This window comes from Erpetoichthys calabaricus, chromosome 7 (genome assembly GCF_900747795.2).
Source record: "Erpetoichthys calabaricus chromosome 7, fErpCal1.3, whole genome shotgun sequence".
NCBI lineage: Eukaryota > Metazoa > Chordata > Cladistia > Polypteriformes > Polypteridae > Erpetoichthys > Erpetoichthys calabaricus.
In genome coordinates, this window is record NC_041400.2 from 73,713,672 (window position 1) to 73,785,760 (window position 72,089).

The window sequence follows — 72,089 nt, forward strand, 5'->3', positions numbered from 1 at the left end:
CAAGAGCCATTCCCAGAAGTTTAAAAATGACAAATTTCAAGTGTAACAATGTTGGGTAGCTCTGTTTAATGATTTCACATGTTAACCAGTGAGATGTTTGAACAATGGACCTGCCCTTTCTTACATAAAGAAGCTCCCATCTCACCATCTCCCCAAAGTCATTGGCACTGTGCCAGAATTTGCCTGCTAATATTTTATACATCAAGATAGAACTTCACCAGTTCTATTCCAGCTAACAAATTACTTGGGCCTCACCTGGACTAATTTCTTCAAGATAGATCCAAATCAGTCAGCCAAGATATGACCAATTGGTCCCAGACTGTTTGGAGTGATGGCCTGGATCCGATCATTCACTACACCACTCATCATTGTTGCCGGCACCACACCAGAATCTAAAAATGTTATATTTGACCCCAGAATTGCACCAGTTTTGTAGCACTTAACCTGAATCCCTTTGGAAAGACTGCACAGCTCTGACTCACCACACCAAATTCTTCAGCCTCTTGTATGCTTCATGTCAGAATTGCCCTGATTCTTGCTGGTGATCCATTCCTTTACTGCATTAACATTCATTTCAATTTAGTCCCACATTTTTAAACCTATTTAGAAGTTATTTGTAAAATAACTGCATAAAAAGCAAACACAGTGGCTTAACTTGAGTTTTTTTTCAGTCTGCATTAATTTCTGAATGCAGGAGAGCACTAAAAACTTTCACTGTGTCTTCATATCTGGTGGATCTTGAATCGTGGTCAGTCCTCTTTGTTTTTACTTCAGATTCCCTAAATGTGGGCCTATCCTTTCTATTTATTTTTTTTTTTTGCAAGATTCAGAAATCTTCTTCCTGTAACTGTCCCTGGTGCCTCTTGCTATTAACAAAAAATATTTTTTAAACTCAAACATCTACGTCAAATATTTGTTAAACATGATACAATTTGTGTGTACTAACTTCTTCCTCCAATATATTCTATTTCACTCCAGTTACTTATATCAGTGCTTCGCCGCTAACTACAGCAAATTATACAAAATAATAAATACATAAAAAATAAATAACAAACAGAAAATGGTAAGAGTTACTTCAATCTGAAATTTCAAAAATTAGAGATAAATTTGGATTATCCTCCTTAGTGTTACATTTGTTTCTCAAAGTCATCTAATAAGTGTTGCATTTTTTGGCTTGAAAGATGACATTTTAATTAAATCTCATCTTTCTACTCTGCAGTGGGTTGGCGCCCTGCCCGGGGTTTGCTTCCTGCCTTGCGCCCTGTGTTGGCTGGGATTGGCTCCAGCAGACACCCATGACCCTGTAGTTAGGATATAGCGGGTTGGTTAATGGATGGATGGATGGATCATCTTTCTACTGTAAAATGTGCAAAACACTAAAAGTACAAGATGTTGTTGTAGACATAATGAAATGTGACATGTGACAGATTTGATTGCTATATTATGATTCTTACAACTAAATCATCAAATTTTCAGTCTCCTTCTGCTAGGCCACTGAACTTGATGCTGCACTGAAAACTCATTTTTTCTGGTTGTAATGTAACTAAGGATTTAAAAACATTATGCACCTAATCATGGCAAAATCCACAAAGCATAAAAAAATCAACAAACATCATTTTCACAACATTAGTTCTATAAACTAACTTCTTGCAATTTTTTGCGCCACAATTATTCAAGAGGAAGTAGACCAGGCATCTTGGGAAATGTGTACATCATTAAATAACTGCACTAGAGTCTTCTTCTTCTTCTTCAAATGTTTTATGGTGGTTGGCAGGCCAACATAAGGAGCATTGGTACCACTTGCTGAGCTGGAGTGTGGAGCAAGATCCTGAAAAAAAGAATAAGTAAAAAATCTCATATAACATTATTTGATATTTGGACACTGTATTAATCCTCGAGGGAAAACTGTTTTTCACATGACCATAATGCCTAATCTCTTTAAAAAAAACAAAAAAAACAAACAGGCATACATGTATTCTGTGCCGACAATTCCTTTTTAGGATACTGTCCAGAAACAATTGTGTAACTCTCCACTCCTTCACCTAAGCCATAAAATATATTTGTTCGATCTTGCATAACCTACAGGAAAATAGAACATGCTGGTACTGTCTCAGGCTCATTGCAGTTTCTGCAATAACCTGTTTCATGTTTATTAGTTTTACATAATGTGTTATTTAGTCTAAAACAGGGGTCGCCATGTCCGGTCCTGGAGGACCACCATGGCTGCAGGTTTTCATTCAAACCCTTTTTATAATGAGTGCCCTGTTTGTGCTGCTAATTAACTTCTTGTGAATTCATTTTAATTTACTTCTTTTTTAAGATTTGTTTCCCTGAATTTCTTCATCATTCCTCTGAATTGCTTCATTTCTTTCTTTAAATGGCACCCAAAGAAAAATGGAATGTGAAGTGAGGGAGCCAACAGAAGACCAACTAACTCAGGGCCTCAAACTCCAACCAATTTTACTCCAACCAGCTGCTTAATGAGGTGCTGATTCTTGTCGTTAATTAAACCTGTGCTTTAATTCTGTGTCTCTCACAGTGCATTAGCAGACATTTATGAAACTGTTGATTTTCTGTTTTCTAAGAGCACACTGTTAAAATGTTTTGTGGAGCTGAGCAGATCGACATTCCTGAGACCTTAATCTTTCTTTATTTTCAGATATTGTGTGATGGACACCAGTTGTTTTGGAGCATTTTGTATGTCATTATTGTTTGGCAGCTAATTAAGGAAAAAGAAACAATTAAGAGGCCTGAGTCTTTAAGAGCAAGTCAATTAAAATTAGTTCAAAAGAAGTTAATTAGCAGCAAAAACAGGTCACTCATTAAGAAAAGGGTTAGAATGAAAACCTGCAGCCACAGTGGTTCTCCAGGACTGGAGTTGGTGACCCCTAGTCTAAAATGCTCAATTCTAAACCTTGTTAGTATTGTTTCTTCTCTTCAATTATTCCCAGCCAGCCACTGAATTCCAATCTCCTTTTTGGATATTATACAGGTGTCTTCCTTTTCTCATTTCATTTCAATAATTCTGCCTGATTTTCCTAATAGATTTCTTAATCATAGATTTTGCCTCAACTGTTTGTAAAGACACTGCTATATCAAGGGAGACTGTTTTGCAAGAATATCAGCAATTTCATTTACTTCCAGAACCAATAAGAAATGCATACATACTCCAAGACTCTGTAGTCTCCATAATTGCTGACCAAGGTCCAATAAACTATTTGTGCGTACTTCTGACCTACCAAATTTTAAATTGATAATGAATCAGAGGAACATCAACACTAAATCTGTGTGTACTTTTCAACCCATCCTAAACCTAAAACAATAGTAATTAGTTCTGATGTAAAAATTGGTATATTATCAGTACACCTGGAATCCAGATTTTTGGAACCATCAGTAAATATTTGAAGAAACCCATAATATTTAATTTGCATGAACTTATTAACTACAGCAACCACAGATTGCACTACAGTCTGACTTGCAGTCAAACCTTGTCACTACAGTTCTCACAGTCCCATTGGCACATAGAATAGTTCACTGTCTATCATTCTAATTATGTTATGCAAACAAGGAAAAAAATGCCAGGAGAATATGAATTATACCTTTGGTATGTATTATTATAAGAGCAACGCAGTATCGACTGAAAATTGCTCACAATATAAATGTTGTGCAGAGTATTTTTACATCACTGAATGTTCATATTTTTATTACCTAAAAAGCTTTTCATAATTGATCAGTTTAACTATTATTTAATCAAGAAATTGAATTAACTGTAATTGTAATATTATTTTTATTTGCTTTTTTAATGTAATTAAATTTAACTATGTAGGAATTTTTATGGGGATTTTCTGCTTCTCCTAGAGCAACAAAAATGCTACAGCTGAAGTAATCAGGATATGACACAGAGAAATCTGGCCAGATGCGGGGTGAGTGTAGGTGGCTAGTCAGGCAATGTCTGTTCTAACGTGAACTTTGAGATGCGATGTTCTGACTGAATTCCTGACAAGTCAGCCGGTGTACTAATAATACAGAATTTGTTTAAATGTAACATGCCATAGTTGTGCTATAACTGCCTTTTCTAAAACAAACTCAGCCCAAATGTAATATGCTGTAATGCTCTGTAATTGGCACACTGCTTATTCTTTCAGTTGGCCCATGGTTGGGCCACATATTAGCCAGCCTTTTTCTAACCTGTATTTTGGCGAGATGCAGACTAGCAAAAGTGCAGAAAGCCAGATCACAGATGATAGTGCTAGAGCACAATCTTTACCCAAACAAAAGGTAAGTAAAGAAATAAAGAAAGCAAATTTGTTTTTGTTTTTTTAATTCATCCTATTTTTTATTTTTTTATCCCAAAGTTTTGCCCAAATGGTAAAAAAACAGCTGAAAGCATTCTGTGCTTTCTATCAGTTTATATAACAATATATGTCTTGGCTTCAGGTTTATAGTAATGATACCCACATCATGGTTTGTTGCTTAAGCACCAACACCAATACAAAAGAAGGGAAACAGACTTAAAAAATAACAGATGACAAAAACAATGTTTATTGTTCCTTTGCAACAACCTTTCCTTTTGAATAAAATAATTTTTAATCATTCATCCAAAACCATTTATTTACATTGTCAATGGCTATAATCAATTATATCTTGTCAATTGTGGGGTATAGATGACTAACCATCTGAGTTGCACTACCATAAACAATAAACAAGAAGGCACAATTGTAGGAAGTAAATCACACAAACAACTGGATGCTGGAATATTGTTAACATATTGCCTGATGCAGTGGATCTTGTTTTTTTCATGACTAATGCTAAAATGTATGGTAAAAACTCTATGAGAAACTAGCTGGGTGTCAACAAACGCAGGCTGGTTGTAAGAGTTTAATGGTGTGGAGTTTGCATATGCAGTATACTTTGAATCTTGTTATAAATGTAGGGAAATGTTGGACTGCAAAGCATATATAAGCATTAGTATCAATCAGCAGCAGATCAATGAACCTAATTGACAAATAGTTTTTTTATTCTTTTTTCTCAGTAGGATCATTTTCCCTACTACAAGGCTATAGGAAAGTCTTGGTACAGATTAAGGAATGTAAGAATAGATTCAGCTTAATGTAGTAGGTTTCCAAACACCAGGGGCATCAGGCATAAATGGTGCATACTCACAGAAATGTTGCGTACTCCAGTTTCCATGCTCACATGCCAATATATAAAAACGAAATGTGGCATTTAGTTTAAGCTTAATCCCTTGCGTACACATGTTCTCCGCTCGGTGTTGCAAACTGGCGGCACCCAGCGTCAAACCAATGCTACTGTTCATGTGTAGTTTCCCTTTCTTTCTTAGATTCACATCCCTGGCACAGCTTTATCAAATACACTGAAATTAACAGCATATTGTTTATTAGTTTAAGGCATTTGAATGTAATCAACCCATAACCATATAATGGTGTACAGAATGGCCAAACTATTCCAAATACTATAGCTGCTTTAGCGTTGTTACTCTCAGTGCACCACTAAATACTCAACCTACTGTATCTGAGTGTGAAATCACAGCTGTATAGCAGCTGATCGGATTATCAGGATACAGCATCAAGCACACGCTGTCTCAGCCATGCGCACAGTCTGTTTGAACATCTTCCACACAGTACGGCAAACGCTTCAGAGCCTTTCCTGTAGGGACCTCACGCTTCAGAAACAGTTTCATCCCAAGAGCTATATACGCATTCAATCAGTCCATCAAGTGCTCCTTATAGAACTATTTGTACTTATAAGTACAATCACCTCACTGTAAACTTGCAATACAGTTATAATATTGCACAACCTGAGCCACTTTATTTAGTGCTTTTTTACATATGATGCCGACTGGCTCCTAAGTCGATTTAAATTTCCAAGCGCTATCTTTTTGGAGCTCTTGATATTTTTAAGATGAAATGCAGTTAAACATGTTTATTGCATTATACAGATAAATTTTAAACTTCATTTAAATAATGTATATTGTTAATAATTAAATATGTGAGGACACGGTGGACAGTGGTAGCGATGAGCTGGCACCTGGTTCAGGGATTGTTCCTGCCTCGCTCTGTATGTTTACTGGGATTGGCGTGACCCTGGATGGATAGATGGATGGAATAATTAAACATGTACTACAAAGATATTTCAATGTTCCATAAACGTTTTGAAGAATCAGCGTTCTAAGCTTACAGATGGCTTGACATCTATTATAGAGCTGATTCTGTAGTGATGAGTTACTTGGAGAAAGAAAAGGAAGGCCAGGAATTGGGGCTTAGTATGTTTGAGAGAGACAGTACTGCTGCAATAAATTTTTTCATCGAAGGTCACGCACAGCGCAGCAAGCATCTTGCAGGAAGCAGGAACAATCTCTGGACAGGGCTCCAGCTCATTGCTAATACTGGCCCCCATGTCCCCATGTTTAATACATGCTTTAATTCCTATCATTATGAAAATGATATCAAGTATACATCTTAATATTTAAATTGTTTAGAGATCTGTAATATCATGAATGTAATGTATTCTGTGTCCTGTTGGCGGAAGAGAAATCCCATTTATGAAACACGTAGTGATTCACACACATAGAGTACATAGAACAACACATAGAATATGAAGCATTTAATGTGCTACTTTAGTTACAATGGGATCTGAGAAACTAGAAAATTAAAGATGAAGTTTATGACATGCTGCTTTAATGACAAAATAAACTACTTGAGCAAAGTGGAAATTTCAAGATTAAAGTGGACATTTTTTTCACAATGTGTTCCAGCTTTTCTTCTTTTCTCTGTACCTAATATGCTTCCATATGACACTCAGATGGTGGGCTACGACTCGCCTTTTCACGGCGACTTTGATATCTGACGACGTATTTATTTTGGGCATAGTGCAACTTTCTGAACTTGAACTTTCGAGTTTCTCTGCCACTCTGTCACTCGATCAACTTCCTTTTGTTGTTTATGTCACTGCTTAAACCTACAAATAGTACATTTTTCTTTGCCTCTACTTGGTATTTGCTTTTTCTTATTTTTCCCCTTTGCTTTTGCTATTGTCTTTTCAGAGAACGCAAAACATAAGGGGTTATTTCTATTGATTTGCATATTCAAATAATTCTGGGAGGAGTCTGGGTGGGCCGGCAGGGGTGTGCACATGCATTACTTTTCTCGCTGACCAGGATTTATGTAGCGGAAGAACGTGGAAGTTGGCATACGCACAGATTTATGCATCTGGATTTTTTTGTACATACACACTTCTGCTTTTGTCTGTACGCCAAGTTTTAGTGTGAATTCTATGCACGCCATTATGCATGAGGCCTCAGGTCTCAATACCATAGCACAAATGAGGAATGAGAAGAAACAACCTATTTTAAGTTGAAATTCACTACCAGATACATTAGAATCCATGTGAGCCAGCATTGTAATGATACAGTTTCAAGACATTATTGATTCCATTTTTCATTAAATTATATCTTTTTAAAAACATAGGAGTGACCTTATAGACAGGGGCACTGCTAGTGATTGTGTGACCTATAGAAGGATATCATATTGAACCCCCAGCCAGACCAAATCAAACTTGTACCCTGTATAAACCTTCAACCCTAAATCAAAATCCAACCCAATCAAAGCTTTTGATAACTTTACTTAACTTGGATGGTACTTCATAGTTAAGTACCAAACCTAATAAGGCTATCAAATTACCCAAAAAATAAAGTTTGAATGTTCAAATAAAAAATGAGTACATATTTGAATATATTTGAAATTGAGTTAAAAATTCTAGGTCTTGTTTGTACATGCTTTTTACATGTTATAAGAGCAACATCAAGAACAAAAGCCAGGAGGAAAAAAAATGATGTATAGTTAAATTATAAAATCAATCAAAATTCCACTCAAGTGCACTCTGTAATAAAGAGAAGCATCTGCACTGCTGACTTGTCTACAGTCTAGAACTGATGGCTGGGTGAGCAAGAATTTGTTCAGTTACAGAGTCATATAATCACCCATGAAAAGGAGCTGAAATCCTTAAGAACTATGCATACATTATTTTTAATAATTTTACTTTGTTTGACTCATGTTGCTTTGGCAAAGAATAAAGTGCTTATGATACTGTATGTTGTGTTCTTGTTGAGGTCTTCAGATGGGTGCCTGAAAAGACTTTTCTGTGTATTTAATGTGTGGCCCATTTAAGTGCTTCAAGGGGAGCCAGCTAACAGCTGGGATTAAACTAAAAAGGGATTTGAAAGTGTTACGATAATAAAAGTAAAATCAAAAAAATGTTCAATTAACATTAATGAGAAAGTCTACAACCTGGATTCATGGGTTTGGGCATGAACTGGATCAAATGCAGAACGATAATTTTGGGGTACCAGAGAACATTTCAGAAAAAAATGCCCTGAGTACATGTGGAGATCAAAAAGAGCAGCAGCAGAATATGGGAAAATAAAATGTCAGACTCTTAACTGTAAAGGGGTGTGACTGTAAGTTTTACTAACAAAGAGAAAAAACTGATTGTTAAAAATTATGAAATGGATGATTGTGGAAATGATGTGCAAAAATGGGTGTAAAGCTGCGTCTGTGTGGACAATAGGACAGAACTGATTTAGTGGGGTGCACAAACTGTGTTAGCTCACATATTATCTTATTAAAAAGCTGTCTGGAATATAAGGGGCCAAGCAGGTCATAAACCAATAGATTCCCCCCAAAGTATATGATTTATGGCCTGTTTGGCCCCTCATACTATCAACTTGTTTGCATCACCTGTGGAGAACAGACTAATGTCAATAAACCTTTCTTTGAGAAAAAACTGGGTGACCAACTCTCATCCTGTCTTCTCTCTTTCAAGATTTCCATGACATTTTTTCATTTTTCTGGAAATATGAATTTGGCTTTAACATTTCAATTTAGCTAAACGAAAACGCATCTGCTGTTGCCTGGGCAAGTTTAAGATTGACGATCTGTGATTCAAGTTTGTGATAATCAATCTGAATCATTCTGACTAAAAGAGCAGGGAGAAATATGATGTAGTTTGAATGTGATTGCTACATCTGGGACAAAAAAATTCTAATTCATAGGTAAATTATTGTATTAAATAAAAAACAGATAAAATAATATTTTTGACAGCTCCTGTCAGTCACAGGCAACAGTGACAAGTGATATTCATATGCATGCTCAGGGGCTGTTGTCAGCATCAGAGAAGATGATGGTATGGGCTTATATACAGTTTAACAACAGGACTTGAGGAGCCTGGTAAACAGGAAGGGCCAAATAAGTGCAATATTCAGACTGAGGACTCAAGGGGAGACAATGTAGGACATAGTGGACATTGCCCATTTTGCTAGGGTTTTAGTGGCATGTACAATACAATACAATATAGTTTATTTTTGTATAGCCCAAAATCACACAAGAAGTGCCGCAATGGGCTTTAACAGGCCCTGCCTCTTGACAGCACCCCAGCCTTGACTCTCTAAGAAAACAAGGAAAAACTCCCAAAAAAAACCTTGTAGGGAAAAAAATGGAAGAAACCTTGGGAAAGGCAGTTCAACTAGAGACCCCTTTCCATGTAGGTTGGGCGTGCAGTGGGTGTCAAAAGGAAGGCTGGTCAATACAATACAATACAATACAATACACAGAACAGAACAAATCCTCAATACAATATAAAAATAAAAATTTTACAAGTGCGGAGTAGAATTTAAAAGTAGATGATATCACATAATATGATTAGGATTTGTTTAGAATCCTGGAGAACTCAGCCATCAAGCTGCCTCCCCCATTTGGCCATTCCACATCTAAAACAGCGCTGGGCCAGCCAATCCAATAAAAGGACCCCTCTACCCCATGATTCCTGTAATCTTCCATCAGGGGTGACTTTACCTTAGGCAGGCAAAACAACTTGGCAGGTGGACCGTGGCACCAAGTGCCACGTTTGAGTACCAAGAAGAGAGACAGAATAGGTGAGGGTTAGTAACAAATTATAACTATCATATTACTTATGTTTAAGTGCTAATGACTAATAAGAGAGATGCAGTATGTACAGTTAATCAGCAACTCTAGTCAGGATATGCTAAACTGAAGTGGTGAGTCTTCAGCCGGGATTTAAAAGCTGAGACTGAAGGGGCATCTCTTATAGTAGCAGGAAGACCATTCCACAGTTTAGGGGCCCTGTAACTAAAAGCTCGACCTCCCACTGTTATTTTATTAATCTTTGGAAACATAAGCAGACCAGCATCTTGAGATCTTAATGTGCGCTCTGGTTTGTAAGTCATGATAAGTTCAGACAAGTAAGCCGGACTGTGGCCATTTAATGCTTTATATGTTAAAAGGAGGATTTTGAAATCTTCCCTAAACTTAACCTGAAGCCAGTGTAAGGATTTAAGTTATGTGTTTGTATTTTCTTGTTCTTGTAATAATTCTTGCAGCAGCATTTTGGATTAACTGGAGGCTGTATAAAGAACAGTTTGAACATCCAGTGAACACTGCATTGCACTAGTCAATCCTACTAGAAATAAATGCATGAATTAATTTCTTAGAATCCTGTTAATTTGGAAAGCACCTTAATTTCCCAACATTTCTAAGATGGAAGAAGCATGATTTGAACAACTTTGTAATATGTGCTTTAAATGACATGCTAGAGTCAAAGATAACTTCTAGATTGCGAGCTGATTCAGTAAAATTAATGGGAATTCCAACTGAGTTAAATGATGACAAAATATTGTTGTGATCATTGTCATTCCCTCCAACAATTAACATCTCTGTTTTATCAATGTTTAAAGACAAGTTGTTCTAATCCATCCACTCCTTTAATTTACTAACACAACTAATTAAAGACAACATCCAGCCTACAAACTTTCATCTTCCTGAAAGCTATTCTCCATAGAGCCTTGGAGCTGAACACCCTGAATTAGCTCTAAGACCCACTCTGCCAAGCCAAGTTCTGTGCAAGTGACTGAGCCCAGTCTGAGAGACTGAACCACCCAGCCACAAACCATTTCCCACAACACCAGACACCATCCTTAAAGACTTGGTATTGTAAAACCGTTTATCTGTGCTAGGAAAATTAGAATTCTAAATAGCCAGTAAACAGCCAGCTTCTTCTGCGTTATATGTTTTTCTGTCTCATCTGCCTTAAATCCTGTCTTCTGTGTCAATATATATGCCAGTTATCATATTTGTATAATCCTTGTGTTTATCAACAAACACAATAGATTGTATTATGTTTTTTCTTAAAATTAGTGTACTTCAGTTATCTTGGTATAACTTTAATACTGCAGCTGGAGGCCTTCTACTACAAAGAAAGGTAAGAAAAATAAAGTGAGTACATTATAGGACCCATCCATCCATCCATTATCCAACCCGCTATATCCTAACTACAGGGTCACGGGGGTCTGCTGGAGCCAATCCCAGCCAACACAGGGTGCAAGGCAGAAGACAAACCCCAGGCAGGGTGCCAGCCCACCACAGTACGCACACACACACACACACACACACACACACACATACACACACACACATTAAGCACACACTAGGGACAATTTAGAATTGTCAATGCACCTAACCTGCAAGTCTTTGGACTGTGGAAGGAAACTTGAGTACCTGGAGGAAACCCATGCAGACACAGGGAGAACATGCAGACTCCACGTGGGGAGGACTCGGGAAGCGAACCCGGGTCTCCTAACTGCGAGGCAACAGTGCTAACATTATAGGATTATTTAGTTAATTACCAGTATTGCTGAAGGCAAAATGTATAATTCATTTTCAAGTATTTGATTAGCTAAAAAAATGCCTGGTAAGATGGTCGGATACATCCTTGTCTAACAAGTAATTAAGTCCCTTTCTCAGACAAAACTAGATACGATAAAGAAAGCCTAACTAGCAGATTTAAGGAATTGTTATACCAGCATGCTCTCCTGCACAGAATCATTTGGTACTGAAAATACGCAATGCACCCCTGTCCACAGCAGAAAGCCTCTATAAGAAAGTAAATCAATACTTCTACCATTGATTAGGAATTCTACCTACTTTCTCTTATGTTGGCCTCCATAGAAAGTAAAACCAACTGCAGCTCCCCTTATCTTTTGTGCAAGAGGAATTCTAAGTCATAAAAAGTAGGCTGGTAGTGGCCTGCAGAGACACAAATGAAAGAAAATAAAAGATAAAATGGAAAGCACAACAGGATTTGGGGAAGCCATAAGTACACATTTAGCCAATAGGCAGGACTTGGCCTGGACTCCAAGGCAATGATGGAACTAAGTTCATTCTTTCATCAAGAGGTTCGTAATACTGGAAGTGGTCCAAGAAGCAGAAGAGAAATCTAGGTGTGTTTGAGTAATCTGCCTATGTCCCCAAGGAGATTGGACAAATGGGAGACTATGAGGCAGAGACAAACTTAGATAGATAAATGCACTACCAAACATTGAAGCTCAAGTTCCTGTTGGGATTAACTGATGATAACAAATGCAAGTTTTGCAAAAAGTCAGAAACAGTGGAGCATATTATGTCATTATGCAACCCGCTAGCCCAGGAGCATGATCGCATTCTTGGGGTACTGGCTGAATGTCTGAAAATAGCAGTAGTAACAGCAAACCACGTCACGAACAAAACTTGGTCAGATTTGTGAGGGTGGGTGCAAAACCCATAAAGGAAAAACAAGCACCATCCCTAGAAGAATCAATATTTGATGGTCCAAATAAATACCATTGTTATTCTGAGAGTAATTTGAGTATTTAAAATAATATTTTTCTCAGGATATGACAAATAAGCTGTCATTTTTTAATTTCTCCAACTATGAAGAAATAGAAATGTAATGTCGCACTAAACAGCTTCAGACACATGTATGGTTTTCTGCTAGTTTACTTCCTTACTTAAATGAAAGCTCCACTTATGATGGTCCCTCTGAACAAACAATTGAACAGGAATGCATCCGTACCTCAGAAATAAATAGTGCCAAGAATTTTTGACGAAACTTATTAGTTCAAATTTCCTTTTGTTCTGATAAAAATACCATGAAATATGAAAGAGATATTTTCTGTAACTGAATCCTTTGCTGCTTTAAAGTGAACATATTCTGTAAGTTCGAAAGCTTTTATTTTCATGTGTGGACTAGTGCCCCATAGATCCTATTTTGAAGGTCAAGAATAGGCATGGTATTTTTAAAAAATATTAAAAATGTTTTGTTTAAGAATAGAATTTCTCATGGAAAATTAATTTATGCCCTGATTGTGACAAAATTAGCTTCAGGTTGAAAAATACTAAACTTATTCCTTAAGCCTATTTGGGTCTAGATATTCTAACTTTGTGACAAATTATTTATCTTTGCCTTGAAAGTAACAGACTAACCATTCAATACTTCAAATTTACCTTTTCTTTTAAGTATTTAAGTATTAAAAGACATACAACTCCAGTCTCATCTTACATATGTGAACTCTTTTTTTCACCAGTCACAGTACAAATATAGCACTATCTCATGTTGCAAATTACATTTTTATATCATTTGAGGTGTGAAATACTACATTTAGAATGTTAGATTTAAACACAGCCATCATTAACTGTTCTGTTAAATAGGCTTGGAAATTATGTTGGACTCTCAAACACCATACTTTTGTGTATTAGTTCATATTATTTTAAATCTATTTCATTATGCACAGAAATTGTTGACATTATTCCATTACTATATTGAGAATTCAGAGATGCTATCCTAAAGGGTAGATACTCAGACCTTCATTGCTATCCCTTTATATGATTCAGCTGTGAGATGTCATTAGAAAGCAATACTAACAGGATGGATGATAATGATGCATCTTTGAACACAAAAAACATACTATAGATGTTATTAATTGGGGATTGGTGATATTAACTACAACAATATCCTGTTACTTTTTAACTCAATAAGATTTCAATTTAGTTTTAGCAAATTAGTATGCAAGTTAACTGTTATCTTTGGCACCAGTCTGTCTTTTAAAACACATATTAAAAATGTCTAAATCCTGTATCTTCCAGTTTATAAGTCTGGAGAACACTGAGAAATTAATTCACGCATTTATTTCTAGTAGAGCTGACTAATGAAATGCATTATTCACAGAGAGTTTAAATCATTCTCTAGGAAAGTTTCACTTAACTCAAAATTGTACTGCAACGATCACTCCTAGAATTAGAAAATGTGACCACATAATTCCTGTTCTTACATTTTTACACTGGCTTCCAGTTAAGTTTAGAAAATTCTTCTTCTTCTTCTTCTTCTTCTTCTTCTTCTTCTTCTTCTTCTTCTTCTTCTTCTTCTTCTTCTTCTGTATAAAGCTTTAAATAACTTTGCTCTTACTTACCAATTTTGACTTTCAATTAAATATAAACCAGAGTGCACAATATGGTGTTAAAATGACGGTCTACTAAAGATTCTGCAAAGATTTGGAATGAACAGCCTGTTTGTTTAAGACTTCGGTCACAGCTTTTAAATCCTTGTTGAGGACCAGTACTTTAGTCTTGCATACCATGATTAAAAATGCTAATTACAGTTATTACATCTGTGTTTGCTATTTGTATAAAAATACAAGTATTACAATGAACACTTGGAGCACAAGCAGATGAAGTGACTTGCTCTTCATCACACAGATTGAAATCCTAGTTTCAAAGTCATAAACACTGCACCACACTACCTACCTAGTCATTCTTAAGTAAGCAACTCATGGAATAAAAGAATGCTGGTTTGTCAACTGTTTTGGTGCCTTTGATAATTTTGCCTTCTCTGTTCAGTTTAATTCTCTGAGTTTCTCAGAGTAGAATACATCCTTTAGTCCTGAGACGCATGTGATTTACACATTCATGCTTTAGACATGGGAGGAAAAGTGGAGTACTAAATAATCTTTATTCTTTGTCAATTCAGTTATGGAAGAAATCTGTTTCTGGAGGAATGTTCCTATCTCAAAACAGCATAGTGGTTTGTGATACTGCCTTACAAATCCATCCTCCTGGTCTCAAATATTATGACCAGCCTATTATTTATTTTAGTTGATATTTCAATAGAGCTCTTCACTGAATATAGGTGTACTCATGTTTGTGTACGTCATGTAATTTGATAAATAGGAAATGTGTATTTTACCTGTAAATGTACGTATGTGTGAGATAATATTCTGAAGTATCAATAAGACTATCAGTTTTTTTGGATTGTTTGCATAACTCATAACTCATCAAATATAAATAAAACTACACTGAAAAAAAATAAAATGTTGGAATAACAATCCAGTTATGCCAAAAGGTTAAATGTAACTAATACAATTAATTTTTAAGAAACTAGGGGGCTTTACCCCCTGCTTGCTTCGCTCACCAACCCCACAGCCCTGCGCTACACACCAGCCACTTCGCATCCCTGCTGCTCGCGTATGTGGGTTTCACTTTCACCCGACAACAAATCTTTTAATTCTCATGGATAGGCCTCTTCACTGGGAAGAAACACCACTTTTCCCAGATGGCAACACGAATTAGACAATCTACAAGTCTCCAACTTAAATTTTACAATATATTCGATCTCCTTTTGCTGTTCCGTTATTTCACCGAGTAATAATTTCCATTTGTCTGCGCTAATGCAATCTTTACTATCATTTTTTTGAGACTTTTGAATTTTAGTACTTTCATTATCTCTATCCTGCTCTGCAAGTGTATCGCGCCAGTGTTTTTGAATTCTTTACGACGTCTTACTTTGTCATCTACGCTTTGTCTTTTATTTCCGGCCCCGGGCATGGTTAAATCTCTTGGCACAAAGTCTCTTCTCGCGGGACGTGTAAGTATCTCTCTGAAAGAGTCTCATCTCGTCTCAGGATTTTTTTATTATAATAGACATTTTTTTTGGAATTTCACTCATAAACTTGTATTTTTCCAGGTTTGTGTTATTGTGTAGCTGCAAAATGCTTTGATTTACTTAAACCTATCAACAAAGGTTATTCTCAATTAACTGAAAATGTCATTATTCAACTACTTAAATGGATCCATTAAAAATGCTACACACATATTACCAAAACAAGCAACAAAGCATATGTTCAATTAAAAATATAATGGCTCACAAATATAGTTTAAGATAAATGTGACTAATTTTCATTTATTGTACTTTTTGTACTACATAGTCCTGTGATTAGTGGTTATGTTTTATTGAAAGAGAAGAAAAGGATGCTTTTGTGATTTAATGTGAGTGACAAGTTTGTCAGTGTAACAAATATCATAAATTACCTTCTACAACCACACAAAATCCACAACATTGAGAAAAATAATCAATTAACTAAAAGTCTTTAATTTTATTTCTAACTGTAAAAATGTGTTTGGATCTCTTGGACCACGATGCAACAAAAGTGCTGGTTCTTTACACAAAATATTATACTTTATGCAAATATAGAATAGTCATTTATATAAAATGTGTTTATATTAATTTACATCAACTTAAAGTAACTGTTTATAGTGAAAATGGGCATACCTTGATTTTTAAATGATTTAAGGAATCTGGAGAAATTTTGTGCATAAATGGCAAGGGCACAAGCCTAAGTTGATTGACCATAATCTCCAATTCCTCAGACAGCACTGTATGAAGAACTGTCATTCATTAATAAGTGATATATCAGGAGTACTTTTGCAAACCTTTATCAAGTAACACAATATGTACATCCATGCACAAACTGTACTCTGCAACTATAAAGCAGTATATTAAATGTTGTCACACAAGTAAGCTAGATTGCTTACTTTTCTCTCTCTCTTGCGCTGACTATCTGTGATCCTGACGTATGGGGATTGAGCAGGGGGGCTGTTCGCACACCTAGACGATACGGACGCTCGTCTAAAAATGCTGAAAGATTATCTTCACGTTGCTATCTTTTGTGCAGCTGCTTCCTGAAACGACATGCTGCACAGTGCTTCGCATACTTAAAAGCTCGAAGGGCACGTATTGATTTTTGACTGAAAAACAAACTCTCTCTCTCTCTCTCTCTCTCTCTCCCTGCTCCTGACGGAGGGGGTGTGAGCTGCCGCCTTCAACAGCTTTGTGCCGCGGTGCTTCGCATACTTAAAAGCCAAACAGCCCTATTGATTTGTTTACTACAGATTTTTTTCTCTATCTATGTGACATTCTGTGCTCCTGACACGCACTCCTTTGAAGAGGAAGATATGTTTGCATTCTTTTAATTGTGAGACAGAACTGTCATCTCTGTCTTGTCATGGAGCACAGTTTAAACTTTTGAAAAAGAGACAAATGTTTGTTTGCAGTGTTTGAATAACGTTCCTGTCTCTCTACAACCTCCTGTGTTTCTGCGCAAATCTGTGACCCAAGCATGACAATATAAAAATAACCATATAAACATATGGTTTCTACTTCGCGGATTTTCTTATTTCGCGGGTGGCTCTGGAACGCAACCCCCGCGATGGAGGAGGGATTACTGTATCTCTGTTCCTCTAAAAGCCTTTTGCAGCTAGGGAAATTATATGGGTGGCTGCCCCAAACCTTTTTGAGTGTATCGAGTCTTATCCTTTTCACAGTGGAGTAGCCAGCAGGATGATGACTTCCTGCAGAGATCGGAAGTCAGGCATAGAAAGAGACTCAATACACTATACGAATCCACAAACAAAGAAAAGTTGGATGGGTAAGTACCGCTCCCGAGTCGCCAAGGGAGGGTCAATCGGTGCGTGTCGGGGAAAGCTTGAGTGTGCTTTGACCTATCAACCTGTTAAAGGTCCAGGGGAGTGTAGAACCGGGACCTACAGGATAGAGCCTGCTGCATCTGGGAACACATTGGGGACTTATTATGGGCAAGCCTTTTGTTAAAGGTGGGTGAAGCCCAGGCTGGCCAGTGGAAAACATAATGGCCTGGTCATTCAACCCTGCTAAGGCAACCAAAAACCAAGCAATGGCTTTGTGGACTAAGGTGGTTAGCTGGTTACAACCACACGAAAGAATGAGCCACCAAATAGCAGAGCAGGTAGCCTGCTCTTTATTCCTCCGCATTCCCCAAAGGAATCTCCCAGCCAGCCTGGGGTTACACTGACATCGTCTCGCTAGCAATAGAACACCTCAGGGCAGATACTTGGGAGTATCAGAATGGGACTCATGTGAACCCGGGCGTACTTACGTCCATAACATTGAGTCACGTGACCACAACGCAAAGCATACTTGGGTGGAACCTGATGCGCATCGGAGGGCTCTGCAAAGTGACAAAGGGGTCTGCAGAGTGATATGGGGGGAGGCACGGTGTGAATCGCTGGATCCTGATTCCAGCTCCCTGAACTGCATTGTTGGACTTGGTACTCCAGTACTGGTGGTGCGGTGAAGGAGATCGATCACATCCTCGTGGGCAGATGCTGGAGGCTCTTGCAAAACTGCAGGGTCTACAGAAGTGCCCAGTTTGTGAATTCTGACCATAGACTTGTTGTTGCTACTCTTAGGATCCAGCTTAGGTTCAGTAGGTTACCATCTGCTAGGAAAATGAACCTGGACTTGGCCAGACTCCAAGACCAGGCTGTTTCTAATGAGTTTGCACGCAGTTTGTGTGAGGAACTTTCAGAATTGGGTACGACTGCTGATCCTAATGTGATGTGAGAGACCTTCTGTGACAAGACCCTGAAGGTTACTAAGGGTTGTGTTGGTGTTACTGGTGTTCCCAGAAGGAGGTGTTTCATCTCGCATGGCACCCTGGATATCATTGAGAGGAGTAGCAGCACACGGCTCAATGGCAACTCTGGTCTGTACCGGAAACTGAGAGGGATGGCTGCTAGGGCTCTGAGGGCAGATAAAGAGGCGTTTGTTAGAGGAATCTGTGAGCAAGTGACACACCATCTGTGGTCTAGCGACCCACGTCCTGCTTACAGAGGAATCGACGCATTACGCACATCTGAATCTGTTCCTCGGAGTCGCAGTCAGGGCAGCTGATGGAACGGTCCTTACAGATGACACTGCAGTTGTGACCCGCTGGGCTGGCTACTTCGAGCAGTTGTTCAAAGATGATCCTCCGGCTAGGACGTTGGATATCTCTGGGTCCACGGATCTTGAGGCTGATCTTCCAATTAGCTGTGAACCACCCAATCCCACTGAGATTGCACAGGTGGTGAACCAGCTGAGGTGGGGAAAGGCTGCAGGGATCTGTGGTATCCAGGGTGAACCTCTCCAGGCTGGTGGTAAGGCTGTCCTCCTGGCATTGCATGCAATCTTTGTTTCCATTTGGGAGACTGGCATCATCCCAACTGACTGGAAAACGGGACTTGTCGACCCTATCTGGAAAGGGAAGGGTGATCGCCTGGATTGCAGCAACTACAGGGGGGATAACACTGCTCTTGGTGCCGAGTAAGGTCCTTGCTAGGGTCGTCCTCAATAGGATCCGTCATTACTTTCTCACCTACGAGCGACCGGAACGGTCTGGTTTTATGCCTAAGAAGTCTACCATTGACAGCATCCTGGCACTGAGAGTTCTCATAGAGCACAAACACAAGTATCGGCAGAGTTTCTTTGCAGCCTTTGTCGATTTTCACAAAGCGTTTGACTCAGTTGCTCTGTGGGACATCCTGAGGGTTCGCGGGATCCCTTCGAGGTTGCTGGATATCACGGCTGACCTGTACACTGGTACTGTGAGTGCTGTGCAGAGTGGAGGCAGGACCTCTGCGTTTTTCCCAGTTGATTCTGGGGTTCGTCAGGGGTGTGTTCTTGTTCCTACTCTGTTCAATGCTTGTATGGACTGGGTGTTAGGCAAGTGTTGTGGGGTCCAGCGGCTGTGGAGCATCTGTTGGTGAAGAAAGACTCACGGATCTTGACTTTGCTGACGATGTTGTGGTCTTCATGGAGTCAATGGAGGCTCTGATCGGGGCACTCGAGAGACTGAGTGAGGAGACTGAGTGTCTGGGTTTGCGAGTGTCCTGGATAAAAACCAAGATCCAGGCCTTTAATAACCTCTTGGGCACAGCCATCATCAGTGTGTCTGTTTGTGGAGAGAGTGTTGACCTTGTTGAGAGGTTTACTTACCTTGGCAGTGACATTCATGTCTCTGGTGACTCTTCCTGTGAAGTCAGTAGACGGATTGGGAGAGCATGGGGGGTCATGAGGTCGCTGGAAAGGGGTGTGTGGTGCTCCCGATATCTATGCAAAAGGACGAAGGTCCAAGTCTTTAGAGTCCTGGTGCTTCCTGTCTTACTATATGGTTGTGAGACATGGATGCTATCCAGTGACCTGAGACGAAGACTGGACTCCTTTAGTATTGTGTCTCTCTGGAAAATCCTTGGGTACTGTTGGTTTGACTTTGTGTTGAATGAGTGGTTGCGCATGGATTCCCGAATGAGGCACATTACCTGCATTGTGATGGAGTGTCAGTTACGGCACTGCGCCCATGTGGCGCGTTTCCCCGGATCATAAGATTCTCATTGTTGGGGACCCAAGTGGCTGGACCAGGCCAAGGGGTCGCCCATGTAACACCTGGCTGCAGCAGATAGAGGGTCATTTCTGGAGGGTAGGACTGGACCACGTGTCTGCCTGGAGGGTTACCAACCGGGATCCCACGCTGTTTCAACGTGTAGTGGGTGCAGCAATGCACTGTACCAGTGCATGCTCCCCAACTTGACTTGACTTGACTTTGCACAAACGGGAGAAGTGTTAGTTAATGGAATTAAGGTTATATCCTTGTTTGATTCCGGCAGTAACATTTCATTGTTGCTTGCCATCTGGTGTTACCACAACAGTGGCTCAAGATTAAGAACAGCATTACCTGTGTTCACAAGGATGTCCGGTTTTATACATCCGCCAACTGCTACATATGTCGGGATGGTGTATTAAAAAAGTTGACGGTGTCGGTGATGAATAATCCTCCCCTCCCCATGATATTAGGCAGAGATTGGGTAGATATTAATAGCAGTAACACAGATGCTCTTCCCCAAGATTGCTAGGTCTAGTCACGGACGCGGAATCAGCACCCTCAACTTCCTTCCCGCCGTGTATACATCCCACTGGGGAGCGGAGTTCGGCCTCTGGTGATGATGGAAAAACACCTGGGACATCTCAGCAAGATACGTCATCAACAAGCGCTGAGTCGCCTCGGGATGAAACCCCGCCCCTTGAGGTTGAATCTGATTCTCTCACACATCTGCAGTTTCAATTCAGACAGACCCCAGCTTCATTTAAAAGGGAGAAATGGAACAACAACTCCCTTAAGTTTGCAAAGAATGCAGTCATTTTGATAGACGGCCAATGCACCTTACATTTGATGCCACAGGGTCCTCACTTTGTGTTAAATAATAACCTGTTGTACCGGGTGGCAGAACATGAGGGAGAGATGAGGTCACTGTTGTTAGTACCACGGACTTACCGGCGACAAGTCTGTGAACTAGCACATACCCACCTCTTGGGAGCCCATTTGGGACCTGAAAAAACACTTGAGCGGATTAAGCTCCGATTCTTTTGGCCTGGGATTAATGAGGAGGTCCACCACTTCTGCACATCTTGTCTGAAGTGCCAATTGAAGAAGATTCCTAGGAGGGACTGTGCTCCTCTAGTTCCCTTCCCCTTAATAGATATCCCTTTTGAGCGTATTGGGGTCGACCTGGTGGGACCCCTAGCTCCCTCAGCCAGGGGTCATAAATATATAATGGTCCTGGTAGATTATGCTACCCGGTTTCCTGCTCAGCTACTCAGCTAATTCAAAAGCTATCACACGGAAATTAGTAAGGGTCTTTGCGTGAGTTGACATCCCTAAAGAAATCCTGATGGATCAAGGGACGCCTTTTACCTCGCAGATGTTAAGGGAGACTGCCAAGCTATTTCAAATAAAGCACTTAAAGACCTTAGTATATCATCCTCAAACTGATGGTCTTGTAGAGAGCTTCAATCAAACTCTCAAGCAGATGTTCTGTAAGGTAGCCAATAAGGATCGAAGGAACTGGGATCAGCTCCTCCCCCTCGTCCTTTTTGCATAACAGGAAGTCCCACAAGCCTCCATGGGGTTCTCACCTTTTGAATTGCTATATGGACAACAACCCCGGGGCATATTAGGCATTTTAAAAGAAGGTTGGGATGAAAAGGCCCTCCTTTCAACAAATATATTTGAATATATTGCGCAATTATGTGATAGATTTGAGAAGATTAGATCTGTATTAAAAACGCACATGGAAAAGGCACAAGCAGCTCAGGTTTGATGCTATAACCATGGTACATCTCTTCGGGAGTTCCGCCTGGGAGATCGAGTCATGTTTTTATTTCCTACCTCACATTCCAAATTAATGGCTCATTGGCAGGGCCCCTATGAAATTAAGGAGTGGAAGGGGCTGGTCAATTATTTGGTGAAACAACCAAATCGTCGCACCATTGAGTGGATTTATCATGTCAATTTACTGAAACCATGGAAGGACAGGGATTCCAAACCCTCTTCTGGACATCCCTGCTATCTCTTTGGTCATAAATTATACCTTCATTTCGGAGATAATTTGACTCCCCAATAATGACAGGAGTAACATACAGTATGCTGCTTTCAAGATGACATCTCTTCCATGAATGCCCATGCATATTTCAGGAACACAATGCAAAGCCACATTCTGTGAGTGTTACAAAGGACTTGCAGCATATGAAGAGGGTGTGGGTGCTTGACTGGCTTGTCTGCAGTCATGAATTGTCCCCAACTGAGAATGTGTGGTGCATTTTGAAATGCAAAATGTGTCAATGAAGACCCCATATTGTTGCACACATTAAGACTTGTTTCCAAGAAGAAATGGGACAAAAATTACACCTGAAACATTCAACAAATAGGTGTCTTCAGTACATAAATGCTTATTAAGTGTTGTGAAATGGAAAGGTAGTGTTACAAAGTGGTAAATTCTTTACCATCCAAACTTTTTTTGGAATATGCTGCAAGTATCAAAATCAAAATTAGCATTTATTTTTGAGAAAAAAGCAATAAATATAATGGTACATTGTTTTCAGGTCAGACATCAGTTATTGTCATTAAACTACCACTGCTTTCTGTTTTTATTTGCATTTTCCGTACCGTTCCAACTTTTTCCAGAAAAATGTGAATAATGACAAACGTTTCCGAAACAAATTATATACCACTGTTTAAAATTATCTTTTGGTTTTGTTTCACCGTAAATTGTGTTAAAATAATAAAGAGAGTTATGCCAATGTAACTACAAACAGCTACCAGCAAACATGATCATTTTAAGTGAAAAAATTAGATATAGTATATAAATATATCCATTAGTTAATTTTTGCAGTGTATCTTTACAAGTCTCACACACATTTATATTATTACATATTGAATGATTGACCTATTAAATTTCAACATAAATATATAGTATAGTGATGTCTGTAAATTAATCGCAATTCATCGTTGTAGTTTATGTATTTAACTTTTAATGTGACTGTCGTGCGTATGCAGTGACAATTCTTTAAAAATTACACCATAAATCATACTGCTATATATATATATATATATATATATATATATATATATATACACACACATTGGCATCTCTCCATGCAAACTCTTCAATAATCCTGTCTCTCGTTTAGATTCTCCCTCATACAGATGTCACAGGTGACAGGTGCTCCCGCCCCCAGTGAGGGCGGTGTCCCAGGCGCTCACAGCAACTAAAACTTCAACCGAGAGACGCCCAAAAGCAGCACACTTTGAGCAAGACATCGCGGGAGATCGTCTACAGCCGGCTCACGGTACTCTATTTTAATTACCTTCCTATCTAGCAGAAATTGATGACTTAGCCTCCCTTCTGTCTGTAATGAATGCCAGTCCGTCCAGAAGGCGGCATGTGATTTACTGGACTCGCCGAATTTGAAACTCGGACTTCATAACTGAGCCGTCAGATTCCGTCTTTTGCGGTATCTCTGTTCCTGTGACGCACTGCCATTTGTCCAAACGTTGGTAAATTTAATTGATTGATTTATAAAAAAAAAATAAGCACGTATCTGAGCTGTGTGATTTACGGGTACGGTTTCTGAAAACCATCAACACATTACAGTATTAGTAACAAGTCAACATTTGCATTTATACATAGGAAATAATAAAAGTTACTGAATTAATGGTAAGGCTGAATGTCTGAGATTATCTTTATAAGAGTTTTGATCTGACATGTTTTCATCCGTTTTATTCCTTTGACAACATAAACATGACTAGCCATGTGTCACACTTATGGAGAGTTGTACAGAGCTGGGATGTGACAATATGGCAAGTTTTTTCACCTACTGCATCATTTCCCTTTGACATGTGGTTTCTTTGTAACACAATTTTATTTGAATATTACAAATGCTAATGATTTGGCAATAGGTATTAAACATGTTACACTTGCTTTGTGTATGTAATACAGGTAAATGCAAAATGATAAAAGATGGTATTGCATAAACACAAGTGATATTGGTTATTTAGATTAAATCTGTCAGTTGTAATAATTAAGGTTGATATCTGTAATTGTCTGTGATGCTAGAAGCTAATTCTCTGTGGTTATCTGAATAAATGTATTAAAAGAAATTGGGGGGCAAGTGTTGTGGTTGATCTTATGAGGAAAGCAGACACTAGTATTATATTGAACAGATTTTATTAAGGATCAAAATATACTTTCAGGTGATTTAGTGCAGAAAAAAGTGGAAGTATAGGCTGGAGCCTGTCCTGGCAGCACTGGATTAAAGCCGGAAACCCAGCTGTCCGGATCCATGATGCAGCTGTGCTAACCACTGTGCCACCGTACTGGTCACAGATATCAATTAGTTTATTCATTCATTAAATTTCTGCCCTCATTTATTCCAATACATGGTAGCGGGTTGCTGGGTGGACACAGTATAAGACCAATCCTGGATAAATGGCAGGTCCACCTTATGATATTTGATACAAATATTTAAAATGTTTATATTCCATAGGTGAATTCCCATAGTAGAATAGCACTGTGTGTTAGCTTTTTGTAGTAACCTATCAGTTGAATGTTTTCTGTTTTGGAGTATTGGGTATTCTGAGCATGTATTGGAGTTCTGAATGGCGCTCTCAAAATATGACATATTAAATAATTTTTCATTGCACTAGGTGCAAGGTAGAAACTAGGTTTGGACAGACAGCAAACATGCATGGAGTGGCCCCCTGTGGGCAGATCATGGGCAATGTGAGCTTAGAAAAATCCAATTAAATACCACACTGGCCCAGTTTTGCGACTGATACTGGGGGCACGTAGCTAAGTTCCCCTAGTGGCCCAAAAGGTTAATCATTGGCAATGCAAGTTCATTAAGTCTTCTTTGGGCTAGCGATGATTTGGTGACACAGGCCAATGTCATCACTACCCCATAGTTTCCCACTTTTTAATGATGTCGCAGAGTAAGTTACAAAGTAAATTAGTACTTTTTATCAGTTTTAGATTTTGATTGTAGAAGTATAAATAACAACCTGAATGGCTTCAAAAAGTTTCATGTGTATATTAGCTAAAATTTCACATTTATTTATGTATTATCTTTGCAATGTTTTCATGTTCAGGGTTGGAATAGCACCAAAAAAAAAAGTCTGGACTTGTACCAATAAATGCTAAAGCATTTTGTTTTTTGTAAGAATAAATAGTTTAAAGTCAAATTAGTATTGTGTTTTTTTATTTCTTTACTTATTATTAACATTTGCTGGAGAATGTGAATTTCCCATTGGGATTTATAAAGTATCTATCTATCTATCTATCTATCTATCTATCTATCTATCTATCTATCTATCTATCTATCTATCTATCTATCTATCTATCTATCTATCTATCTATCTATCTATCTATCTATCTATTAATTAATAAATTGTAAATCAAAATAATTACACAATTTAAAAACAATTAAAACAACTAAATACCAAAAAACGTTTCAAGGAAATAACAGTAAGGGGTGGTGCAATGGTGGAACTGCTGCCTCACAGTAAGGACACCAGGGTTTACTTCCCAGGTCCTCCGTGCATGAAGCCCCCATGTCTTCCATGTATCCATGCTGGATTCTTCCAGGTGCTCTTGTTTCCTCTCACAGTCCAAAATCATGCAGGTTAGGTGGACAGATGTGTGTGAGTGTGCTCAACCTGTGATGGGCTGGTGCCCTGACTAGGATTTGTTCTTGCCTGTGCCCATTGCTTGCTGGGATAGGCTTCTTGTGCCCCACAACCCAACCCTGGATAAATTGCTATAGAAAATGGATGAATGGATTAGTAAGGAATGAACTTTTTTCAGGTTTATGACTAAATTTGGTCCCCATTTCTGTTTTTGCACTCTGGTCCAATGTTGCCCTGAAGTAAAAAATCTAAACTGGGCCATTAGCTGCCCACATAGGACCAATATGTTTGTCACACTGGACCTACAATGGTCCAGTGTCAGTTTGTTTACTGGAGCAGATCCTTGCACATTACCACCATCACTCATAGTGGGGCAATTCACTGTCATCAGTCAGCATGTGCCCAGGTTATGGGAAGAAAACAGGGTACCCATACAAAGCCTACATGGACATGAGAATAATGTAAACTCTCCACTTTGTCATTGTTTAGAATGGGATTTGAACCCAGAGTCCTGATCATGTGAAGAAGTAGTCTTAAACCACTGCACTACCACCGTTCCTTGTTCTCAGATATTTAGTAAATTATTGTATGTGGAAAGTTTAAACCTTTTCGGCAAGAATAGAGAAAAGTATTAATGATGAACAGTAAAGGTTTTGAAATAATGTAAATATAAACTTGAACTGGTACAAAAGGCAGAAGAACATTCAGTTAAAATCAGTGTGGAAACAGTTATCCTACCAATAAAATATTTTACCGTCTTCAAACATTTTCCATTCATCCAACATTTACCAAAAAACCTTTATTGATAAGGCTAAAAAGACATTTATTGGAATGAACCCAGATGACCGGGTGTGGTCCAAGCTCATTTCAGTGCACATTCACATTCACACTGGGCAAATTTCAAGTCAGTAGTCAAACTAATGGAAAATCTTTGGACTGAAGGAGAAAGTTAAGATATTTAAAGAAACACAGGGACAATATAAAAACTTCATGGAGAAATGCCCGAGCTAAGAACTGAACTAAGGTTCAAGTACTGTAAGTAAGATAGCAATACTTGCTGCTGCCTTTGTCCTACCTCACAGTGATTCTTGATAATCATCTATTTCCTTGCAACAAGCTGAATGCTTCTTCTCTTTACTTACACAATTTATTTATGGCATAGAAAATAGCATTTCTTACTAATGCCAGTTTTAAATTAATTTTTCAGTTAAGCAACTAAAACTAGATCTCCACCAAAGGCATATTTCATAATTACTTATTGAAGTGCATTTTCTCATTCAGTTTTAATAATTCTTTCATAGATTACCTGGGCAGTGAACATAAATACATTTTCCAGGAAATTTAAACAACAATTATGACATTACAATGGTATTTGCACTTTTTAATTCCTTAGAAAAAAAGAAGAAAAACCAGTTCTGTACTCATTTGTTCTTTTTTAAATGTGTTTTTAACACAAAAATGTGCACATTCATCTCGTTCATGTAAATCACTCATTGTCTGAAATGATACATTAAAATGACAGGGCCACATTCACAGGTTTTTTTCTAGTAAGTGTGTGGAATGAGATTAAGTTATGTCATCATCCCTGTTCTCCAGCATAAAGAGTGTTTTTAATTGGATTTTTCTTCAAATAAAAATAGAAAGTGAGTTTATGAACAAGAAAAGTAATTTCTAATGTTTTTTTCAATGTATGTGGTGCACATCTGAAGTCTTTTGTTACGTCAAGTGCATGTATACAAAGGTGTGAAGGTGAAGACAATGGCTTGTCAGCTGTGTTGTATCTCATAACGCTCTTCTTGTCACATTTATGTTGATTGCCTCGGCAGTTTAACACTTTACTCTGCTTATTTGACTAAATTTCATGCTGCATTTCACATGGTTTACCATTGTCTTACTGCTAAGTGATGGGGATCTACTTCTCGTGAAAGCTTCTAAGCTTTTTCTGTGATTAAGTTACAAACCCAAGTAATTCACCTAATTCCCCAAATCCTCTTGCATTCCTCCCTGCCTTCCCATTCCTTCTAGCTCCTTTTCCAAATTGTCACTAATTTCATCTCCATTTCTGGGTGACTTTACTGTTGGTGTTAGTTCCAGCCTACTGCTTCTGTACTCAATCCCCTCTTACCCACACTCATCAGATCCTTCCTTCCTTTCATAACTTTGGCTATTAAAACAATAATAAATACATCCTTTAATGTTGGCTCTGCGCCAGCTAATTTGAACATTATGTCTGTAACCCCAACATTAAAAAAATCTGATCTTGATGCTGAAATTCTGAACAACTTTTGGCTTATCTCACTTGCCATTTCTTCCTAAGGTTCTTGATTTTTGTCCTGTTTCTCAGTTGCTATTTCTTTCTAAGGTTCTTGAGTGTGTTGTGGCTTTCCAACTCGTTAATTTACTATAACTTCTAATAACCTGATGGAGCCCTTTCAGCCTGGTTTCAGGGCACCAGAAAAACTGTGAAATTGCTCTTCCTCAAGTAACTAATGATTTACTTACTGTAACAGACTATGCAATTAAGTATATTTTTCACTTAGATCTCAGTAGATCACAGCATTTGATTCTGTTAATCACGATATTTTATTGTCCATAATGGAGAACACTTCTGACACTGTCCTGTGGTTTATGTCCTATCAAACTGATAGGCAAGAGTTTGTCACTTTTGGTAACAGTGAGTATGGTTGCTTTCACTTTTTTATGTAGAATTCTCAAAGCCATTGGCATTCAGCAGCATATCTCTTATACACAGATGTGCATTCTAGACAGAACTCCTCTCTTGTCAGCGCATCAGCTTCTTGTAACTTTTGTCTCTCACTCTATTTGTAGCTACTCTGCTCAACATGGCAAATGAGGAAGCAGAAGAGCTGCGGACAGACATGGTAAACAAGCCTGTGCAACTGGAAGAAGAATTTCTCAGGGATTTATATCTTTTCATGAAAAAACGGGACACCCCTATAGAGAGGATCCCTAACCTTGGTTTTAAGCAAAGTAAGCCCCTCCAAGTATACATTTACATTTATATTTACATTTATTTGCTTGGCAGACACTTTTATTCAAAGTGACTTACAGCAGATGTATACTTATGGCATATATACTGTATACACACTGCAAACCAGAGAAACAGATTCTCCATATTCTTGTTAAGAGTGGAGATAATAATAAATTGTTATATAAATCCAATGAAATAGGAGCATTCACATGACAGAAGTTGAGGTATGAGAAAAAAATAACTGCATTGAGGGATTTGAAGAACAAAGGCTGATATGGAATTTTTATTATGAATAACATTAAAAGGTAACATCGTATTGTGTACTGAAGGTTTGTTTATATTCCCAGCTTTTGATTTTTTTTTTTGTACATTCTCTTGAACTAGCATATTAATCCTTCTATAGGGAAGATTCATGGAGTGTCTACAAGAGTTGATGCATTCGCATTCCCAAGTCATGCCATTCTAATGATACTGTTCATTTTTTCAGTGCCAAGTCCTACATTGTACTCTTCCTTTCTGTAAAGTATGGCTCCCAGTTCTTACATTTGTAACAAACAGTTAATTTTACTTATTTCTTGTCATGCAACAACAGCATGTATTCTGGGGTGAAAAAAGGGATGGCACTAAGAACTAAATTCTAGTCATTCACATTGAAAAAATAAAAATATGCACAAGTATGACATAACTTTTAGTTATGGTGGATTTTAAAAATGTTCACAGTTACTTTTTGAATGTGTACTACAAAAATCCCTAACAGACATATAAGACAGAATTACTTATTTTTTAATTTCAGTTTAATATGATCACATTTTCTTTTGGAGAAAATAATTACATTTTTGTTTGGTGCTTTTTTGTGTGGTCTCAGATGGATAATACAAAAATACTCTCTTGTTTAAACATGCAGTTGCATTGAAGTGCACACCAAACAATAATTGTGAGATATGTTATCCTATAATAATACATTTTATTTATTTAGCGCCTTTCCCATGCACAAAGAACTTAATCAAAGAAATGTTCATAAGACTTGTCCCATGAACCACAGTAAGATTTACTTGTCCCCAAGGGTGCACACCCAGTCAAGGCAAAGTCCATGAAGTCTAAAAAATAAATCCAAATCACGACAGTTCGAGTCAGATGCATCCATGAACTATACATACAATAAAAAGTTAAAGAAGGGCAAAAAGTGCAAGTTTAACATGAATTTAATGATAATGTGTTGTTAACAGGGAGGAGTGGCAGCAACATGTGTGCACCTGCATCCCCTACACTTATATGATACATATTAATCCTTAAAATGTCTGATTTTATTTACCTGCTTTCCCAGTCCACCACTACAATCCAAATTTGTATATCTGCAAAAAAAGCAAACATTTAACTTCAATAATGAAGTATCAAAATTCTAAATTTGAGAAAACATTTCTCATTTCTATACTGTTGGGATTGTAGGAGTAGCCTGAATAATTTTAATAAGGTACAAAAATAACTGATTTAAGTTAAAGCATTATTTGTAACACTCACCTCTTGTCTTTTCCTACAGTTGACCTATTCACCATGTTCAAGACAGTACAGAGTTTAGGGGGATACAAGGAGGTAAGAATATCTGGGCTCATGACAGGGAAGCAAAATAAGATTGTATGCAGTGTATGTTTGTCACAAAGCTGAGCTAGTTATCATCCAATAACTTTCTTGACTGTTTTTTTTTTTCCATCTTAAAAACAGCAGGCACCAGTCCTTAGGCACACTTACATAGCAACTGGACCAATTTACACCTATCTGTCTAGTTAACATGCATGTCTTTAGGATATGGAAGGGAAACTGAGAGCCTGGAATTTTTCCTCATATTCATGGAAGCAATTTATAGATTGGCACAGTCAGTTCTTGACCAAGAAGTTGATTCAGGTCATCCTGGGCTAGCACAGTGTCACCCTATTTTCATTTTACTTTAATTGTGGCTCATCAGTACTGTATCTTTCAGTTCACTGTGCCTTAAAAAATTCCTGATGTAGATTAGAAACAGTTATTTAATGTAATGTAAGCACCTTCAAAAACAAAGGCTCAAATTAAATCTATTTGCATATTCTTATTCACTGTTTGTCAAAAGTCTTTGATGACATTTTGTATTATGAAAATGTAACTGATAATTTGCATTGTACAGTTATGGATATGTTTTATATATCATTTTCCTTTTTTTAATTCAGTAAAAATTATGCCAACATGTGGAATCTTTGTGTGAAAGTGTAAAATACTCTCAATGATCCAGTAAATTTAGAACTACAGTATTTAGCAGAAATACTTTGAAGTCATAGTTTTCCATTGGAGGTTTTGCATCATATTTGTGAAAAGGTGACTCATTTCTTTTCACTACAAACTCTCAGTTCATTGGTCTTTGAAAACACTCATTAATGCACCGCTCTCTTAAGGTTCCATCATAGCATTTCGATATGGCTGAGGTCTTCACCTTTGATTTAACCATTCTTGTGGTTGTGATTTTGTGTTTTGTTTTCATGAAACAAAGCTTTGTGCATAGCAACCAGATGATTAATTGAAAAGGACATTGTTCTAGCAGTACAGTATTGTTGTTAAACTAAGTGAGGGGACTTTCTCTTGTCTATCCTTCCACGAAAACAATACTTTTTCAGTCTTTTTCTCATGAAGTAGTAATAAAGTACAACTTTTACCATGTTGACAGATGACTGTTCCTTGCTCTTTTTCAGAACATTATACTGTTTATTCTTTGGGTGAATATATTAGGTTGTTGACTCCAAGTTAGATTGGTAACTGTCTTGAATATTCTTAATTTATAAAGTATTCTCACTGTAGAAGGATGGACTTCAATTTGTTTGGAAATTTCTTTCTGACCCTTTCCAGACATGATGAGAAGTAATAATTCAGGTAATTGCAGACACAGTTTATCCTTGGCATGACATTATCATGCTTCAATGCTCAACCAGAGGTAGGCAAAGTTGATCCTGGAGAGCCACAGTGGCTGCAGGTTTTTGTTCCAACCCAGTTTCTTAATGAGAAGTCAATTATTGCTAATTAAGCATTTATTGCTCAAGTGACATCTTTCTGCTTTATTTTAGTGGTCTCTCTTGTTAAGGTTCTCCACCCTTAATTGCTTATTTCAGTCTTAAACAGCTGCATTCACTGTTTTAATGGCTTTGTATTAGCAATAAGATACAAATGACAACGGATCGTTTATGATTTGAAGCCTAAAACAGATCATTTTCAATCTGTCACATTTTAGTCTTATGTGTTTTATTAAACCAAATAGTGCATGATGAATCCACACAGGTGTATATGGAACAAGTTAGATGGAGAACTGCTGGCTCCGTTGTCATTAATAAGGAGCCGTTAAACAGTCAATGCAGCTCTTTAAGACTGAAATAAGCAATTAAGGGTGGGGAACCTTAACAAACAAGACCACTAAAATGAAGCAGAAAAATGTCACTTGAGCAATAAGTGCTTCATTAGCAATAATTGACTTCTCATTAAGAAACTGGGTTGGAACAAAAACCTGCAGCCACTGCGGCTCTCCGGGATCGACTTTGCCCACCCCTACTCTAGACCAGAGATCCTCAGATTCAGCCCTGACAGGCCATAGTGGATGCAGATTTTTGTTACAACCAATTTGCTTAATTAGATGCCAATTGTCACTTCTGAAGACAACTATTACCCAGGCAACATTTTGGTGCTTCATTTTAATTAACTTGCCTTTTATGGCTCCCTTGATTGCTTTTATTAATCTTAAACAGCTACATTCTATGATTAAATTTCTTTCAATTGCTTTAATAATCTGCTTTGGGCCATATGTCACTCAGAAAGGAAAAATCTACAGTCTAAGGCAAAATGAATGCCATAGAATTAAATTATAAGTTCTGTTATTATTCATGATTGGCTTCTAACTACTGCGGGGGGCTGCCGCCCTGGCCTGGGTTTGTTTCCTGCCTTGCGCCCTGTGTTGGCTGGGATTGGCTCCAGCAGACCCCCGTGACCCTGTAGTTAGGATAAAGCGGGTTGGATGATGGATGGATGGATGGATGGCTTCTAACTAAGAAATTGGGCTGCAACAAAAACCTGCATCCACAGTGAGCCTCCATGGCTGAACCCAAAGAACCCAGTTTTAGACCAAACTACCAAAGGTTTTTCCTTAATATAAGGAAGCACTTCCTGATCACCTGCTAATTGAGTAAACTGTTAATTACCTTCTTACTTAATACAAAACTAGAAAGGGTGTAGTTAATTTTTACACATGGATTCTTTATGATGGCTTATTTTCATTAAATAATGGTAAAGTAAAAAGTGTAATGGGTTATTTGGCATATGATGTTACATTTATTTAAGGACTTTAGTATTGTTAGTTAATTTTTGACATTTAAAATTATAGAACTGAAAAAGGGTGTATTCACTTTTTGTTGCATTAATGTTCATTATATTTCAAATTCAACATTTTTGGTGTACTACATTTTAATTGTGGATAGCCTCAGGCTCGATGTAACCCTTAACTGGATTAAGCAGATTCCAGAATGTTATGTAAGTTTTGCAAGTTGTGTAACCTTAAATGTCAAAGATACATGTAGATGAAAATCACAAATACAATATGTTTCTGAACATAAATAAGTACCTATATTTGATAAAACAGATACTTCTAAATTTAGAGAGGTATGGTGCTTACTATTGAATTATTTTCCAATAGACCACCTCACAGGGCTTGTTTAGTTTGTTTAGTTTGTTTTATTAAGCAACTCTTGCTTATTTGAAATCAACCACTCATTATAAGTATGTACATGTTGAACAGCCCCTGCTTTCTCTTTAGCTTTCAAGTCCCAGAGAGCAAAATTATTGTATTTTATATCCTGATTGGCTTTGCATTATTAGTCAGTCATCTTCCAACCCGCTATATCCGAACACAGGGTCACGGGGGTCTGCTGGAGCCAATCCCAGCCAACACAGGGTGCAAGGCAGGAACCAATCCCAGGCAGGGCACCAACCCACCGTAGGACACACACACACACACACACATACCCACACACCAAGCACACACTAGGGACAATTTAGAATCACCAATGTACCTAACCTGCATGTCTTTGGACGGTGGGAGGAAACCGGAGCACCCGGAGGAAACCCACACAGACACGGGGAGAACATGCAATCTCCACGCAGGGAGGACCCAGGAAGTGAACCCAGGTCTCGAGGCAGCAGCACTACCACTATGCCACCGTGCCACCCTTTGCATTATTAGCTTCATAGTATTTTTTTTTATTTGGGCCGTGTCATTCACTTCTTGATTCAGTGCAGTCTCAATTCTGTCATGGCCTCAAGGTCTACCAATAGTTGTGTTTGCTTATGGCATAGACATACTGTAGAAATTGTGCATTTCTGTTGAGACAGGTGCAGATTAAGTGAATTGCTCACTATCTAATGCGAATTTGGTGAAGGGCATTAAACAATCCACCTTGTGTTCCAAAACTGTAGCCCTGGCAGGATTACTATTAAAACAGGTTTTTCCTCCTCTAAAAATATATAACCAGTCATGAACATGGAATCCACATTTCCTTAGGCTAAGCAAAAGAAACATATGGTGTAATTTCTGGACACACCTGCCACTGAGTAGAGAGTGAAATGTTTATGTGCCATGATACAGTTTTTTGTAATGAATTACACCAGATCAAAACATCTTCAGCATCCTAGAGATGTGTCTCAGTCTGAAACTGAATCTAAGATGTTGTATATGTCAAATTTTTTTTTTACTGTAAAAAACATGTCATATTTTTATTTTCCTCTTGTTCAGGTGACAACCCAGCAACTCTGGAAGCAGGTCTATAACAGGTTGGGAGGGAATCCAAGGAGCACCAGTGCAGCCACTTGCACCCGACGACATTATGAAAAGTGAGCTTTCCTTAACCTTGCTTTCTAAGTGAAATGTATCAGTAAAGACAGACATTTTGGAAGTTCAAAGGAAAAAACTAATATCATAAAATGTAAAATGAAATGTTTAATTTTAACGTAGGTTGTAGGCTGATAAATAACATAGTGGAATGACTGCTACTATTAATACAACAACATATTTATATAGCACATTTCCGTACAATGTACTCAAAGTGCTTTACAAGATGACAAAGAGAAAGTTACAAGAAAAGAAAAACAATTAAAATAAGGAATAATATTAAAGAATAAATAACAGCAAAATAATTTAAGGTCAAATGGCTGGGAGGACAGAAAAAACAAACAAACAAAAAAAAAACTCTAGGTAGGCTGGAGAAAAAAAAACAAAAGAACAAAAGACCTCCCTGTCCCCACATAGATAGATAGATAGATAGATAGATAGATAGATAGATAGATAGATAGATAGATAGATAGATAGATAGATAGATAGATAGATAGATAGATAGATAGATAGATAGATAGATAGATAGATAGATACTTTATTAATCCCAAGGGGAAATTCACATACTCCATCAGCACCATACTGATACAAAAAAAACAATATTAAATTAAAGATTGATAATAATGCAGGTAAAAACAGACAATAACTTTGTATAATGTTAATGTTTACCCCCCCCCCCCCCCCCCCGGGTGGAATTGAAGAGTCGCATATTTTGGGGGAGGAACGATCTATTGGTATTTGGCATTCTACCTAACATAAATGTTCCTAAATCAGTCCTGTTTGTTTTCATACTTCACATGATAGGATTCTGATGAAGTTGGTCTCATGGAGAGCTGAGACATCCACCTTCATTCCATCAACTCTGGGTGCTTTGATCAGATGGTGGTTGCGTAGCTCTAAGAACCAGAAAAGACAGCAGAGAATAATAGAGAGTAGTACAGATTGCGGATCCCTGAAGAATATGACAATTTTATACCCATATAGTCTATTAGGAATATAACTGGAATGTAGCTACAAAAAAAAGCCATATTAAAATAATGGGGTTTTAGCAGTTTTTTAAAATGTTCCACAGTATTATCCTGGCAAATTTCTATAGGTAAAGTATTCCAGATTTTAGGTGCTTAACAGCAAAAGGTCGCTTTGGCTCTTAGAATTTTAAGCAGAACTCCATTCGAAGAGATAAGGTTATGACATGGGGTGTAGGGGGACAGGCATTCCAAAATATAGGATGGAGCAAGATTACTTAAAGCTTTATAAACCATTAGTATTATTTAAAAGTGAATTCTGAATGACACAGGTAACCAATGTAACAATGGTAAAACTAGTCAGATGTGCTCAAATTTTCTCTTTCTAGTTAAGATTCTGGCTGCTGCATTTTGCACTAAATGCAACCAATTTATGTCTTTCTGTTAAGAGTGCATTACAGTAATCAAGTTGACTTAAAACAAAAGCGTTATTTAATTTTTCAGCGTTTCGTAAAGTTATAAGAGGCCTAATTCTGGTATTTTCCTTAAGGGAAAAAAATGCAGTCTTTGTAATATGGTTAATATGTGATTTAATGAGTGGACAGGGCTGCTCTAATTTTTACAGCAGTAAGAAATAAAGCTGTGAGGCAAAAAAACAAAAAATAGAAGCAACAAAGTTTCATGTATTGTTTCAATTTAATACATTAATTATCTGTCATTTGATGGGAGAGGCAAAGACAATCATGGCTAATGGTACAAAGTAGAAACCAAAACAGGTTTGGATGACTGTTCATCACAAAGTGGTACTTAAACAAACTCAAATGGACACAGGGGGAATATGAAAGCTCCATACAGGTGTTTGTTAAAGTGAAAATCAAACATATATGCTTAGGGTTCAAAGGCAGGAGGTTTACCCAAGGTGTTACTGCATAGCCAGGCAGCACATCAATAAAGCAGATTTACATAAAGATTCCTTGCTGTTATCCTCATCATTTTATGAGTATTCATACATTTCTATTCTAAACTTCTCAGGGTCACTTTATTACACTAGCAAACATTGCTTACGTTCTATAATTACTTCATGAGACATCTATTAGGATTGACAAATGCTTATATTCTCATTCCTCTGGGCACTGAAAACTGAGAGACAGGTTAGTCAAAATTCAGTTCTTAATAGAACTTGCAAAATGATTGAGAAGGATACTTCTGGCGCTAATGAACTAAGCCTTCAGGTTTTGAAAGCCAAGGATGGTTTATACACCTTCCCTTTGTTGTAATTATTTGAAACTTTAAGTTGAATAATGTTGCAAGTTAAAATTAGAAGAGTATCAAGGTGCTAAGAGCAAATCACTTGGTCAGAACAAGTAAGTACTATGAAATGATATTGTGTTTAATTAATTTTATTTCTTTTAATGCCACCCTATTGTTTTTATGGGCAACAGCATTTTGCAGTGCTTACACATAGGTGCTTCTGTGTTTACAGTAATGGCACTTGTTGCTGGTAATTTGCGTGCGAATATTTAAAAAAGCCAGGGATGGAGCTCTGGCAAAACCATGACATTTTGCTTTCTTCATTTTTTGAGTTATTTTTTTGTTTTGAAGTTTAAACACTTGATTGTCTTTTGCTGGTATTCTGATATTTCAAAATGTCTCTTGTCTTATTCCTTCTGCTTGTATCATCTCCAGGTCTTTTATATCCAATCTGTTTTCTGTCAAATAGTGCTCATATTTAATCCTATTTGACTATGTTAGAAATGTCTTGATGTTGACTGTGACTCAATGAACCACAATCAAAGTTTAATCAAAGTTTACCTGGCCCAGTCACTGTCAGTGTGGAATTTTTATATTTTCCCATTGTGCATGTGGTTATTCTCCAGAAACACCAGAATTGCAAATGTTAGAATTTGAAATAAAGAGGGTTTACAAAATGAATGACTAAAATAAATATTTGTCTGCGAAAGCAGAGGGCTATTTGGCACCTTATGGAATCAGCATAGATGCTACCAGATATTATAGATGGATTTGACTTGGCAGCTGTTTTGTCTTGGTAGAGTAATATATATTGCTCTACTTTCCCCTATTGTATTATTAATATGTAGCCTTAGAATGCCTAATCTCACAGACTTTCCACTGTTTATGAGGTATTATTGTATATAACTTATCCCCACCTTCCCTTCTATATCTATAACCTTAGGCAATTAGATGTAGTAAAAAGACAAGCAGAAGTTAAGTTACACATAAGATAATGTATTATTGATAATATTCATAAATAATAACAAAATGCAAAGTATATTTGAATATTGGCAACCATACAACCTGATTAAATGATGATATGTAGTTTAGGTGGCACACAGACTTGTAGTTACTTAAATGTCTCTAGTTAAGGCATCATTAGTGCTCAGCTTTCAGCCACATGTCTGTTCAAAATGGCTGCTGAGCTGTGCTCTTCATTGTGTTGTCTTCATCATCACAGGTTAGCAAGAGAGAGATATTTCTTCATCATATGTTGGTTAGTAAGAGAGAGAGTGTGAGGTTAAACAAGTAAATATATAGATTTTCTGTCCAACCACTACAGCCAATAGGGCGTCGTAGTACTTAAAGGCCTCTGAGACAAGCCAATTCCAAGCAGCCATACCTCCGACCAATGGGAGAATACAACATCTTAAAACCTGCCACCCTCAAGACCATATGTCTTTAAGTCTTTCTTGCGGGGGTAGAAATGAATTAAGCAAAGAAACACTAACCAAACCGGTTTAAGGCACATCTTCCCCCAAATCCTGTCGTAAAATTCAAACAGACCCATTCCTAAAGGGGGGTGGGGGTAAACACTAAATTACATTGCTTTGCCCAAATTAGAAATAAAGACATACAAAACATTTATCAAGTTATATGTAAAATCTCACATCACAACAGCAGCTTTTACAGAAATTGAGCATATGAGCCATAATTAGTAAACCAGTGAAAGATATTCAAAATATAGTGAGGTGGCAGACAGGAGTATTAATAAAAGGTAGTACTAGGCCAAGTCATGCAACAAAATGAATACCGTATACACTCGTGGATAAGTTCTCCCGCGGATAAGTCGGGGCTTGATTTTTACCATTTAATTTCTAGTATTTTATAATGTCGGTTATATAAGTCGAATGCGGAAAACTCACGCTATTGGTCCAAGAGTTTATGATATGCTAATGCCCACCTGAGAGAGTAATGCACTGCCTTTTTTTTATGTATTGTGGCCTAAATGACCACATGGTAATACCTGAACTATTCCAAAGTGACATTTGCCCTGTTTATGTTTTTTGTATCTCACACCCTCATAAACGTTTATAGTAAGAGAATCCCTTATGTACGATGGAGCGTTCGATAAGAAAAAAATATTACGCTGGTTTTAAATGAAAAGTTGTTGAAGTGGTGAAAGAAATTGGTAACTGCACTGAATGCAACAAAATTCGATGTGTCTAAGAAACTGGTGCGAGATTGGAGAAGGCAAGAAGATGTAAAATAAAAAAAAAATGAAGTGTCGAATTTTTGAACGGGTGTATAAGTTGGGGTCTGATTTTATGATCGATTTTTATACGTGATTATATATGGTAGTTAGAAACCAGAAAATATTAATAAAAAAAAGAATATAAGGGATTTTGTAACAAAACACTGAGGAAAAGATAAAACTCTGCTTAAATATTCACTTTTTCTTCAGGTAACTGTATGATAATAAAATCTGATAGACAATCTAATTTGAGAGGCAGGGCTATGAATAGCTTGAACCTGAGGGGTAAATCTAAAATGACAAATCAAATTGTTTATTTTATCAAGAGTAGAAAAGTGTGTATGGTTAAAAGTACCACATGACACAAATGTGCTTAAAAGAATTTCAAGTTCATAAGATGCTGCTGCAGATTATATTTTCAAGTAACTAGAACTCTGTATCTCTGTTTGTGTAAAGAAATATTTTCCAACATTTTGTTATATTGCCTCATTTAATACTCTTTTGTTACATAACACAGAGCATCAGCTTTGCCTTTCTTGTTCATAATTCTTAACACTTTTTGTATCTATTTTAGTCTCTTCATATTTGTAACTTATGCCCCATTGCCTGAAAATGTAAAGTTTATGTAAATATCAAATTAATAGTTGTGTGATAGTCCTGGTATACAGTATACATGTTTGGTGTCATGACCATGATTTGCCTAGAGTTTACAAAGTTAATCTTTCCCACACAAACATGACACTAGTTATCCAACTCAGTTGGATCATGAAAAATGGATCTTCATTAATCTTACAACTCTGTTTCATAGTTCTTCTCCCATCTAGTCAGAAGAGTAATCTTCTAACTATTCCATTGTATGGTCCTCTAATGAAGAACATTAAAGAAAACACTTTTTCATAGAACAATGAAGACGTACAGTATGTCACGTTCCATGTTAGGGAGAATTGGTATTGTTTGCTTAATTTCATTAGGATGAATATTGTAAACCATTTTGCTATCATTCATTCATTTTCCTAAATGGATAGTCCAATCCTAGGGTGCAGGAGGTACTTTTTTGGCATTGTTATGAGTGCCTTTACTTAATTTATTTTGGTTTGATCCTCACAAGCAAGTCTGTCTTTCAAAAAACTGTCTAGCGCTACAACATTAACATAATGTTATCATGTATGTACTATATATTCTTTATGAATTGAGTTTGGTTAGCATGGCTGTCTGCCTCCATTTTTTCTAGAAGAAATTCAAACACATTATTGAATCACTTATTGGACAGCACTCATATGCTGATATCGATTTATATAGCAGACTGGCCAAGTTCTATTTAAACATGGAAGATCCTTTCTACTAGTTTGAATCAAACAAAGACTAATGAATGAATTCTGACAAAATGTAGCCTTCCATTATATATGCAATAATGTTTTGCAACTTGCCATCAGAATGTGAATAAGAATTAAACAAAGTAATTGATGTTAAAATAGTGGTGAGAAGGAGAATGCAGAAAAAAAGATTAGCTAGCTCATCAAGGTTTTGTACCATTATCAAACTGAAGTTTTTCCAAAGTTGTATTTTTTATTGTTGTTGTAGAGAGTTTCCATTGGAGGATATCCCATTATGAATCATTTAAGCTTACAATCATTTATTTAAGCTCAGCTAATTAAATACAGTAGAAACTCTCTCATTTCAATTTGTTTCAGCCATCCCTCTTCTAACCCATCCAATACTTCAGTCTTCTTGAACAAACCTTCAAGCCAATATGACTGACAGTCTATTGGATCCCTTTCCAATTTCAAAAACACAGTCTATCTTGTTATTTACATATTTACATTATACAACATATAATCTGACTTTGACATTTACATTTCGGTAACTTTACAGTGAACTGTAAGATGAATGAAGCCCCACCTTAGCTTATTCTCGAAGGAAAAAAAAAATGTTGGCTTTGTTTAGTTGCTGCGATTGAATTGGCATTGTATCCCAGGCACTGTCTGCATGTTTGCAAATTCTCCCTCCTTCCAGATATTTATGCTGGATTAACTGATCCTATGTAAGTGAGTTGGTTTGTGTGCATGTGTGTGTGTGTATGAATGTACCCTTTGATGGACATGCACCCCATCCATGTACCCATCTGGTACCTTAAACCTCATCTGAGTTAAGACTGGTTGTTTAAAGATGTAAAATTTGCAAATATCAGAAAATGTAAATGCATTTACATCTTCTCATCTTGTAGTCTGTTACATCTATATGTATTTAAAAATTTCTAGTACTTTTACATCTGTGCAATGAACTTTTTTTACTGTTGTGTTCTGTTCTTTTTTTCTCTCCATGACTGATTTTCAATTCAATGTGCGTTCTAGAGAATATTCAAAAATTCTATCCAGTCCAAAGCAAACACTGCAACTAACAAGAAAGCTGACTTATTATTTTGGAACAGTTAAGGAAGTTGTTTATTACTAGCATTCATATGAAAAGCTGCATGAATCACCCTGTAATATCAAAATGTCATCTGCACAGATGACTTACTATTCTAAAATAAATATTTGTTTGAGTGACTAGATCACCTATTACTACTTCCCTATGCAGTGAGAAAAGTGGCCATGCAGCATTCCTGCTCATCTTTGATGGATTTAATTTCTAGGTTGATTTTGCCATATGAGCGCCATCTCAGAGGACAAGAGCGTGAAACTTTGCCCCTGCCACTTCCTCAGAAACGCTGGCATGCTGAAGACACTGATAGAAAAGTGGAGACAGAGTGCAAGATGGCAAAATATGACATGCCACTGTACCAGGTGAGTGGCATAACGTTCAAGTAATTATTATCCACTACACACAATGTTCTTTTTCCTTTTTTTTGCTTGTTTGTACTTCTTCATAACATGCTCCTCATTGAAAATGACTAGCACCACTAACATTATCTGCAGAGTGTTATTTATTTATATTTTGTTAATCATTGGGTAGATAAGAATGCCCAGTACCTTCAAAAATGTACACTGACTAATTCCCCAAACTATGAGCATTCATTTATATGGTACATGAAAAGGCTAAAATCCCATTTGATAGGAGAAGTCATCATTGTGCTGACTTTGAACACTGAGAATAATACCATGGAAATGAAAAGTACAAACAAACTGTTGTATGTATTAAATTTAAAAATGATAACGTGAAAGGATAACAAAGGGGAACATAGACAATAAATTTAAACAAAATACCAGTAACTTAATGCTGCCATGCATGGATTTAGGATCAGTTCATACCTGGAGGTGGCTCATCTCTTTGTCAACTCGTAAGAGTCACTTCCTCACCTCCTATCTCTGGCTTTCTCCCTCTTCCTCACTTTCTTTTTAAATTGTCCTGTTCCTCTCAACATTGAATCTTTTTTCTGAATACACTTCCCAACTTGAGACAGCCTTAATCTTAACATAACCTTTGGTCCATTTTTGACTGTATGAACACAGATTAGAACTCTTCCTTGTGCATCCTAGTCACACCTCTGAGCTTTTATAGTCTTTATCAAGTTAGATCTCCCTGACATTTTTGGGCTTCTGGTCTTTAAGCAAAAAGGCCCCTTATTACAGACTAAAGAATTCCGAGTGGCTTTATGATACTCCTTCCAGACCAAAGTTTGAAGATGAAACCTGGTCTCATTTCTCCTTACCTGGGACTATGGGTTTATGACGGTGCGGGTTTGTTTGTGAGCCTCTTGAACCCAACACTGTTGATAACATAACCGGATGAGTGTGGCAGATGAGGACAAAACACACACAAAGCAAGGGGATAGTGAAAAGGTGAACAGTGCTTTTATTAAAATAAAATCTAATCAGTATTCTAAAAGTGCAGTGCTTCAAAATGTTTCATAAATAAATAATCCATAAAAAGTAAAAGGTGCTGGTGGATGTTAAAACAGTTCGATAAATATTTCTTTAAAAACGATGAGGTTAAAAATCTGAGACAGTCCATAAAAATAGAGAGCCCCAATGCTTCCCTTTAAAAACTGGCATCTCCTCCACTTGTCCTATCTGGACCTTGCAGTGCAAGGAGACGCACACCAACAGGTGCAGTCAACTTTCTTATCTGGGCTCTGTTCCCTGCCAACCTTCCTTCAGCATTTGCAGGGCAACCTAATGAGCCTCACACACCTCTCCTGCCACTCACCTTCAGACCATCAATTGGGCCACTCCTACTCCTATGAAAGCACTCGGTAGGGGTGCTCCTTTCACAGTCTCTGGCTGCCATGGCCCTGGCTCACTGCCAACCACCTGTCTCACTCCATAGCTCAGGTGCTCTCGCTCTCGCTCTCCGTCTCTGCCTCTCTTTTCCTTTTCCTTTAAGCCTCCTTTTCTCTTTCTTGGTTACTGGCCAGTCCATTTTACTCTTGACCTCTGATCTGCCTTTTTTTTTTCTCCACCTTTCTCGCATTCACACTTCACTTTTTAAAATGGGGATGTAGCACAGCTGTGGCAATCAGCAACTCCTGAGGACAATTAGGGTTGCAGACGATCTTGAACCTGTGCTCTAAGTGCATGGCCATCCTTTCCTGCATTGCGCATGAGAACCGCTCTCACCACACTACCACACCTCCACACTAAGATGGGAGTGCAGCAATTAGACCTATTTATTTATTAAAACAGACACTTTCCTCAGCCACAGACCCCACTTTACCACAGGGTTGCTCCTACCATGACATATGTTGACCTCATGTTAACTCTTTGTGGCCTCAATGATTCGCTCTCTCTCTCTCTCCTCCCTCTTGGCATAACTTGCTTCAGTTGGATCCCATGTCTTCTTCTATGCTGGGGGAATGTTGCATGTTTCCTTTCAGATCATGTCCTGAATTTGTGGCCTTTGCCTGCTCTGTATACCCAGGCCAAGTACTGACTGATGAAGCCCATTGTACCATACTGGTATGCCAGCCTACATCATTTCTTCCAGTACAGGTGCCAGTGTTCCTCTCTATTGTTATAATAGGACCCTAGCCCTATAATGTGCCACCATTTTTTCATTGACAACACATTTCTCACCTTGTCACCAAACACATGTCAGATATATCAGTATATTTATTATTTCCCTCTATGATACACAAGGCAATGATGCATTTGATTAGAAAGATCTGAAGTGGATTTCTTATATTTTTGGAGAAGTGTGCTGACTAGCAATATCCCTATTTTACAGTGCATCCGGAAAGTATTCACAGCACATCACTTTTTCCACATTTTGTTATGTTACAGCCTTATTCCAAAATGGATTAAATTCATTTTTTTCCTCAGAATTCTACACACAACACTCCATAATGACAATGTGAAAAAAGTTTACTTGAGGTTTTTGCAAATTTATTAAAAATAAAAAAACTGAGAAATCACATGTACATAAGTATTCACAGCCTTTGTTCAATACTTTGTCGATGCACCTTTGGCAGCAATTACAGCCTGAAGTCTTTTTGAATATGATGCCACAAGCTTGGCACACCTATCCTTGGCCAGTTTCGCCCATTCCTCTTTGCAGCACCTTTCAAGCTCCATCAGGTTGGATGGGAAGCATCGGTGCACAGCCATTTTAAGATCTCTCCAGAAATGTTCAATGGGATTCAAGTCTGGGCTCTGGCTGGGCCACTCAAGGACATTCACAGAGTTGTCCTGAAGCCACTCCTTTGATATCTTGGCTGTGTGCTTAGTGTCGTCCTGCTGAAAGATGAACTGTCACCCCAGTCTGAGGTCAAGAGCGCTCTGGAGCAGGTTTTCATCCAGGATGTCTCTGTACATTGCTGCAGTCACCTTTCCCTTTATCCTGACTAGTCTCCCAGTCCCTGCCACTGAAGAACATCCCCACAGCATGATGCTGCCACCACCATGCTTCACTGTAGGGATGGTATTGGCCTGGTGATGAGCGTTGCCTGGTTTCCTGGGGTCTGGAGTTCAATCTTTCTCTCATCAGACCAGAGAATTTTCTTTCTCTTGGTCTGAGAGTCCTTCAGGTGCCTTTTGGCAAACTCCAGGTGGGCTGCCATGTGCCTTTTACTAAGGAGTGGCTTCTGTCTGGCCACTCTACCATACAGGCCTGATTGGTGGATAGCTGCAGTGATGGTTGTCCTTCTGGAAGGTTCTCCTCTCTCCACAGAGGACCTCTACAGCTCTGACAGAGTGACCATCGGGTTCTTCGTCACCTCCCTGACTAAGGCCCTTCTCCCCCGATTGCTCAGTTTAGATGGCCGGCCAGCTCTAGGAAGAGTCCTGGTGATTTTGAACTTCTTCCACTTATGGATGATGGAGGCCACTGTGCTCATTGGGACCTTCAAATCAGCAGAAATTGTTCTGTAACCTTCCCCAAATTTGTGCCTTGAGACAATCCTGTCTCGGAGGTCTACAGACAATTCCTTTGACTTCATGCTTGGTTTGTGCTCTGACATGAACTGTCAACTGTGGGACCTTATATAGACAGGTGTGTGCCTTTCCAAATCATGTCCAATCAACTGAATTTACCACAGGTGGACTCCAATTAAGCTGCAGAAACATCTCAAGGATGATCAGGGGAAACAGGATGCACCTGAGCTCAATTTTGAGCTTCATGGCAAAGGCTGTGAATACTTATGTACATGTGCTTTCTCAATTTTTTTATTTTTAATAAATTTGCAAAAATCTCAAGTAAACTTTTTTCACGTTGTCATTATGGGGTGTTATGTGTAGAATTCTGAGGAAAATAATGAATTGAATCCATTTTGGAATAAGGCTGTAACATAATAAAATGTGGAAAAAGTGATGCGCTGTGAATACTTTCCAGAAGCACTGTATGTTACTCTTTCTAACAAAGCCTGTCTTATTTTACTTTTCAGAAATTACCAGATTTTACTTTGGAGCACTCAGCTCATCCCATCCAGTTTTCACAGTACCACCATAGTAAATCATCTCCATCTGCGTTCCGGACCCCTGCTCCTTTGAATTACCCAGTTAGGACAGTATTTCATCCAATGGTGAGTTCTGGAGATTTGCGCAGGGTGGAGCTGCAAAATCCATTAAAGGAATTCCACTCCTCACAAGAAAAGGTTGAGCCCCTCAATCTTAGCCTGAAAAACAGAACCTCTGGAACTGTGTGCAAAGACGATCAAAAATCTGCTGTAACACCTTCTCCCAACAAAGCCCCTAAGTTTTTAAACAAAGTCTCACCGCTTTATGTGTCTACTAGTCTGAAGAGATCAATAGTCCAGGAATTTGGAAAGACAAGACTTCCCTGCACTTCCCTAAAGGTTTTTGATTTTAGAAGCCTGCCTTCTGCTTCCACTGAAACTGAGCAAGGCTGTAGTCCAAGCAAAAGCATGTCTTTGTATAAGGAGGAGCACAGAAATTACAGTCATGGCAAATCTCACACCTCCTCCTCTGATCCTGTGAATCTATGCAGTCATCCTCCAGCCAAAAATGAGAAAACTTCAAAGGATATAATAGTTCCAGTTCCTGTTCATATCTCACACCACTGGATTGATGAGGTTAAGAAAAAGCCAATCTCCATGTATCCTAATAATAGTGATATTGACCAAGAATCTCTTTATAAACATAGTGGACTGCACTCTGCATCACCAGGAGAAAATGCTAAACAATGGATATTTGCAGATGGTGTACATGCAAAAGATGTAATCAGAAGACTAACTAAAGAGTCATTGACAGAAGAGACTATGTATCCTGTCAGGAATACCATTTTTCCCTCTAGTTTTACTCCAGTTTGCAGGAAGTTTATTCCAGTAAGTTTCAGAAATAACAGTCTGGAAAAGTTTGCACTGGAGACCCCACATTCTAAGGATTGTAGCCAGACTCTCAGAAAATATGAAGCACAGAATGGAACTTGTAGTCAGTTGCCATTACGTAAAACTGTAAACTCACTGTCAGACAAGAGATTCCCAGAACAAAGTCCTGCCTTGGACAATAACATGACAAATCAGGTGTATCCCAGGGACTACCAGAGTGTCAAATATTATATGACATCTGATCCTGCAGTAAGGCCACACACAGACTCTAGATCATCCTTTTATAACAGCCATGATTTACCATGGGGAAGTATTGATCAGTATCATAGATCAGACACAAGCTTTTACAAGTCTGATGCAGGCCGCCGGGCAGTCTAAACCATAGGACAATCTGCCATGTCAGTGCTATCTGCAATAAGGGGACTCTCACAGACATCAGTTGTTCATTTATAGAAGTTTTTAGCAGGGTATCTTCATGTGTTGAACTGGACTGGATTTATTCTGCGTTATATCATAATTGGAGAATTGACATTCTTAGAATGAGACTTTACCATTTACCATTTTAGCAGACAAGCTAAAGATGTGAAGCATATGAATACAAACAAAAGGATACTGAATGAGATACGGATTCCTAGGGTGATTGTCTCATTGTTCTAGCCAATTACCTCACCCAGATAGGAACAGCAGCATATAAACTAACTAGTGTTTGTGTGTGACGTTTTGGACAAAATCTGAAAGTGGAACTGAAGAAATGTTTCATAAGGAGAAGATTCCAAGAACTTTAGGAAATGATGTATAACTATTTTCTAGGTTCCTTGCTATTTGCATACAATATCTTCTGGCCAGCCTTGTCTTATAATAGTCACAATAGTTCAATGGGCAGCATTCCTTTCAACAACGCAGATCACTGGTATCTGTTGCATTCTGCAAATGGAAATTAATTTATCTTGAAGTAGGCAAGAGATGATTCATTTTGTTTGGTGTGCATCAGCACAGCCCCAACTGACTAACTATGAATTCCTTTGACTGAGAATTTGACTGGGATACAGAGTGCACATTGATTTCACATTTGTAGTATTTAAGGGCAGTAGGTATACACAAATATCAAACATACAATATATTCTAAAGCAGACAGTCTTGACTTTGTTTATTTCAAAGCACCTCTAACCTAACCTATGCATACTTTTCTACAAAAAATGTCTTAATGGAGTTTTTGATTTCTGCTACTTTGTTTCCAGCTGGTTGTATCTTTCTGTTGGCTTAATTATCTATTGCTAAAAGCTGATTAAATATATTAGATTGATACTCTGAAACTTCACCATGAGGAGTAGTCAAACGTTTATTTAGATCTTGTATTAGTTCTTTTTTTTGTAGTTAAATGTATATGTGATGTAAATTATTTTGGCATTGTTTTTTTATTTTTTGTAGTTGTTTTATATTTGCAAATCTGAGCCTACCTTTAATGTCTTAATTTTTCTGTTGATGCACTTTGATATGTTAATTAATTTTTCTGTTAGTGTTAGTTCTGTTACATAAGTAATTATTTTAAAAAATATGTAAAGGGTACTATAAATTAATATAGGTATTAATTATTTAACTAATTAATTATTATTTAATGTCTAAGATATCAATCAATAACAATTATGAAATGCTGTAAAAGATAATAATAATAATAATATTTATTTATTGTGCAACACAACTTCTCTTAGACTTACAGTATATGATTAGTTGTGCTAAATTAACTCTGTAAGAGGTTGGTTAGTTGGTCAGTTAAACTGGCACCTTGTGAATCTCAGGGGTTTCCTGGCTGTGTGCTCTGCTGCACTGGATTTTGGAAAGTAAATTTATGGGTGAGGAACTATTTAAAAGACAGTTAATCTTTATTATACTTTGCATCACTTTCTAGCAGATTTTTAAACCCGATGATAATTATAATAAATTAATTTACCTCAAAAACTTATTGTCAGTCAGTCATATTTATTTTACACCACATCATTAAAATAGGCTTCATCACAGTGCTCTTTAAAATACACGCATATATATATTGTGGGCAAGTGTTGGGATAATAGTTCAGGAGAATGGAAAGAAATTTTTTAGTACCAACTGGGTCATTGCAGCTATGTAATATCACCATGGACTTTAGCAAATTTCTTTAGCAAATGGGAAAATAAATAGGCAACAGGGCAAATAGATTTTAAAAACAAAATGACAATTTTCATAAATTTATACTGAAGGAGCCAGTGCAGTAAAGTGTCTGATAGCACTGATCTTTAAACTACATGGCTGCTGGCATCTGATTTCCTGCATATTCTGAGCAAATCTGACATGCCTGTTCTCAATCTGCCATTACTATTATTAATATTTTCGTATTGGGTCAATGCCTTTACTTTGCTTTGGTTCCATTTCTTTTGTTTTTCTAATTGCAGCACGGGCAGGTGAAGTGAACTTGCATATGGCCACACAGTGTCAGTAGTAGGATTTGAACTCACAATCTCAGGGTTTTAATAATCGAAACCTTAACTACTACAAACTGACATTAAAGTGTATCTCAAGTTTAAATTTATTGTCATGGGTATGCAATACAATTAAATTCTTCTTTGTATATCTACAAGAAAAGTGACAGTAATACAATACCAATAACTGACACATGCAAAAAAGACCGTATATATAGTGTACAATTGTATACAAAATGTATATGCACTGTTTCTCAGATGGAAGAAATAAGAAAAGCAACTGTACAGATTTTTCATTATCCTATTTGCCTTTCTAATGCAGTGAGTGTTGTATATGTCCTGGACAGAAGGCAGCAGGGTACCAGTAATCTTCTGTGCCTCCTTCACTGCCCTCTGCAGTGCTTTACAGTCTTCAGCCGAACAGGTGCAATTCCAGCACATTAAACAGCCACTGACGACTGACTCTATCCTGTACCCGTAGAAGTTAGTGAGAACAGATGGACAAAGCTTCCCAGATATCTAGGGAAGATGCTAATGCATCTTTCTTGGTAAGATCCCATATGTTTTGTGCCCATCAGTGATAGTCACTCCAAAACACTTAAAGCAGATCACCCACTCAATAATATAATCTGAGATGTAGATGGCCTATTTTCTGCTTCCTGAAGTCTTTGATCACCTCTTTGGTTTTGCTGACTTCATGTTAAATCTCACTTTTTAATGAGCAGGATAAAACTCTTCTGCCTAAATTGGAGCTATGTAAGAGGTGAAGAAGGAGTACAAGGGGAACCCAGCTCATGACGATTACAATGGAGGATATAATGATGCCAATCCACACATGCTGATGACTGCCTGTTAGGGTGTCCAGATTCCAGTTGCAGAGAGTCCCAGGTTGAGGATTTTGGTAATCAGCCTTGTTTAGGCACAGGGATAATTGTTGTTTTGAAAAAGGTGGGGAGTACTGATTTCTTTTAGCATGATATTAAATACGTCTTTAACGATACCGGCTAATTTATTTCTACATTTTTAACAAGTCATGAAATTTCATCCAGGCAGGATGTGATGTGGACAGTACTTCAATTAAATATCTCACTTACATCATGCATCAAAACACTTCATAATGGTGTTCTTCACAGTGTTGTATGAAGTACTTGTAACAAAGCATAACATTCTGAAACCTACTTAATTAAATTCAGTGACAGAGGGTTAGAGATTTTCTTGGCAGCGTTGACTACAAAGCAGAAGCCAATCCTTAATGAACATCCAGGTTCTTACAAGGCCCATGCATACATGTGCACGGAGCCAATTTGGAGGTGATAATTTACACATACATTTTCAGAATGTGGGAAAAAAACACACAATGACCATGTACAGCAATCAAAACAGGATTCTGAATGCATGAGGCAGCAGCTGTCTCAAAGCCAATCCAGAAGCTAACTTGGCAAATAAGAATCTAAAAATGGGAGCTGGAGAAGGACAGTATCTAGTTGCATCTCAGGATCATCAAGCCTCCTATAATTAAAGGGTACATCAATTGCAACAGTTTCTTGCCATACTCCAAAAACTGCAGCAGCAGGAGCTTTCCTAAAGCCTTTGAGCACTTTGTTTGGAACATAAACAGTATAAAATTCAGATGAGACAAAAGTTAATGGTCACTCATATCATGAGTACATTTGGCATTAGAAAAGAGATATATGCAAAGAAATACGTGTCATTAAGTTTCATAACTACTGTGAAATGTAGCAGTAGAGTCCTGATGTTGTTGGGCTGTTTTTTCCACAGCAGACCCTGTGTTCCTCTTTAAGACTTATAGCAGCATGAACTCTTATAAAGATGGATTATTCTAACCAAAAACCTGTTTGCATCTGTCAGAAGAATTTGACCAGATTCTAATTTGACCTAATCTAATGACACTTAATGTTGAACAAAGAAACAAGGTACTGAGTAATGCAGATGAAGCACAGTCCCAGGTAAATATTTACACTGGATACTGTGATAACTAATGAAAGAAGCTTGTAAGGTTTAAAATACAAGATGATGTGCTTATACAATAAGGTGAAAGTATTGTTTAAGGAAAGAATTTAATTTGAGACAAATAATAGTCTAGGAAATTGAATGGTTTGTGTGCTTTTTTTTTTCTTTGCTCTGTACACCTTCATGGTTATTTTCACTATTTCTCGGCCCTCAGTATTGGTTTATGAAATTTTAATAGCTGCTTATAAATATTCATGAAATTTGATTTTTGTAGCTTAATTCATTAAAATGTTATGTATATTATAGCTGAATAGAAACAGTAAACAAAGTTTTGAAAGAAAATATGTTTTATACATACCAAAACTGAATGGATGAAGCAGACCAAGATCGGAATCCCAACTGCACATTTCTGACAGTTAAATGCTTCATTAATGTGCTTAGGGAAATACAGCACATTCACACTTCCCTGTGAAAAATTTCACATGAATTCTCTTTCATGTGGTAGCTCTTAGCTAAAGAATTTGGAAATTTTATTTTATTCTAATTCAAATGTGCTTAGTTGTAATGTTATACTAACCTCACTTTTTACTTAAAAATACAGAAATGGAATATAGTTGTTGTACCGTCTATAAAGAAATACAGTACCCTTGTAATGAGTTTCTTTTATTTTCTATTTTCTCAAACAAAATCAAAATTAGAGCAAATTTTGAGTTGCTTTTTTGTGTGCGATTTGCTTTCCTGTTTCCCAAAATTCTGAGCAAAAATGGTTGTAAATGTGTGATGTCAAAAATGATCAAATCCAAAAACTCCTAAAGCATGTAAATAATCGAGTTTGAGTCAGATGACAAAGCAAGAATTTTTTTTCCATATTCCTTTAATTATAAGAGAAAAGAGTTGATTAGAAATCTAGCTTTCAATGGTGTGTCTCTCTAGATGATTCACAGCTATGGTACAGATCTTTTTGTTATTTTTTTCTGTAACCGTGAATTTTAATAATAATGTTAGTTTTTATTTAATTTACATGACTGTATTTCTTTATTGGTTTCCAGAGACTTGTGGTGAAAGAGCTTTATATCTAATAAATACAATGAACACTGTCTCTCATATTGATAGTAACAATTGCCTTAAAGTGCCCCTAGGCAAGATATTCAGAACATTTATTGTACTGAGGAGTTCATGGAGTGGAATGAAAAGAAAAACAAAAAAAGTCATACTACTCTTGGCAGGCCATACCTAAAGAGCCGGTAAAACCTGTTCCTAATGTCTTTGTGTTTCTGTTTTTCTATTTCAGGATATTCAGATGCAATCTTTGGTCTGTGCTATACTGTAAATAATAACTATAAAGATTTGGCTGACTGCCATTTAAAATAAAGATCATGGAAAGGTACATTTGCATTGTATATATATATATCTCAACAGTGATGGAGTATGACCACTGAGGAGTTTAAGTAAATAATAACCTAGAAACCTAGTAGCAATTATGAATAGGAGTCAGATGGTTTAATATCAAATGAAGCATTCAGTTATAGTTAAAACTGTCATATGCTACAACTAATTATTTAATACAATGAACTTATCAAAGGTAACCTGTACACTGAATGTCCTCTTGGTAATTTAAGCTACAGTTGCTTCGATGAACCTATAACAAACTAGCTTTACATGGTAAATTTTTCTTTGTCAGAATCTACATAGAAACAAAGCCATCCTTCAGTAATCAAGGTTAAGATGATCCTGTAGAAACTTCATTTTAATATATGACATGCCTTATGGAAACAGTAGTATTTCAGCAGTGACATTAAGTTTATTGGATTAACAGAAAATATGCAATATGCATCATAACAAAATTAGACAGGTGCATAAACTTGGGCACCCCAACAGAGATATTACATCAATACTTAGTTGAGCCTCCTTTTGCCTCTAGACCCCTCCTATAGCCTTTGATGATTGTCTGGATTCTGGATGGAGGTATTTTTGACCTTTCTTCCATACAAAATCTCTTCAGTTCGGTTAAATTTGATGGCTGCCGAGCATGGACAGCCTGCTTCAAATCATCGCATAGATTTTCGATGATATTCAAGTCAGGGGACTGTGATGGCCATTCCAGAACATTGTACTTCTCCCTCTGCATGAATACCTTTGTAGATTTCGAACTGTGTTTTGGGTCATTGTCTTGTTGGAATATCCAACCCCTGCGTAACTTCAACTTTGTGACTGATGCTTGAACATTATCCTGAAGAATTTGTTGATATATATTGTTGACTTTAACAAGGGTCCCAGTCCCTGAACTAGCCACACAGCACCACAGCATGATGGAACCTCCACCAAATTTGACAGTAGGTAGCAGGTGTTTTTCTTGGAATGCAGTGTTCTTCTTCCATCCTGAAAAGCGCTTTTTGTTATGACCAAATACCTCAATTTTTGTCTCATCAGTCGAAAGCAATTTGTTCCAAAATGAATCTGGCTTGTCTAAATGAGCATTTGCATACAACAAGCGACTCTGTTTGTGGCGTGAGTGCAGAAAGGGCTTCTTTCTCATCACCCTGCCATACAGATGTTCTTTGTGCAAATTTTGCTGAATTGTAGAATGATGTACAGATAGACCGTCTGCAGCAAGATGTTCTTGCAGGTCTCGGAGTTGATCTGTGAGTTATCTGTAACCATTCTCACAATCCTGCGCATATGCCGCTCCTGTATTTTTCTTGGCCTGCCAGACCTGGGTTTAACAGCAACTGTGTCTGTGGCCTTCCATTTCCTGATTACATTCCTTACAGTTGAAACTGACAGTTTAAACCTCTGAGATAGCTTTTTGTAGCCTTCCCCTAAACCAGTGTTTCCCAACCTTGGTCCTGTGGCCCCCCCTATGACTGCAGGTTTTTGTTCCAACCAGATTCCTAATCAGTGACAACACCTGATAGCACTGATGTCATTTAATTAGCTGGTATTATTTTTCTTTTATTCTACATTCAGAAAAGCACAGCAGCATGATTTTTACATTTATAAGACATTTAGAAATATTTCTGCATTTGCTATAGATTTAAATGCTTAACTCTCTTTTGTTGATTTTCATTATATTTTGCCCTTTCTCTGTGCAGTTTTTCCCCTTTGTTGTGTCTTATTAATGACAATTAAAAATGAATAATCAAAGGCTGCAACTACTTTAGCATCAGACCCACTAATTAGTAAATAATGGATTCATTAAATAATTACACACCTAGAAAAGTAGAATGAAAATCAAGATGAAAATATTGTTAAAAATAAAAAAATTCATTATTCCCATATAACTGCTTGGTACATTTTAATATATATTTTTTTTTTTACCAAACTTAGTTTTCTAATTTCTATATTGTTCCCAAAACACAGAACTTGGAAAATAACTCATCACTTAATTAGCCCAGAAGTCCAATTAAAAACAGAAGCTGGTTGGAACAAAAACCTGCAGCCACAGTGTGCCCCCACAACTGAGGTTAGGAAACACTGCCCTAAACCATGAGAATGAACAATCTTTGTTTTCAGATCTTTTGAGAGTTGCTTTGAGGATCCCATGCTGTCAATCTTCAGAGGAGAGTCAAAGGGAAGCACAACTTACAATTGACCACCTTAAATACATTTTCTCATGATTAGACACACCTGTCTATGAAGTTCAAGGCTTAACGAGCTAATCCAACCAATTTGGTGCTGCAAGTAATCAGTATTGAGCAGTTACATGCATTCAAATCAGCAAAATTACAAGGGTACCCACATTTTTGCACACCCAGTTTTTCACATTTGATTTAATTTCATACAACTAAATACTGCTTCACTAAAAATCTTTGTTAGGAGAACAACTCAGATATTCCTAGGAAATGAAAGACCTAACACTGTTATCTTTTTGTTGAAAGTAGAGTAAATTATTATGCAGGCTGAGAGGGGTTCCCAAACTTTTTCATATGACTGTATATATATATATATATATATATATATATATATATATATATATATAACCCCCCTTAACAGTTAGCCAAAAGCAGAATAAGGATCTGATGCTATTAACCGATTTTATGAATGACAGAACAAACTAAATTGACAATACTGCAGAGGATATGGAGTATCCAGGCTCCTAGCTGATCAGCCTTATTCATAACATTTGTAAGCACAATTGATGATGGTTACTATCTGGATGATTTTCTGGTGGGCCATTTTAATAATTCCCCTTTCTTATTACATTACTTTGTATTTGAAACCTTTGAATGGCAGTTGAAAAATAGTTGAAAAAAATAACAGAAAAAGAGATTCACAGAATCAAATTGCCTTATGTACACTGTCAGTATGAAACAAGTTGGAAAATGTATGTATGGCGTAACATTCAAGTGCGTTCGATGACTGTGCAGGCACTGTAACACCCAGTGGACTGATTTGAGTTGGTTGAACTTTTTCAATACATTTCAGAATTGCGGGGGACAGAGGCTAACCTACTGGAACTGGGCAAAAGGCCACTACCTGACACACAGACACACGCACGCACACACACACTCATAAACACACATACCCAAACACACACCCCATTTTCACACGCAGTGATGTTTTGCAAGTGCCCATTAATATAACCTAAATAAATAAAACCCTTTTGTAATTCCTTGTGTGCTTGAGCATGTCTGGCTCTAGACATTTTCATGAAATGGGACTTCCAAAGCTGTTTGGTTATGACAGATGTTAGGGAATAATACAAGTGAAAGGAAAACTTTATTATAACCACTGACCATTATGGATATCAGGTGAACATGGCACTTCAATGGTCCATCCATCCATCCATTGTCTCCCGCTTATCCGAGGTTGGGTCGCGGGGGCAGCAGCTTGAGCAGAGATGCCCAGACTTCCCTCTCCCCGGCCACTTCTTCTAGCTCTTCCGGGAGAATCCCAAGGCGTTCCCAGGCCAGTCGAGAGACATAGTCCCTCCAGCGTGTCCTGGGTCTTCCCCGGGGCCTCCTCCCGGTTGGACGTGCCCGGAACACCTCACCAGGGAGGCCTCCAGGAGGCATCCTGATCAGATGCCCGAGCCACCTCATCTGACTCCTCTCGATGCGGAGGAGCAGCGGCTCTACTCTGAGCCCCTCCCGGATGACTGAGCTTCTCACCCTATCTTTAAGGGAAAGCCCAGACACCCTGCGGAGGAAACTCATTTCAGCCGCTTGTATTCGCGATCTCGTTCTTTCGGTCACTACCCATAGCTCATGACCATAGGTGAGGGTAGGAACATAGATCGACTGGTAAATTGAGAGCTTCGCCTTGCGGCTCAGCTCCTTTTTCACCACGACAGACCGATGCAATGCCCGCATTATGCGGATGCCGCACCGATCCGCCTGTCGATCTCACGCTCCATTCTTCCCTCACTCGTGAACAAGACCCCGAGATACTTGAACTCCTCCACTTGGGGCAGGATCTCGCTACCAACCCTGAGAGGGCACTCCACCCTTTTCCGGCTGAGGACCATGGTCTCGGATTTGGAGGTGCTGATTCTCATCCCAGCCGCTTCACACTCGGCTGCGAACCGATCCAGAGAGAGCTGAAGATCACGGCCTGATGAAGCAAACAGGACAACATCATCTGCAAAAAGCAGTGACCCAATCCTGAGCCCACCAAACCGGACCCCTTCAACACCCTGGCTGCGCCTAGAAATTCTGTCCATAAAAGTTATGAACAGAATCGGTGACAAAGGGCAGCCCTGGCAGAGTCCAACTCTCACTGGAAACGGGTTCGACTTACTGCCGGCAATGCGGACCAAGCTCTGGCACCGATCGTACAGGGACTGAACAGCCCTTATCAGGGGGGCCGGTACCCCATACTCTCGGAGTACCCCCCACAGGATTCCCCGAGGGACACGGTCGAATGCCTTTTCTAAGTCCACAAAACACATGTAGACAGGTTGGGCAAACTCCCATGCACCCTCCAGGACCCTGCTAAGGGTATAGAGCTGGTCCACTGTTCCGCGACCAGGACGAAAACCACACTGTTCCTCCTGAATCCGAGGCTCGACTATCCGACGGACCCTCCTCTCCAGGACCCCTGAATAGACTTTTCCAGGGAGGCTGAGGAGTGTGATCCCTCTGTAGTTGGAACTCACCCTCCGATCCCCCTTCTTAAAGAGGGGGACCACCACCCCGGTCTGCCAATCCAGAGGCACTGTCCCTGATGTCCATGCGATGTTGCAGAGGCGTGTCAGCCAAGACAGTCCTACAACATCCAGAGCCTTGAGGAACTCCGGGCGTATCTCATCCACCCCCGGGGCCCTGCCACCAAGGAGTTTTTTGACCACCTCGGTGACCTCAGTCCCAGAGATGGGGGAGCCCACCTCTGAGTCCCCAGGCTCTGCTTCCTCATTGGAAGGCATGTTAATGGGATTGAGGAGGTCTTCGAAGTATTCCCCCCACCGACCCACAACGTCCCGAGTCGAGGTCAGCAGCGCACCATCCCCACCATATACAGTGTTGACACTGCACTGCTTCCCCTTCCTGAGACGCCGGATGGTGGACCAGAATCTCCTCGAAGCCGTCCGAAAGTCATTCTCCATGGCCTCCCCAAACTCCTCCCACGCCCGAGTTTTTGCCTCAGCAATCACCAAAGCCGCATTCCGCTTGGCCTGCCGGTACCTATCAGCTGCCTCCGGGGTCCCACAGGACAAAAGGGTCCTGTAGGACTCCTTCTTCAGCTTGACGGCATCCTTCACCGCCAGTGTCCACCAGCGGGTTCGGGGATTGCCGCCACGACAGGCACCGACCACCTTATGGCCACAGCTCCGGTCAGCTGCCTCAACAATAGAGGCACGGAACATGGCCCATTCGGACTCAATGTCCCCCACCTCCCTCGGGATGTGGTTGAAGTTCTGCCGGAGGTGGGAGTTGAAGCTACTTCTGACAGGGGGCTCTGCCAGACGTTCCCAGCAGACCCTCACAACACGTTTGGGCCTACCACGCCTGACCGGCATCCTCCCCCACCATCGAAGCCAACTCACCACCAGGTGGTGATCAGTTGACAGCTCCGCCGCTCTCTTCACCCGAGTGTCCAAGACATGTGGCCGCAAGTCCAACGACACGACCACAAAGTCGATCATCGAACTGAGGCCTAGGGTGTCCTGGTGCCAAGTGCACATATGAACACCCCTATGCTTGAACATGGTGTTCGTTATGGACAATCCGTGACGAGCACAGAAGTCCAATAACAAAACACCGCTCGGGTTCAGATCAGGGGGGCCATTCCTCCCAATCACGCCCTTCCAGGTCTCACTGTCATTGCCCACGTGAGCATTGAAGTCTCCCAGCAGAACGAGGGAGTCCCCAGAAGGTATGCCCTCTAGTACCCCCTCCAGGGACTCCAAAAAGGGTGGGTACTCCGAACTGCTGTTCGGTGCATACGCACAAACAACAGTTAGGATCCGTCCCTCCACCCGAAGGCGAAGGGAGGCTACCTTCTCGTCCACCGGGGTAAACCCCAATGTACAGGCTCCAAGTTGAGGGGCAATAAGTATACCCACACCTGCTCGGCGCCTCTCACCGGGGGCAACTCCAGAGTGGTAGAGAGTCCAGCCCCTCTCAAGGAGATTGGTTCCAGAGTCCAAGCTGTGCGTCGAGGTGAGTCCGACTATATCTAGCCGGAACCTCTCAACTTCGCGCACTAGCTCAGGCTCCTTCCCCTTCAGAGAGGTGACATTCCACGTCCCAAGAGCCAGTTTCTGTAGCCGAGGATCGGACCGCCAAGGTCCCCGCCTTCGGCCACCACCCAACTCACACTGCACCCGACCTCCTTGGCCCCTCCCATAGGTGGTGAGCCCATGGGAAGGGGGACCCACGTTGCCTCTTCGGGCTGTGCCCGGCCGAGCCCCATGGGTGCAGGCCCGGCCACCAGGCGCTCGCCATCGAGCCCCACCTCCAGGCCTGGCTCCAGAGTGGGGCCCCGGTGACCCGCGTCCGGGCAAGGGAAAACGCCGTCCAAAATTGTTTTTCTTCATAGGAGGTTTGTTTAACCGCTCTTTGTCTCATCCCTCACCTAGGACCAGTTTGCCTTGGGTGGCCCTACCAGGGGCATAAAGCCCCGGACAACAGAGCTCCTAGGATCATTGGGACACGCAAACCCCTCCACCACGATAAGGTGACGGTTAATGGTAAATTAGGTAAATGGGTGCTTTACACGTTATATATTTGAATACATTCTAAAAAAGGATCATGCACAACTACTAGAACAAACATTTTAAAAACTCTTAATGTTTAACTAAAGGATGTTTAGTCATATAGACTTGACTTATAGGATGTGCACAGTCACTATCACTTCATGAGTCAAGAAACATTCAGGCAGAGCTAATATCTTTATGGGTATGGAGTGAGGTTAGGAGTTGCCCAGGGTCCTGCATTTTTGGGGTGCCATGCACCACCCAAATTCTGTCCCCACCGCATAATCCACAATGCCTCTTCATACATGTATAAAAATAAACACACATGTTTACAATAAACACAAAATGTTCACAATAAACACACACTCTTAGTTTTACTCATAATGAAATATACTCCTTGCTTCCCACCACAATGGATGACCTATTTCATTTGGTCTCCTTAAGATTGCTCTGCACTCAGGTTTATGATGGATGTCACAGAACACTGAAGTCACTAGACCAGTCTACACAACATACTGAGAGGTGACTCACATGAGTTGTTGACAATGACATTTACAAAGCTTTGAGAGTGTAATCTAAGCCTTCAGAGCACATACAATCCCAAAACAACTTCTCCTGTGATATCTATGAACCACAGCCTTCACCCACAATTATGTTTCTAATAAATGTCTGAAATCGGTGTTCTTCAATTTTGACAGTGGTAAAGTTTAAAACTGGAAAATAACAATAATACATGAATGAATAAAACACTTTTTTGCATTCAAAATACACCAAATTTTTAAGGAGTTCTTTTAAATAAGTACAAAGGCTAAAATTCATTGTGCTCTTTTTCTAAAGAACAACTTTTAGTTGTGATACAGATAAATAAAATAGGGTGGAAAAATTAGTCACAAATTTTGAGACTGAACTTGCAATGTTTTTGTCAGAAGCCCAGCCTGTTGACTAATTCCATTCATTGAAAGGTTAATTTTCAGGGTTGCTTGCCAAGCTAACCACTCATTTTATTACGATGAATTCCTCAGATGTATGGTAAGGGTTGCATGCAGCTTTAAGCAGATCTGCTTCCAACATGTTTGTTGCTTAATGTCGCAGGACATGAGCTGCTAATACATAAGCATGCTTTACGTTGAAAAATTAGAACACAGGAAATTAACTTCATTCACATAGTTGGATGACTCATTGCAAAATTGATCCAGCCAAATATTTTCATGAGGTATGTCATCATTCAACGTAAAATATTTAATCAAAGAAGCTCTGCACCTGAATGTGTAATCCCCTTATGAACAACAGACAATTAAAAAGGGATTGGCCAAGTAGTTATACCTAAAATAAATAGAAAATTACTGGTTGTACTTTCCCAGGATAAATTAAAATTATTTCATTAGAAATGAAAATAATTGGACATTTCATATGTAATACAATTTGCCTTTTATCCTTGTGTTCTGTCATTTTTTTCTATATCTATGCAAATCTCAAATTTACTGTAGCCTTAGGCTTTTAACAAAATAAACAAAAAAAGTATTGCATGAAAGTAAAACAGAATGGTTTGAATAGCTAAAGATAAATAATTAATGCAAATCAAAGCAGTTTTAAAACATTATTTAGTAGAAGAGAAAAAGAGAAATATATTTCTAATAAAACTATCAACCAAGAGATCAACTCAAACCATATATATCACGATATTATCCTGCAAACAATAATGATTTGTTTTAATTTTTGGAAATAGCTTAGGTTGTTGGTGTTGGTACCCATTATGATACAGGGTGGAGGGGTGAACATAATAACAGATAATGGTTTTAGATGCAACAGGCAAGACAAATTCAAAATTCAGACAAAGCTGACTCCAGTGATAACCAGGGAAAGGAAATGGAAGTAAATGAAAGTACCTGAAATGCATCAAAAGAGGAGAGCTTCACAAGTTGCATTGTCAAAAAATTGGAATAAAAAATTAAATGGTAAGCCCAAATAAAAAAGGAAGAAGCAAAGAAAGATTATGTGCTGCAAGTGGAGAAGGATCCACCAGGGCTGAGGTATCAATGACTAATGCTGGGACGTTATTTCAAATCAAGATATATATATTAAAATAAAATAAAAAAAATGTCAATTAAAATTGTAGGCGATAGAAATACCAAAAAGGTGAAGTAGTAAAAATCCTGCAGGAGACACTTTAAGTGTTAAATTTGATTCAGCATTAGCATCCTCCAGGTACTGTATAAAAGCAATTAAATTATTCCTGTCTTGGAGCTCTGGCTGTTATATTGTAATATTTATAAATGTAAAAAGTGAAATCTAAGCAAGAGAAACGTTTTTATCATCAAGGCTATAAATCCTATTTTCCTTATTGTAAGATTTATGGACTTATCAAGAAATCTGGGTTTAAGATTATTTATTTTATTCTACAAAATCTTGTCAGGTAAATTTTAATTACCACATTGGCAGATTTTTTTTGCTAAATAAATGCAAAACAACTCACATTTAAAGTTTTTTTTTTAGTTTTTTTGTAGTGTAGGTGTTTGGAGTCGCAGACATCATTTCTAATGGTTTTAAATTTGCTTCTTTTTCTGGCAGCATCTTTGTTTTCCTTAGCACTGATATTTTGAGCATTATTCTTTAATGTTGTGATGAAATAAAAGATCCACACTGTACACTTCAATGTTTATCCGAGTGTTATGATTGTTCTGGCGGCACAAAATAATAATGTGGTGAGGGCTCCAAAGTAGCCCAAAATACATATTTCACCCAAGGGTATGCCACCAGGTAAACAGAAGGCTTCGGGAATCAGAAGAGAGGTGAGGCTATTACATTTAAAACAACAGCAAAGAGTCTTAAAAAATCTTGAAGTACATCAAAGTAAACTCTGATTGAGTAAACTCTGGCTGGACAAGAGACAAACCCACAAATAATTTTTATTAGTGATGAGTGAACACTTATGAATTTGCTTCAGCTTGGGTTCAGCAAAATCACGGAAATGTGAACTTTGCCGAAAGTGAAACGCTTTAAAGTCAATGGGGAAGAAGGAGCTGAACATTTGAGTATATTATAATGGTACAATGGTCTTTTAAGTGTCCATGAGGACTGGAAAAGTGCCTGCTACCTATGCTGAACCAATTATTGTTGCCAAAAATTTGACCCGAGGTGTTAGGCAGCAGTACTAACCACTGGCCCATCATGTCTCCCTGTGATATAATTAAAACAATTAAATATCAGAACAGAAACATTTCTTGCAGACAATGGTAGATAGGAAGCATTAATTCATTAATTCTTGCCCTCCAAAGATTCAATAGCAGGAACTCACCTCTCTCAAACCAAAAAGTACAGTTTTTGTTTGCTTCTTTTTTTTCTGACACTTTCTCTCATTCACTGCCACTTCTACCAAATATGTCCCGCACTGAAACAAGACTCCAGAGAATATAGTGTATTGATGAATTTTGCCAATCAACACGAGTCTTTATAAAGAGGATTTTTTTTAAATAAAAAGAGCAAATTATAAAAAAGGCTTTTAACCCTTACATACTGTTCATAATTCATGTCTTCATAGAATTCCTTTATACTAAGAGTCTATACCAAATTTTGAACTACAGATCTATTTAGAATGTATAAATAGCCTATCTGACATTAATAATTGGATGATTATTCCTTAGAGAGCAGGGAGAGTGCATTTTTTTAATGTTTTTTTTTTAGTTTTTAGAGAAAAACAATTACTATCATGTCCTGTTTTACCTGAGGCATGAACACATAGCAGCCATAATGATTTAAAAATATTATTATATTACTAGGGGGTTCAGCCCCTTGCTCGCTTCGCGCATCAATCCCTGGGGGTAGCTGCTGGATGCCCGCTATCTCGTGGCTGAGCACCTCGAAGGGCGTCGGGGCGCTCCTCTGTTAGAGGAAGTGATTATATTCAAAGAGATGGTAAATAGAAGAGTACGCGGGGCACAGGAGGAAGACGGTTTGCTCCTTAGTTATTATACAAAGAAAATCAGTTACTTGAGTATTTCACTACAACTGTCTATTTTAAATACTAATGAATAATTAAACATAGTAAAAAGTAAAAGTAAAAAAGAAAGTAAAAGAGTAAAACGTAATAAAACGTAATAAAAAGTACATAGAAAAATTAAATTACAGTAACGTTTTGTCAAAAACAATATTATGTATCCTCTAACTATAAACATTGCTTTTTTGCATTTTGTTTGCATATTATTCTGAATATTTTTCTTTTTTTTTGTTCATTGGATGATTTTATTTGTTCTTGATTTTTATTCTTTGCAGCTCTTTTTGTTCATTTTCTTTGTTTCGACATTTATTTTCAGCTCTTTTTCCTATCGCAATCTAAAATTCTTGAATAGATAATTTGCTTTTCTGCATTGCCATTATGACCAACATCGTTGAAGGGCGAGTTAACAGCACTGAGAGTGCCGTGAGGTGGTACGGAGAGAGGATGTGCGCAGTAGGAGTAATGATTGGGCGAGCGGTGTGAAGGGGAGTGGTCAAGATTGAATAACACGTTTTTAATATAATAGAGAGTTTATATAACCATGTATAACCATTGCAACTGTTAAATGCTGTCCTCATTGCTATATCATAAAGCATCCTTTTAACTACCATCTATACAGTGATCCCTCGCTATATCGCGCTTCGCCTTTCGCGGCTTCACTCCATCACGGATTTTATATGTAAGCATATTTAAATATATATCGCGGATTTTTCGCTGCTTCGCGGGTTTCTGCGGACAATACGTCTTTTAATTTCTGGTACATGCTTCCTCAGTTGGTTTGCCCAGTTGATTTCATACAAGGGACGCTATTGGCAGATGGCTGAGAAGCTATCCAGCTTACTTTCTCTCTCTCTCTCTCTCTCTTGCACTGACGTAGGGGTGTGTGAGCAGGGGGGCTGTGTGCAGCTGCTTCCTGAAGGACATGCTGCACGGAGCTTCGCATACTTAAAAGCTCAAAGGGCACATATTGATTTTTTTTATCTGTCTCTCTCTCTCTCTCTCTTCCTGCTCCTGACAGAGGGGGTGTGAGCTGCCGCCTTCAACAGCTTTGTACCGGCGGTGCTTCGCATACTTAAAAGCCAAAAAGCCCTATTGATTTTTTTTTTGACTGCTTGCTTTGCACTCCTTTGAAAAGGAAGATATGTTTGCATTCTTTTAATTGTGAGACAGAACTGCCATCTCTGTCTTGTCATGGAGCACAGTTTAAACTTTTGAAAAAGAGACAAATGTTTGTTTGCAGTGTTTGAATAACGTTCCTGTCTCTCTACAACCTCCTGTGTTTCTGCGCAAATCTGTGACCCAAGCATGACATTCTAAAAATAACCATATAAACATATGGTTTCTACTTCGCGGATTTTCCTATTTCGCGGGTGGCTCTGGAACGCAACCCCCGCGATGGAGGAGGGATTACTGTAATTATCAATATTAGTACAACATTAATTAACACTTAAAATATAAAACATAAAAAATGCTAATTGTAAACTAGTCTGTGCATTCAAAGCAGTGGTAGGAAACACTGCATGTGAAGGACACATTTGCAGCAGGTTGTCCCTGTTTTGCAGTCCTTTTTTGTAGAGCAGATGTTGCATCTCCTTCTCTTCTGCCCCCTTGTATTGGCTTCTTGTGTTACTTGTAGATCAGGGCCAGGCTCAGATTGCTGCTGAAGCTACTGCGAGGGAAAGGTGGTGTCTCTTTTGCACGCAAGGAGTCACAAGGGCCTTTCCAAACTACTCCAAAAAGAACCTCCTCTAGCTCCTCTTACTTGCCCTCCAGGTGAAGATCAGCTCACTCTATATGACAAAGGCATTGTAGTTTGATATGTCAATGATATTATGGAATATCACAAGAGGCCAGCGGGTGGTTTTCCTCTTGCAGCTGTATGTGCCTGTTAATTTGTCAAGATTGTCCACACCTTTGTTGGCATTGTAGTCAAGGATGATGGCTGGTTTTCTGTCCTCCTGAGTGCTGACCTCTGCAGCCTTATGTAATCAAATTATGTGAGTTTTCCTCCTTGTTGTCTTTATGCTGTGAAATATCCTCCTCCAAATCACTATCTGCTTTCTCAATTTGGAGGATCAGATCAGGGGTCTCTTGCAAAGTAAGTCTTGCTGCCATAACCTGTCATTGAGGTGCCTTTATAATCTTATGACCCCCCAATCCATCTTTTGATCTTTGATTTAATCTCAGTTGGCAGTTTGGCTTTTGAACAATATTCACATAATAAATTAATTGCCAAATAATAAAGGAAACCGCTTTACTTTTTTCCAACCCGTGCAACAGCGGGGCAACCCCACTAGTGTTTATATAAACAAAAGTAACTAAAGCATCAAAAATGAGCAAAAAGGACACAAAAAAGGAACAGAAACATAGTCAGGGAAAATAACTCTGGCTTAAACATGACATAGAGTTTAAAAAGAAATCTGTATTTTGCTTGTCATGTTAATTATTATTGTTTAGATCCTTTTCCTGGCTTGCACTTTGATTTTTGGTTTAGCGATTAGATTGATAAAAGATAAGCCTGATTCTCAGTATCTTATCTTTTTTCTATCATGTTGATGTTTCTTATCCTGACAACAGTCTTGATTCTAGTCTGCCTATATTTTTTTTGGCAAACTTAACACATTTTTATTTATTTTCTTATTTCAATTCCAAAATATTAAAAGTGCCATTATTTAGGCAAGAGGTATTTGGTGTTCCAACTCTCCCTCTTTGGGTCTTTTCCTGTTTAGGCCTTTTTCATAATTTTGTAGACATCTGTCACTATTCTGAGTGTAGGCCTCAAGTCTTTCTTTGTAGTATTCAGGATTTGTTGAATTAGTTAGGTCCGAATCATAACAAAATTGATCTATCCCAAAAAAAAAAAAATTCCCACGTGTGGATCAACATTTGGCTTGCAAACCAAAAAAGGGCAAACACATAGGCACATAGAAATTAAATAATGCATAAAATTAATAAAAATGCATAATGATGCAAATAATTACCATAAATAGCAATATTAACATAAACAAAATCAAAAATGAATAAAAAAGGGAAAAAAAAGAAACTTAAACCCAAACCAGGGAAGAGACTATGGCTGAAATATAAAAGAGTTCTGTCCTTAAAGGGTTGTTTCCAGACTCCCCAATGATTTTGCACAGAGGACAAAATGAGAAGACTTTGGACCGGTGGGCCAGATGAGGTGAGAAGACTGTGACGTTGTGGGCAGACAAGCTTAAAAGGCCACCTCATGGTTGGGCAATGGGCAGACCACCTCCTGCCGGCCATAACTAGACAATGGGCAGCTGGACACCACCTCCCAGTGGCCACGATGAACAGCAAGTAGGATACCTCCCAGTGGAAACGACTTGATAGCAGTCGGGGAAACTCCTATCTGGGATGACTGAACTGAAAAAGTCAATTGGAAAAGTGAGTACTTTATACAGACACTCACTTTGAAAACTACTGGGCACATAAGTCTTGATTGTTTCTTGGTGCTTGCCAGCAACAAGTTTGATTAATAGCTCTCAGATGACAAAGCAGGTAGCACCTCAGACAGGATTTCACCTTGCTGGAACATGGCACAGGGCAACATACCATATATGCTTACGTATAAGTTGGGTCTTGAAACCCGAAAAATCGATCATAAAATATGACGACGACTTGTACGCCCGTTCAAAAATGTGACACTTCTGACTACGTTTCTCAGATGCATCAAATTTTGTTGCAGCAGCACAGTTACCAATTTCTTTAGCTACTTCAATGACATTTAATTTAAAACCAGCTTCATATTTTCTTCTGATCGAATGCTCCATCGTAGATAAGGGATACTCTTATAATAAAGGTGTATGAGGGTGTGAGATACAAAAAACAAAAATCAGTGCAAACATTGCTTTGGAATAGTTCGGGTATTCGGGCAAAATAGAGAGAGAGAAAGAGGTTAGGAGTATGCGCTGATACAGTGCATTGCCTCACCCACATAGAAAAAAAGGCAGTGTGCTCCATGGTCACTCTCTCTGGTGGGCATTAGCATATCATAATCCCTTGTATCAATAGTGTGAGTTTTCCGCATTCGACTTATACAACCAACATTATAAAATACCAGAAATTATACTGTAAAATCAAGTCCCCACTTATCCACAGGAGAAGTTATCCACCAGTATATACGGTAGCACCCTCTCCTGGGATTGCGGAACAGGGCATCTTGTCACACTCCGGTGACAAGATTAATTTAGCAACCTTTGTAGAACAACCTTTGTATGTGTCCAGAGATTCCTCAGCTTGGCATGATTTTAGTCACAGCTAAATATATATGATAGGAGTTTTAATGAAAACTGTAAACTTTAGAACATTCTGTGCTTACCTTAAGGTGGAAGGTGTAAATGTAGCATCAGTGAATTAAATGACATTGCACAAACAAGTGGAGTGGCTGGCTTAACTGATGTAGTGATAAAATTGGTGTCTTTATTGCAGAGACGGAATACCTTCAAATTTGTGTGTTTAGTGAGTAAACAAAACATACAGGAATGAATGGTCAATGTACTGTAATCCATTGGAAAAACAGGAGACTTGACTTGAGTGCCAACAGGAGGCACATGTACTGCACTGCTAATAGAATTTAAATTCTTCCAGATTCTTTATTCTTGTAAGAAAATATGAGGTCTTGATCAATTCAGAACTAATTTCATGTAAGCTATCATCTATGTATAAGCATGCAATCAGAGACAAGCAGTTATTGAGGGCATTGTAATAATCTCAAAAATAGTCCTTGACAGAATTCACAGATTTCTTCCAAAAATACACTTCCCTTTGTACGCTGCTGCTAAAAATGGGGCTTTTTTGTTTTAAGGTGGTTCATTCTGTAAAGAACCATGAAGTTCCTTAGTACAAAGTCCCAAAAACTTTAGCAAAATGCCCTACAAGTGGAAGGGTTCATCAATCATCATCTTGTAAACCAAAATAGACCAAAGAGATTTTATAAAATAAAAGAATTATTTATTGAAAATGCTCAGTAGCACTACTGTAGAAAACTCAGAAAAGCACAAACAGCTAAGGAGTTGTCTTAATACAATAGGCAATCCACTGGAAAACAAGTCCTAAAAAACAGAAATCTAAAGAGAAGTCTAGAGGCAGAGCAAGAAGTCAAAAAATCCAGAAAATAGACAATAAACAAAGCAGTAATCACAAGAAAACCCATCAAGCACTACCAAGTGCATTCAATAAACCACAATGGACAGTGACTTTCCTCAGAATGTATAGGGTAGAGGGCAGCCCCTGATGTAGATGAACAGGTGGCCTTTCCACTTGGGGAAACACCCACAAAACACATGGGACATAATGAAAGAAGTAAATACACATTGAAATAAATTAAATAATAAACAAAACAAATAAAAACACAATACTATAAATATTTATCATAAGAAACCAGTGTTTGAAGTGGGCCATTATTCACCAATATGCAGTACCGGCACCACTTCTAATTTCAGTGTAAAGTGCCAGCACCTCTTCATGAATCTTCACAGGGAACACCGCCCTGTTCCGCCCCCTGTTCATCAATGAAGTGTCAATGCATCCCAATACTTGCACCTTCAACCTATCTCCATAAAAAAGTCAGTCAGTCAATCATTATCCAACCCGCTATATCCTAACACAGGGTCACGGGGGTCTGCTGGTGCCAATCCCAGCCAGCACAGGGAACATGGCAGAAACAAATCCAGCCCACAGCAGGGCCATAAAATAAGTGCCACCAGTAATTTGGTCCCACTTTAAGAACTGTAATTTTCAATATTAACATAAACAAAAGAATCCAAACAAAGTGAGACATAAAATAGAATTTAAAGCCCCTGATTTCAGATGTTGGAAGCCAGTTTGAAAAAGTAGCAGGAGGACATGGGAAAAGAAGAAAATGAGAGAGAGAGAAGAGACTGCAGTAAAGGAAAACAAGGCAATATATCATAAATCGAGTAATTCGGGAGCTTATTCAATTTGTCAATACCAACACAGGCTTATTGATCTTACAAAAGAGGCTAATTAGGAAAGGTAATCCAACTCAAGCACACCTACTGCATGAAAGAAGAGGTTTGCAGTGAATTTCCATGTGAATATACTGAATGTTCTTTTGATGAATATGGAATTCAAAGCCAAAGAACGATTAACAGTTTTAAAATGGAAAACGTGAAATTTATGTTGTTTCTGTTTGAAATGTTTTTAATAACTCTGTAATTTTCCTGTTTAAATTGTCAATATTACACAATTTCTTATCACAAACTAAATTATTCCTCCTTCACTTTATGGACTACAGTGTGCTTTGTATTGTATATATGTATTATCCATCCATCCGTTATCCAACCCGCTATATCCTAGCTACAGGGTCATGGGGGTCTGCTGGAGCCAATCCCAGCCAACACAGGGCGCAAGGCAGGAAACAAACCCTGGGTAGGGTGCCAGCCCACCGCAGGGCACACAGACACACACACACCCACTCACCAAGCACACACTAGGGACAATTTAGAATCACCAATGCACCTAACCTGCATGTCTTTGGACTGTAGGAGGAAACCCGCGCAGACACAGGGAGAACATGCAAACTCCACGCAGGGAGGACCTGGGAAGTAAACCACAGGGTTTCTAACTGCCAGGCAGCAGTGCTACCCACTGCGCCACCGTGCCACCCATATATGTATTATACATATATATTTTATTTTGATAAGTTCAAACACAATTCCTTGTTAATGATGTTTGCTGGGTGGACAAGAGAACATAGCTGTTAATGTCAACATTTATTGTGTGGTAAGAAGCAACCATGGAGGTGATGTTTGTCTGTTGCACAATGGAACAGCTTGTAACTGAGAATTTACTTAGTAGGTTAATCTTTTTATATATGAAGATATCTTACATTTTATAATGAATAAATAATAGAGAAGGTAACTTAAAAATTATTTAAGGAGTCCTCTTATCCGAAGCACATATGAGAGATTATAAAACATTCATATTGTAAAAAAATTGTAGAATTCACCTTTAACCAGAAAAAAACAATGAGATGCTTAGTGAGTAAGACTAACAGACCTTCACTTCCAGGATGGCTATGTGGACATATTTATACAGAGAGATTAAGAAATGTACCATAAACGCCTAAACTGTTACCTTTTGAATAGGGCTTCAATGAAATATCACAGGCTATTGTGAAGTTTCTAACCATTGCATCCCCTGTTCATGGAAGTCAGATGATTTTTATTGAATTCTTTAGGTTGTTGCCCATAAAATGAATCTCAGCAATCATTCTCAATTAGACAGAAAAAATGGATTCTTCTTTAAGTAAAACTAGAGAAACTGAAAAGCATAGTGTTGTGCAGTGTCTAGAGTCCTGCCTAACATCTACTGCATGTTCTCTTGAGTACTCCTGGGCCCAGTCACTGCATGTGTGGAGGTTGCTTATTCTGTACAAGTCTGTGTGGGATTTCCTCTACATGCACCAATATTATTCCCACAGACATGCACCTTACATTCATTGAAGGACCCTGTTTTAGTGAACTTGGCTTCAGGGTTACGTCCACCTTTTGCCCAACACTGCTACTTTTTCTGTGCTAAACTGGGTAAACAGCAATTGAAGGATGGATAATTGAAAGGCAAAAAAGTGATTAATGTTGATTTGACAAGGCAAGTTTTCATCATTCTGAATACTGACATTTTAGATGAACATGTGACTTCTGATTGTTTTGCAGATGACTAGAGGGTTAAGAATTTTGCCTGAGGGTATTTTGATGGAAAACAATTTTATACATATAATAGAACATGTCACAAAACATATCTAAAATTAGAATTTCATTTTCAAACCTTTTAAATCCATTACAGGGTTTCTGGAGGCTACAGTTGTTCCTAGAATTTGACAGAAAACAATCCTGGAGATGGTGGCAGTCCATTACTGTCCTGCTCATGCTCACACTCTCATTTATACAGGCACCAGTTTGGAAACACAGATTTACTAAAGTTTCACTTCTTTGGAGATGTGAGGACAAAACTGGTGTAACCAAAGGAAAACCCATGAAAACAAAGACAGCATGCATGCATTTCATGGGAAATGGCAAAGTGCTGGAGTCAAACACAGGAAGCTGGGTTCTTGAGATGGCAGCGTTACCTTTTACACCACTGTGTTGCCCCATAGTTAAAATGTTTTGCACTTAAATGTAAATTTATGGCCAATATGTTGCATTTCAAAGTTTTTTAATCAATTACTTTTTATCTTTTGAGAAAATCATCTTGGTAAAATTAAGTTTCAACAAGATAAATGATTGTCATTACATCAAAAGTGTTATACAGTAGTCCTCATTACTGACCCCAAATAAATTTGTAGCGGAGCCACATAGGTATTGTTGTTAATTGTGTTGCACCCAGTCACGTCTCGTCTCAGCACCCCGTTTAAACTAATGTGTGTCTGTTTAAATGTCATCCCCGTAATAAGAATCGGGGAAGGGTGTTGAAGGGAGGAAGCAACCCCTTGGACACGTCAGGACTGGG

The 72,089-nt window shown here is 38.3% G+C and overlaps 1 protein-coding gene across 1 annotated transcript; it reads left to right on the plus strand.

The window, feature by feature from the left end:
- Positions 1 to 23,539: 23,539 nt before the first annotated feature.
- arid6 (AT-rich interaction domain 6) lies at positions 23,540 to 49,000 on the plus strand. Its single transcript, XM_028804659.2, has 6 exons — positions 23,540 to 23,658; positions 28,823 to 28,984; positions 30,523 to 30,575; positions 34,777 to 34,874; positions 41,957 to 42,107; positions 46,142 to 49,000. The coding sequence occupies exons 2-6, from the start codon at positions 28,837 to 28,839 to the stop codon at positions 47,420 to 47,422; spliced, it is 1,731 nt and encodes a 576-aa protein (XP_028660492.1). The 5' UTR covers positions 23,540 to 23,658; positions 28,823 to 28,836; the 3' UTR covers positions 47,423 to 49,000.
- Positions 49,001 to 72,089: the final 23,089 nt, after the last annotated feature.

What these genes read in the sequence shown, in the direction of transcription:
- arid6 (XM_028804659.2), top strand. Translation starts at nt 28,837, where the DNA reads ATGGCAAATGAGGAAGCAGAAGAGCTGCGGACAGACATGGTAAACAAG. An exon ending in TAACCTTGGTTTTAAGCAAA is followed by an intron (nt 28,985 to 30,522) that starts GTAAGCCCCTCC and finishes CTTTTCCTACAG; the next exon opens with TTGACCTATTCACCATGTTC. An exon ending in ATGACATGCCACTGTACCAG is followed by an intron (nt 42,108 to 46,141) that starts GTGAGTGGCATA and finishes TTTACTTTTCAG; the next exon opens with AAATTACCAGATTTTACTTT.